This window comes from Arachis ipaensis, chromosome B6 (assembly GCF_059453495.1).
Source record: "Arachis ipaensis isolate K30076 ecotype BB chromosome B6, ASM5945349v1, whole genome shotgun sequence".
NCBI classification, from domain to species: Eukaryota; Viridiplantae; Streptophyta; class Magnoliopsida; order Fabales; family Fabaceae; genus Arachis; species Arachis ipaensis.
The window spans coordinates 148,989,884-149,060,470 of record NC_142441.1 but is presented as its reverse complement, the minus strand read 5'-3'; the positions used below and the strand labels follow the sequence as shown (position 1 = coordinate 149,060,470).

Genomic DNA, 70,587 nt, shown 5'->3' with positions numbered 1-70,587 from the left:
CGATGTCCTCTAGAATAACTCTACACTCACTCTATAGTATGCAAAATATGTGTGTTTCGAGACGCCATCTTTCGATAAGGACGCTTATCAATGGATTGTTATACTCAAAACGCTCTATTAACGAAGCATAATAGAATTTTGTTCGTCTTAGATAAGGTTCAAACCTTTGTCGTCTAATCTCCATGTTTGGATCCAACGGTTCTGATGTGAAAACATCAACAAGTATGCCATGCGAACTAAAAACACATATTGGCTGAAATAAAAAAAGATGAACAAAAATTTCAAAATAATCTAAGCAAGACTAAATAATAATAAAATTAGTTCTAACAACACTACTAATAACATAATTGACAAAAAATAATCACATAAACTAAAAAATTTATACATCTTTGCTCAATAACATCTTTTTCTAATGCATACAGAAACTAATCTTACGAAATAAATGTGAAAAAACATAAAATTCAACCTAACTGATTCAAATTATCTTCGACATTAATTCTCCTGGCTCATTTTAATAATTTTTTTTACCACACCACAATATTTATTCCACAACACAATTTCATTAACACTCTTTCTCTCCTACTGCATGCATCTACGTATTGTCCCCTCCCCTTCTCCTCTTTTATATTCAAGCAAACCCATAAACTTCTAATCCTTGACTGCTGCATCCATTTCGTGGGTGCCAGAACCGAAGTACTCCAATTCGTTTCCGCCGCTGCTGTATTGGCCCAATTTGTTTCTGCCGCAGTGAAGTGGTCCAATTCGCAGGCGTCGAACATGAAGTGGCCATTTTGCGCTCGCCCTCCCTGGGTTGGAAAGTCAAGCTTCGTTTTCCATACGTCGCCTACTCTTCTGCCATATCAGCCTCTATTTCGCAGACGTCATCCCTGAGGTAATGGGTAAATTCAATTCGCATGCGGTGCAGGTGGCGATGCGCATTTTCATCTTCGTTTCATTCCCTGCCTTGGGAATTAATAATTTTCGTTTATTTATTTAAATAAATAAGCCCAGAACAGAGAAAGGCCAAATATAGGCCCCAAGTCACAATGTATTCAACATGGAATTTCACAATGGCTTCTGAATTTTCCCGTGAAGGCAACCATCTAGCTCACCACATAGTTGCCTGCCAATGTATGTTGCTATGCCCGTGCCAGATTCAGAATAAGGCTATTAATGTGGATAGGACATAGAATATAGACAGGAATTTATATTTAAAAAGTGTTTGGATAAAGAGATATAAATAATAAATACAGTATCTCTTAAGATATTTTTTTTTTTAATTTTTGTATCGATTTTTAAACAAAAATAATGATAGACATAAGATTTAGGAAAGTGGATACGAATTTTTAATAATTTTTTTTTTTATCTATAAATAATTATCTATTTTTTTAAAAATCTTAATCGTTGGTCTTAGAGAGGTTTTTAGAAGAGGTATTCAGAGAGTATAGAAATTTATTCTTTTTTATCTGTTCTTTCTTTATTTTTGTGTTATTTTTTTTTATTGTGTTCTTCTTTTCATCATAGTAAAAAGATTAAATTCATTATCTATTAAGTTTTTCAATTTATATAATAAAAAATTAAAAACAAAAAATAAAAAATTTAAAAAGATATGAAAATGAATTATATTAAAAAAGATTTGAATATTAAGTTGAATAAAAAAGATTGAATTGGCAAAAGTAAAGTTTAGTAGGTATCATTCCTTTACCGTCCTTCAACAACTGGAAAAGGATTAGACAGGGAGAAGAGGTGTATAAGAAATATGTCTATTTTAATTATTTTGTATAATATTTTAATCTTATTTATATACAACAACAACAAAGCCTTGTCTTACTAGATGGGGTGGGCTACACGAATCAAACGATGTCATTGTGTTCTATCATGTATCATGTCTGAAGAGAGACTGTTTACATGTAGTATCATTTGACCACCTCATGGATGGTCTTCTTAAGTCTTCCTCTGCATTTCGCTCTTTGTCCATCTTCCATCTCATCCACCCTCCTGACTGGATGTTCTATCGGTCTTCTTCTCACATGTCTACACCACCTGAGACGCGATTCAACCATCTTTTTCACAATGGGTGCTACTCCCACTCTCTCCCTTATATGTTCATTTCTTATTTTATCCAATCGCGCATGACCATTCATCCATCTCAACATCTTCATCTCTGCTACACTTAATTTATGTTCGTGCTCCCCTTTGGCCGCCCAACACTCCGTACCATAAAGCATAGCCGGTCTTATAGCGGTGCGATAGAATTTACCTTTTAAGTTTTAAAGACACTTTTTTGTCGTATATAAAATTAGATGCACTCCGCCATTTTAACCAACCTGCTTGGATCCTATGATTTACGTCCTGTTCAATCTCTCCATTATCCTGTATGATGCACCAAGATACTTAAAACTTTTAACCTTTCGTAGGATGTTTTCTCCAATTTTCACCTCTATATTAGGGTTTTCCCTTCTCAAACTGAACTTACATTCCATATATTCCGTCTTGCTACGGCTTATGTGTAGACCATACACTTCTAGAGCTTCTCTCCATAAGTCCAACTTCTTATTTAAGTCTTCCCTTGACTCTCCCATAAGAAAGATATCATAGGCAAAAAGCATGCACCATGGCGCAGGCTCTTGAATGTGCTTTATGAGTACTTCCAAGACTAATGTAAAAATGTATAGACTTAAGGATGATCCCTAGTGTAATCCTATACCAATAGAAAATTTCTCTGTCACACCACCTTGAGCCTTCACACTAGTTGTGACCCATCATACATGTCTTTAATTGCACAAATATATACGATCCTTACTCTCTTCTCTTCTAAAACCTTCCATAAGATCTCTCTTGGCATCTTATCATACGCTTTTTCCAAATCAATAAACATCATATGTAGATCCCTTTTATTACTACGATACCTCTCCATCATCCTTCTTAATAAGTATATCACTTCAGTAGTAGATCTGGCATAAATTCAAATTGGTTATCTGTTACTTGTGTCTCTTTTTTCAATCTCCGTTTTATCACCCTTTTCCATAACTTCATAGCATAATCTTATTTATATGTATCCAAATATAATAGTAGACCTTATATTAATGTCTTGTACATTATATTTAAATATAATACACAAAAATAATTTTTAATATTTTTGTTCTATTATTTTTATCTCCGTATCATGTACTGTTTTATTCATCAAAATAAACACAGCCTTAGAATAGAGAGAGAGTTGGGAGAGAGGGATATGTTTGAATTGGTGGGGTTTGGGTCTCCGGCCCTCCCTTGTTAAAAAAAATTAAATACACCTTCACAGCTAAAACAGCTACACCACTAAGATTGATCACAAAAATAAACGAAATTGGGAGCACCTCTATGGGTTGTATTCTTCTATAAATACCTATTTTAGGCAATGTTTCATTCTAAATTGATCACACTACTAAGATTCCTGCTGATTTTGGTACCAGAGTGCTTTCCAAATATTCCTACTGCCATCTCATGAGTATTTTCAAGAGTTTTAGACCAAGCTTTACAGATGTTCCAACTACCATCTCATGAGTATCTAACGAGTTTTAGACCACCCTATCATCAGCTCCAATCTTTTTCGGGAGTTTGAGTAAATACTAAGGGGAATTGATCCTTTCCATTTTTTTTAACAATTGAGGGAGTAAAATGTAATCTCTCACCATTAATTTTATAAGTGGGATTAAGAATAAATATGAAAGAGAACAATGAAAGGTTAGAGATCACACTTTATATTGTCAATTTTTTTTAATAATTGAGAGGATTCATTCCCAATACTAAGAATCTATTTGAATAGGTTCATAAGTAACTTTTTTTAAATTTTTAATTTATGAAAAGACGTAGTGTTAATATCTGATACAATTTTTAAAATTAAATTGTAGTTTTTTAAAAAATTATTTAAGTGCTTATGAAAAATTAAAAAAAAAGACTTTTTTCATAATAAAATTTTTTTAATCACATTTTTTTAAAATAAGTATTTTTAAAACTAAAAAACCAAATATAAAATCACTTATTTATAAACTACTTTTAATATAAACATTTATTGTTTAAACTATTTTTTTAAAAAGAGTTTAATTAAACTATTTACCCAAACTGAACTTAAATATCCTGAAATAATAACTATTCACGTTCTTTGCTTATTAAGTTCAATTTTTTTAATAAACAATTTTATGCTATGAAGCACGCCAGCACGGACACCGTGTCTGCGTGTCGGACACATTTCGGACACGACACTTACCGATACTCGTCCGACACGTGTGTCTGCTGTGTCCAAACCGTGTCTCAATAAAAAATAAAATTTTTTTCTCCAGACACACTTGGACACATCTAAATACCATCACGTGTCAGCGTGTCCGGTCTTATTCTTAATATATATTCTTAAAATAAATTTAGATATAGTATATATTATTATTTATTAAAATAAAAAATATTTTAAATACTTGATATAATTAAAATAAGACATTAAAAATAATTTAAAAAATTAATTTATATTTTAATATCAATCAAATATTAAAATATCATTCGGTTTATCTAAAAAATACTTTATATTTTATATATATGCGTGTTCCCGTGTCGTGTCGTGTCCCGTGTCCGTGCATCATAGATTTTATGATATGTTATTCAATTTTTTTATTTAAAAATCAATAGTTCAATATATTGAAAAAAAAAAAAAACTTAACAAGTGATTTGATGAGATTTTTTATCTGGCAAAATACAAGATAATAAAACATGTAACATACGGCCATAACTCCATTAATAATATGTAATTCAAATTTATAACTTCACTCGTGGGACTTGAGACTTTGTTATAAGCAAATATTTGACATATTTTCATCATTGTTAGGACTTAATTTTTTCTATGTGATTTTTATATTTACGTTTACTATAATGTAAAATAGTTTATTATCAATATAGAAAATCTTTTCTTTTGTTTTTCCTTCTAATCTTACTAATCCTTCTTGTCAAAAATATATATTACAATGCAATTCACCTTGTATGAAAAATTTGAATAAATAATGAGAACAATATAGAGGTTATTACATGTGAGGACATCTATAATAACAGCTTGACAAAGGATGAAAAGAAATAAGAACAAGAACTAGGTGCCCAATGTGAAAAACAGAGGTAACAATGCAATCTTCTCTAAAATGGAATATACTTGATGGTTCTACCCTGCATAAATAGCAGGTTTCTTAAAATCATTAAATTACACCCGTGTTTCTAGAATTGTTGAAGAACCTATGAGAACTAATATGCACAAAAATCACATTCAATGTGATGGCCCATCCATCGTCACACAAATTCACCCAACATTGACAACTATCTACAAACTCAATGCTGGACATGACTACAAAGAATCATATTTTGATTCAGACATGATTTTCTTTTTTACATAAGGTTTATTCCTACATGGCTACCAGAAAACCGATTCCAGCACCCATTGATCCAATACTACCATAACTCTTTCTGAGTAATTGCAGTATCAGGTATAAATACACTAGTGTAAACATCCAAATGGAAAAGAAGCAGCCCGCAGATTCCAGTTTCCTTTGCCATCTGGAGCCAACTTATACACAACCTGGTGAGCATGACTATATATGACCTGCACATCATAAAACACATTGGTTTCAATGCCAAACAATTTCACTTTCAAACTAACAAATTAAATGGTAAATTCACACATCATCCAGCAAAACATAAAAGCTATACTTGACCCAAAAAATAGACAATCATGCCATGCATTGTGAGAACAGTGAAAGGGGAAAAATAGTTGTCGATCATGAGCTGTTCATATGGGAATCAACCCATTTCAACCTCAATCTAGAAGCAAAGCAAAGCAAAAGTACCTCTAGAATGCAAAATAATAACTTGCAAGGCTAGATTGGAAGTCCGCCACTCAAGTAGCAGTTCCACTGCTCTAGTCCTGCTGCACACTAATGGTACCTGCAACATAGTACTTTCAAAGCATAATTCATGCTGGACATAACATAGAGATATACAGTACCAGTAGAAATACAAGTGAAGGGCCCACCTTATTTGCCCCCTCACCCAGCGGTTTGGTCAGGACCACTGCCTTGCATAAACTGTGGAGAAGGAGCAGGAACAATAAATTGTGGTTGGCCTGGAACTGGTGCAGCGATTCCTGAAATGGTCAACACAATTGCAAAATCAGTAATCACATACATCAACAGTGAACTTCAAGAAGATTTTATCAGTAGTGATAGTGAAATGCAGCATGACTACATGCACATCTGACAGCATCATTCTACATTGGATACAGTAATAAAAAACTTGCCTATACTAAGTGCTGATCAAATACAAATTTAATACTCGGTATCCATCTAAACTTCAATCTAGCTCTATATTATCAATTATCTCCACATTCTATCAAATGTTAATTAGTAACTAAAATGCTTACATAGGCAATATTTTCATTTCGTTAATTAACCGCTTTGCAGAAAGATATACTAGCAACTGGGAAGTCTATGCATTTCTGGAATATCACTGCTTATTATAGGTTTTACTGTGAATATTAGTTCCTATGTATATCAGCTTTCATGTCTCAAAAAAGCCTACAAAACAACCTCCAAATCAACTATGTTGCAGAACTCTTACAATCACAAGTGAAAAGTACAAGAGTGTTTACAAGTCAATAAAAAAAAAGCAGTGTGTACCACTAGGATATGGTGTTTGAATGGCAGGCATAGGTGAAGTTGACATCGCATTAACATTAGATCCACCATATGGCACGATCTGATGGCCTTGTATTGTATAGCCTTGCATTGCTGTATACCCATGTCCACTAGGCATAGCCTGACCCACTTGTCCATAGGAGGGATAAATGGTTGTGTTTACTGCACCAGGCACTCCATATATCTGAAGGTACTGCTGACCCATATATGGATTGTACATACTCTATTAAACAAGATGACAGAGGTAGAAATAGTCAGCAGAAGATCAATAAAACTAAATTCTTCCTAAGCCAAATTGAAAAAATAAAAATAAAAATCAATATGACCTGTGGGTAGACGTATTCAGGTCCATACGTTGTATACCTGCAAGGATAAAAAAACAACCACATATAATGGAAAAGATCACCTCTATAGCATGATTCTGGTGTAATACATCCTGATGCACAATGCAAATGTAGTTAGGAACACCTCACATACTTAAAGATAAATGTAGCAAATGATTAGTTTTTATTACGTTCCGTTGACATAAGTTTTCCACTAAACAATAAACAACTAATGCCTTATTCTATACGATTCTCCTATCCTAATTAATCCCTACTACGAGGATGCCACATGTTGTAATTGTATATAAAGATCGCCATATGAAAAAATGCCTTAACCAGGTTGAGTTTTGGGTTTTAACATTCAATAGCAATATCACTTGACAACAAATAGTAATAATATTGGAGATATATCCATAGATGTGACAAGTATATAGAAGAAGCTAAAGTAGTAGTAACTATTGACAACAAAGACACAAACAAATCTTTAAATCAAATTATCTCAATGGGGCATAACATCCAACTCACCCATAAGGTGGATAAACCAACCCCTGTTGATAGCCGTATGAAACTGGTTGCTGGTAGCCGAAACTTCCCAAAAAGGCTCCTCTCGCTGGTTGCAAACCTCCAACATATGGGGAGGCTGGTCTTATCCGTCCTATAAACGACAAAGGAATCAAGCACCAAATAAAAGTAACCCATGTGGAAAGAAGTAGACTATGTTTATGCTACAACAGTACTCATAACAATGAAATATTGCTTGGGCACAAGTCAACAAAATTGTTTAAGGAAAGTAGACTGAATTGGTAAATGGGCCAATCAGAGAGATCAAACTAATTTTAAATTGACCATACATTGACATGCATGAGCACTTAGCAGAAATAAGAAATTGTGGACCAAAAGAAAAGTTGAGACAATCACAGTAAATCAGATAAACGCTCACCTTGCATATTTAGGATGAAGTACGTGTTCTTTAGATAACAGTACATGTTCTAAAAAAAATAAAAGATAAAAACCCAAACTCCACAGAAAATACAAGCAATCAAGCACTTTAAATCACCGCCCACAAATTTATCTTGATAACATGGGCATGTAAATGTGGGTTTCCAACCATCTCCAAAATAATATATATATTTTAAATGTAGTAAAAACGACAAGACCAATGATGATAGAAGCAACGATGAAACATCAGTCAATGTACTCAAATTTTAGTATGCGCAATTGGAGCGTAGCATAAACATCAGTCAAGGTACTCAGTAAATGTAGTCAATTAATTGAGGCAGTGGAAGAATGAATTTAGTAATAGAATACCATAAGGCAGCGGAGGGCGTGGTCGACCGAGTGAAGCCAAGTTACAATTAGCTCTTCTACCATCAATGATTGGAGTTGGATCAGCACACGCTCTCCTAGCAGCCTCGGGATCCCGGAAAGTCACCTATACCCTCCAATTCCATGCAGAAACCAAGTCATTCTAATAGTATAAACTTGCAAAACCAACAATTTTTTTTTGAAGTAGTAGCTAGCAATTACAGTGGAATAAAGAGATACTCACAAAACCATATCCTTTGGATCTCCCGGTGTTCTTGTCAGTGATGACTACCGCCTCAAGAATTTCACCAAATTGCTCGAAGTGGCGGCGCATGGTTTCACTTTGAGTCTCCCATGCCAGCCCTCCGACGAAAACCTTGGTGTATGTGGTGTCACCGAAAGGAGAGTTCAATAACTGAAACCCCGAACTTGAACTCGATCCCGAGCTTGGGCCCTGAATCGCTTGGTATGCCATTAACAATCAAGATGGTGACGATTCTCCTCCACAGGCACCCACAAGGACAAAATGAGAACACTGAAAACGAAAACAACATAAGAGGAATGAAAATCACTGAGAAGAATATACAAAATGATACTGAATTCAGATTGGGAAGGGATAGGGGGAAACTCAGGCATCCACGTGATCAAGGAAAGAGAAGGAAAAAACAAAGAAAGGTGCGCAGTAGGAAGAAGAAGTAGATTACAAAGGAATATACTGAGAACCAGAGGAAGAAGAGTTTCGAAGAACGGCGAATATAAGTTTTTTTTTTGGGGGGAGGGGGAGGGGAGAGGGGGGAGGGAGGAGAGAAGAACAGTGATGAGTGGGGATAACCTAATGATATGGTCTTACAAAAAATAAAAAAGACTAACCCATTCGTGTATTTTTGGTCCATATATAAGATAGACATTAACCACAAAATTTAAAGCTACTTTATACCTAGGACAAGAAATTAGTTATCTAACTAAAGTGTATTATAACGTACTACTGCAATTAAAAGTACTAATAAAATGTCTATTAATATTTTTTATAAATTAAATATATATGATAATAATAAATGAGGTTAGTCAACATGACAAGTATTTTATATTATAATTAATAAATTTTTTGTTCAAATTTTAGAAATAACAAAGTAAAAAACTAGCATTTCTGCTTTAAAAACTAGCATTCATCAGCAACAATGTTAACTCTAGCAGGTTTCAAAGTGATATATATATAAATGTAACGTATTTAGAGGTGGCCAGCCTAATTATTGATGAAATTAGCATTCATCAACAACAATGTTAACTCTAGCAGGTTTCAAAGTGATATATATATATATATATATATATATATATATATATATATATATATAATGTATTTAAAGGTGGCTAGCCTAAGTATTGATGAAAATTAAAGCGACCCAATACAAAGACTAATGCCAAAAACATGGAATTTTGATGCCATCAGTTATTTCTAACAATTACACGAATGAAGAGTTCATAGTTTGGGCAAATAATTTTGCCTTGTGCAGTCCACATCACTCTAGTCCGAAATTTATAATAACTAAACTTCCAAGAATCTCTGTGACTCCACCCTAAAGAAAGCTAAACTAAACCCTAAAGAAATCTTCTCTTTTGTAAAACTATAAGCCTATAAGAAGCCACTATAACTTTGGTTCATTTGATTGGAAAATTGGACTAATGCAAGAGCTATGCAATCTACCTACACAAGAGAGTTACTTGCTGTCCCATGTTCCCTTAATCCACGAAAATCCCTTAACAGAAAACCCCCAAGTAACTGCACAAATTCAAAACCTAAAGAATGATACTATGAAAAGCAAACAGAACAAGCATCAATTACATATAGATCTGATCCAAAAACTATTTGTTTCTCCATCTTCAGTGACTCAAACCCTAGAATTCAGGCATCAATTACAAATTAAAGTTAAATCAGACCAACAAATGAACTCAGTTATAGGTGGTTTCAACCGCACAAGGTAGCACGCTTCAACTCTAACAACACAGAACCATATGATTCGATGCAGAGGGAAGCAGAGGTAAAGAGGAAAGGAAAACCAAACCTTATTCGACGCCGCAAGACTAATGAAACTGTGAAATCATGCGTTGCAAATTAGCCTCCTTGGCTCTTTCCCTGTACCCTAATCCTTAATGTGCAATTAACGTAGCACTCTTAATGGTTCATGAGACAGATTCAGTTTATGCTTTCCTCCGATTGCCGGAGATTCATACGGAGAAGGAGGTGCTGCGGCGTGTTTTCGATTTGAAACAGCGGAGAAACTGAGAGGTGAGGTTTCAGGAAGTTTCTAGAAAAGAGAATAGCTTAGACGGGTGCCCGTGGTGGTGCTGAACTGAATGAAGTGAAGTTGTGGAGTGGTTGTTTCCGCCAAGTACGGTATTGCGGCAGTTGCGGCAAGGCCTGCGTTAGGGTCTTGTGTTTTTCTCTTTCCCCTTCTTCTTTCTCTGTACACCAAAAACCCAAAAAAATAAAAATAAAAAAGTAGCACTCCCAATTAGTTAGTTTGATTTACATTTGCCAGAAGGGCTTCTTTTTAATATTCAATAATTACAATATGACCCACATATTTTCTCCTAATTTTATATTAATCTATAGATCTCCAAGCACCACACCAAAGAAAAAACGGCTAATTTTTTAAGAAATGAAAAAAAAAATAATGTGTAATTCAGTATTATGGTGTATTGGTATGTTTTTTATATGGATTTAACATTTTTTATTTTAATTTAAATAACAAATCGGATGTCACATTTGACAAATTGAAGAATTATATTTCTATAATACATTTTCAATTTGTGGTAAGATAAATTTTTTTTCGCTTTTAAACAAATTGAAGAGTTCGATTTTTAAGTTTAACAATACTAACATGCAAATCTGACTCTCAAATTTGTATTTTTTTAAAAAATTAAAAATCACAAATCTAACTCTTAGATTTGTGACATAAAAAAAATTTAAAATCTACAAATTTAATCCTCAAATTTTGACTATTCACACAAAAAAAACACACTAACTCTCCACATTATTTAAAAATACCATAAAAATCTCAATAATAAAAATAAAAAGTGAGAAAAAACCTATTTGAGATCCTTCTCAGTTCTCACAGAGATTAAAAGGACAGGTCTCATCTTATTTTAACATTTCCTTTTAGTAAATTCAATAAAAGTTTTATCTGCACCATAAAATCTCCTATTTTTAGAATAATGATCCAAATTAATTTTTGAGATTTGTAAAATTAGATATTTTAGTCTCTAAATTTTAAAATATATAAAACAATCTTCAATGTTTATTTTTATTAAATAATATAATATTTTTTTAATTTAATTTAAAAAGTAAAATATAAATTAGTCTTTAAAAAATTTAAAATATCAAAATAGATTAAAATTTTAAAAATTTTAAAACAGTCATTTTGATTAATAGATTAAATGAAAAGGGATTGTATTATCTAACCAAATAAATATTAAGAACTGTTTTGTATATTTTTTTTTTTTGAAGAAAAGAGGCTCAACACAGTAAAGTGGAGCAGAGGAGCTAAGATGACCAAAAATAAAAACAGACATAACTAAAAAGCTGGTATCCGTTGTCATCTCCGGCATTGCCATCAACAACCAAACGGATCAACTCCACACCAATCTTTGTAACTCAAGAAGGACATGATCTTAACTCCTTCAACACTTGTCTCTATCTGCTAGAAGACTCTGCTATTCCGCTCCAACCAGATGTTCCAAACAACCGCACAGAATCCTATCATCCATTTTCTTTGCTCTGACTTCCCACCTGTTGCTTCAATCCAGCTCTCATAGAACTCTTTAGTAGTTCCCGGGATGGCCCAAGCTCTATCAGAAAATGTCAGCCATGCACACCATACCTGCCACGTGAACTCACATGCAAAAAATAAATGATGTACAAATTCTATGTTCTTTTTACACAAAACACAAATGTTGTCATGATGATTAATAATGCCAAGCCTGCTCAGCCTCTCCTTTGTATTTACCCTTCCTACTAGCACAAACCAAGCAAAAAGTTCAACTCTTGGTATAACCAAGCCTCTCCATATGGAACTTGTGAAGTTGTAACTTGTGATGTCTGCTGGGAGCGTCTCATTATGTAGCACCTGCACAAAAGAATTAGTAGAAAACACTCCATTTTTATCAAATTTCCAACTCACTGAATCCTCTCTATCAAGCGATAACCTCACGACCCTCAACCGGACATGTAATTGATTTAGCAACTCTAACTCCCATTGGAAGAGTTCCCTCCTCCATTGGAAGTCCCATACCCACTCTAGCCCATCCCAGAACCCACAGTCCCCTATTACGGATCCTTGTTGATTTGAAACCGAGAAGAGTCTTGGAAAACATTCTTTCAAGGAGCCATCTTGTAACCACGCATCCTCCCAAAAGCGAATGTTTCTGCCATTTCCCACCTCCATCGACAGACCCCTGATCATCATATCTCTTGCCTGTTGGTCCTTAATATTGAGCTGGCAAATATCTTTCCACGGCCCCCCTCTTGATCTCACAGGTTGGTTTGATAACATTACAGTTGGGTCCAACTGATTACAAGAGCAAACAATCTTCTTCCAAAGTGGGCAGTCCTCCTTTGAAAAACGCCACCACCATTTGAACAGTAGTGCCGCATTCCTAATTAGAGCATCCCCCACCCCCAAACCTCCTAGTTTTTTCGGAGCCTGAACTACCTCCCATTTCACCATTGGAATCCCATTATTCCCATCTTCTTTACTCCACAGGAACCTTCTTTGGAGCCCAATAATCCTTTCTGCAACCCCCTTTGGCATCTTATACAAGCTTAAGTAGTAAACCGGCAGGCTATTGAGAACAGATTTTATAAGGACCAACTTACCCGCTTTGTTGAGCGACTTAGCTTTCCATAAACTCATCTTGTCTTCAACCTTGTCAATGATCGGTTTCCAGGTCTTCACCAATCGAGGATTAGCACCAAGAGAAATCCCTAAGTACCTGACAGGTAAAACTGCTTCTCCACAACCCAACAGACCGCACATATTCGTCACCCATTCCTTCTCACAGTTAACTGAAATTAGGCTCGATTTTTCAAAGTTGATACTCAGGCCAGACATTAACTCAAAACAACGCAGAAACCTCTTGTAATTCACTAGCGTCCCCGTTTCCTGAGGACAAAATAAAATGGTGTCGTCTGCAAATTGGAGATGCGACAATTCTACATTATTCATTCCCACCAGTAGTGGAGATATTCTGCTATTTCTAACCGCCTCCCCCACCATCCTGTGGAGAACGTCAACAACGAGAACAAACAGGAAGGGGGAGAGAGGATCGCCTTGTCTGAGGCCCCTCTCCATCTTGAACGGCTTGGTTGGTGACCCATTGATCAAAATAGACATAGATGCTGTAGTCACACACTCCTTCACCCAGGTCCTCCATCTACTACCAAAACACATCTTCTGTAGCACTATATCCACAAAGCTCCATCTCACTCTGTCATAGGCTTTCTGGAAGTCCAATTTAACAATTGCCGCTTGCTTTTTCCTCAGCTTAAGCCAGTGAACTGTCTCACAAGCAATGAGGGCACCATCATGTATTTTGCGACCCTTTACAAATGCAGATTGAGTCTCTCCCACTAGATGCGGCATCACTGATCGCATTCTTCTTACCAGCACTTTTGATATCACCTTATAGACACAACCCACCATACTAATCGGTCTTAAGTCTTTGATTTCTTTGGCTCCCACAAATTTTGGTGCTAACGCCACCCAAGTAACATTAGCATCTGCTGGTAACTTTGCATTCTGAAAAAAGTTCAACACAGCTGCAGTAAACTCCTGACCAAGCTCATCCCAGCATTTCTTAATGAAGTTCATATTGTAGCTATCACTACCTGGAGCTTTACTGGACTCACAATCCCAAACCGCCTCTCGTACTTCATCTGTCGATGGCATCGCCTCTAACATTGCTGCCTCTTCGTCAGTAATCTGCTCGACCAGCCCATCACGGATCCCAATCAAAGGGGCATGCTCCTGCCTATACAGTTCTTTATAAAAACCCACAATCTCAGACTTTATTCTATCCTGACTCCGTACCAGCCTCCCATTAATCAGTAAAGAATCTATTCTGTTGTTCCTCCTTCTTGCTGAAGCTAAGTTATGGAAGTATCTAGTGTTCCTGTCCATATCTCTAGCATGCTTGGATATGGACATCTGCTTCCAATGCAGCTCTTTTCTGACATACCACTTCGCACAACAAGTCACCAGCGCCTTACGTCTAGCCTCCATTGTTCCATCATAACTACCAGCACTGACCTTGTCATCAATCTTCTTAATCTCCTCCTCAAACTTCTTTATCCTGTTATCCATATCACCAAAATTATCCATATGCCACCTCCTGAGCGGTACTGTCAACGCCTTCAGCTTGTTTGTAAACATGTCTTCTCACAGTTTCCTCCACTCATCCTTTACCAGCTTCAGAAATCCCTCATGTGTAAACCAGGAATCCAAACTGCGAAAAGGTCTTGGGCCCGCACCGATTCTAGAGTCTTCTAATATCAATGGACAATGGTCTGATAGGCCTCGTGGTCCTCCTTTCAGACGAGTGTCTGGAAACTCCTCAAGCCACTCCAAACTGACCAGGATCCTGTCAATGCGGCTACACGATTGACCTCGAAACCATGTGAACTTCCGGTCAGTTAAAGGTAAATCAACTAACTGCAAATCTTGTACCCAGTCCTTGAAATCCTCCACAGATGCCGGTAGACTAGTAGCACCTTTCCTTTCTTCCAACTGTAGTATTTCATTGAAGTCTCCCATGAAGCAAAACGGAACCTGACAAAGACCCACCATGTAGCTTAACTCCTCCCACATTACCAGTTTTTCACTCCTAACATGTGCACCATATACCAAGCAGAAAACACATTTGAAATTGTTTTTTGTCAGAATACCCTCCACGCTTAGCCAACCGTCCCCTTTATAGCAATTTAGTCTTGTAAATAGAAAATTATCCCACATTAACAGCAAACCACCCGACGCACCAACAGACTCCACACACTCCCAGTCCACCGTATCACAACCCCACAGACGTGCTACATCAAACCTAGACACAGACTCCTTCTTGGTTTCAATCAAGCCTAGCATATTCAATCTATATTTTTTCTTCAATTCTTTCACCATGCACCATTTTCCATACCCTCCTAGTCCTCTAACATTCCAGCAACTATAAATCATTTAAAATAGTTTTTACACACCTTGTTATGTTGTTTGGGCCTGCTTCTTCTAGCTTTCTCCCTCTGTTTTGCCATTTTTCTTTTTGCTGCAATTACTTCATTCTGACTTTGTAGAATCGCCATAAGATCTTCCTCATCGTCATAGAAAACTGCACCTGACTCCACTGCTAGCTTCAACGTTTCCTTATTTTCTACTAACTGTTTTGCCTGTGTATCCCTCTGCTCATCATCTGGTGGTGCGTGTTCAAGTTCTGTCTCGGAACCCGCATCCTCATTATTACAGTCCTTCACATTCCCTTGACCCACACCTTCATCTTCCCTTTCTTCCAATTCACACACCTTTATCTGACATAGTAAAAGTTGGTATCCTTGTTCAGACCGGCTGGTTCCTTCCTTAGTGAGACTGTCCTCTTCCGGTTCGGCATCAACAGCAACCGGCCTTCTTCGGACCACCCTTCCTTCGGACCCTTCATCGGCGCACAGAGCCTCCACACGGCCTCGTTCCTCTGTTCTCTCGCCAGTCCAGTCGTCAGTGATGCCCGGCCGTTCAGACGCCTCCCTCATCGATGCACAGGCAGGGAAGACACCCCGGTTATCCACCTCATCTCCCCGGGGAAGAGTCGTGCAGCCAGTTTCATGAACTGCGTCTCCGACATGGATAGCTTCAACGTTCCTCGACCCGGCAGCGCAGGGAACCGACAGACCTGGATCAGAATCGCGTTGATACTGTTGGTTCTCTCTACCCGGCTCCTTCGACCCAGATCCACGAGGAAGTGCCTGGCCCAGCCCATCTTTATTTCCAGTTTCTGATTCCTTCCTTACCCCGTTATGCTTTCCAGGCCCAGTTTCAACAGGAGGCTCATTACCCAGCCTTTCCTCACGTCCGGCCCTTTTTTGGAGAGATGCTCCATTCAACTTTCCTTGGAGACCGCATATTTGGAGTTGTTGGATTCCACACAGCAACCCTTCACTCCAATAAACTTCTTGAGGCCCAGTTGTTGAATGGCCCAATAGATGCCCAGCATTTTGAATAGCCTTGTGGGCCTCTCTCCTTTGTAAGCACCCATTAATCTCAACCTCTCCGTGCATTCTTTTCTCATCCTGTTTGGTCCCACTTCTTTTTTCAATGCAAATCTGAGTGACCGTTCTCTCCGATCCACACTCATCAAATCCTCCAAGATCAGCATCGTTATTAATCCCCTTTAATTCGTATTGATTCGACATCCGTTGCCTCTTCAAAACAATTAAATTGTCTTTATTGCAATCATTCAAAAAAATGTCTGCTGTGACCAAAGTACCCTTATTTTCACCACCGTCGTTAGCACCTGTTCCGATTAGGTCAGCTGCCGGATCCCACATTGCCGCCATCAACAACTTTTCTCCGGTTTGTGAACTTACGTTTTCACATATTGACTTCACGCCTGTGGTTCCCAGAAAGCAATCATCTCCGTATATTTCGCGTCCTATTTCCTTCACAAAAACATCAAATCCACTAGTCCCAACCGTAATATGAATCCTTTCCTTTATTTCGTCAAAAACACAGGTATCAATTAACACTCTCCCAACACTGAAGGATGAAGCAGACTTTGTCACGTCGTCACACTTGACTACTTCTCCCCAAAGGCCGCCTATTGTATTGAAAGTCTTTTCTGACCAAACATGTAGAGGGACTCCATGACATTCTAGCCACACTCTTCTGGTCTCACTACGTTCTGTCTCCTCCCATCTCCATACCCTGTAAAAGAATTGTAATAGTCTGTTCATGTTAAATGTAAACGCTGCCTCCGCATTCTTCACAGAATCAAACACTAGAAGTGCTTTGTAAGCTCCAAGCTCCCTGACTTCAACAATCTGTGGGAAGTTGTGATCAATGGCTCTTCGTAAAGCTTTAAAGTCCATGGCTCTTGTGGTACCGCCTACCAAACTTCTCAACAGCCAATCGAAATTCTCTTTCGCTACTGGCACTTCAATCTTTTTCATCCAACCATTTCCTTGGTTGTTCTCGACTGGAGCTATTTTTTTAGTTTCTGCCACTCTCGTAGAGCTTTCACCCTTCTCAAGTTGTCTGACCTCTGCCGCAGATCTTACGGAGTCCCCCTCGCATGCCCCATTGTTCTCCCCTTTCATAGCCCTTCTGTATTTGGCTTCACCTACATAGATTACCTTTCCCCTTATTCTTGTATGATGCATCTCGGCTATGGCCTTCATCGCTCCCCCTCTTGTTGTGTATCGTATAAACGCAAACATATACACAATTCCATTCTTCAGCTTCCGAGCCAGATAGATGTCGTTGATTCGTCCTGTCCAATGGAACAAGTGAAATAGTTCCTTCTTCGAAATATCAATCGGCAGATTGTTTTAAAACATAAAAAACTAAAGTGTTATTGGACATTAAAAATTTTTGGAACTAAATTATTTAATTACTCCCATTTTTATTTCGGGTTTAGAACTGGCTATGGTTGAAGCCGAAGAGGATCTTGGTCATGGTAGATGTTTCAAATAATATGTTACTCTCCCAATGTTCAAGGGGTTCCATTTTCTTGTTGCATTAATATCCTTTAGAATTTTCCATATACTTTGAGAATATTGTATAACTTTTATGGGAAAAAAGAATACTGTATAACAGCTGGAAATATTTTAGGTGGCATTCCTAAATTATATATTGAGCCAAGTGCCGTTGATTATTGAAATTTAAGCACACTAATTATTACTTTACCTTCTATATGATTGACATAACTTTTAAAGAGAGAAATTTTCTACCCACTCAAATAAAAACATGTTCTCTCCATATGAAAAAGTTAAATTATTTTATAGTGTTTTTAATTTTACTAAATTTATAATTAAATTTTGATGAATTTTACTAAATTCTCTCCATTTTAAAAGATAAGTTACCTCTTATTATATGTTATAATATTATTGATTGAAATAAATTAGTTTATCATGATTAAATTTAATTTTTATTTAATAATATATTTTATAAAATAAACTTCCTTAATTTTATCCAATTGAATTTGAATTTTAAATTAAGGGTAGATTGTATAGTTCTTTTTTTCCTTTTTCATTTTTTCTTTTGGTATCAACAACTCTGACTTTAACCTTTTTTTTTTAATTGTCTTTGTAAGAAAAATGAAAATATTTTTGAAAATACGAAGGAAGTAAGATAGAATTATTAAGCGATAGTGTTATGAAAATTTTTTATGTCTTTTGAATTTGTTTATTTATTTATTTTAGTTTTTGAGATTTTTTGGTTGAAAATAATTAATAAATATGTAATTTAAAAAATTTACAAAATAAAACTTCTTTAATATTTTTTATAAATTGTTAAAAAATTATATTATAGTTCATTAGTTAAGTTATTATGAATAATGAATAAATTTAACCATGATAAATAAATTTATTTCAACTAATAATACTGTGACATATAACAAACTAACAAAGGGTAGTTTTTTTTTCCCAAGTTAAAAGTGAGACTCAAACCCGAGAATGTAACTTAGGTCTGGATGAGAAAATTATGTCATTTGAATTATAACTTGACTATAACAAAGGATAATTTACTCTTTAAAATTGAGAATGTTTGATAGAATTCACCTTAAATTTTTATATTTTAAAAACTTTTAATTTAATCTCTACATCAATTTTAAATTTGTAATCACATTTTTATTATTCAAAAAATATTTAACTATATGCCAAGACATATTCGCTATTAATGTAAGATGGATAAAAACATTTTTGTAATATTTACTGTTAAAAAGGATTTAATAACAAATTTAATAACAAATTTAAAACTAATCTAAGAATCAATTGAAAGTTTTAAAGATACAAGGAGCTAATTACAAATTTAGAAAAACAATTTAACTATACGAAAACAAAGGAACATTGAAAGCCATTTTCATTCAATTTCCACAAAATGACACTTATTTCTTGTTCTGAAACTTATCATTTGGTGAATATGGAACAAAAATAAAGACCATCCTTCAATTCAAGGGTGTGCATCATCTAACGCTCTAAAAGGTTTCTAAACAAGTAAGTTCCCATTAAATACCACCCAATTAAGAGTAATGAAAATGATGATAGGCCAATTAAGAAGGGCCATCCAACCATCAAAACACCAATGCAAACAACCACAACAAAAGGCAAGAAAGCCCTTAAAATTGACATGAAATCAACCCAATGACCCTTGAATAGTATCAAGGCTCCAACATTTATCATGTTCCAGCTCATTGATCCACCGTAACATAGCCGGTTAAGACAGTTGGCGACGAACAAATGGCAGTTGCATGTGAAGAGGTTGTAAGTTTTGTTCTCGAAATAGCGCATGCTCGAATGCAAGGCATCGTCCCATGTGATTGCTGTCCCATACTCGGAGTGCAGGTAGCCATGCTTGCATGAATGCGCAGATATGTTTTGAGGGAAGCAACACTGTTAACATGTCATTACCAGATTCCACAGAATGTCAAATTGGAGTTAACACTTTCAAACTGTTAAAACTAAATTGAACCCAAAAGGTTTATAGGCAAAGGGAAGGGGAGAACTTTGAAAATGAATTGCTTTCCAAAAAGCATAGGGGAATGCATTAAAAAAATATAAAAATAAAAGTAAAATTATGAATTTGTTAATCTTTATTCAAATTTAGCTAATCTTCTACATCATTATGTAGCTGGAATAAAACACCAAAATTATAAGCATTATAAAAGCTTTACAAAAGCACCCATAACCTAATTCTTATGTACTGGACTACTCGTGTATGTGTAGTTGTGTATGTAAACCAATTTCAAACTTGTTATGCTGGTTTGGACTAGCATCTTTTGATACCTATCTACCTATTTAGAAATAGTAATTTCAAAATGTGTGTCTTTGCATGTGCACGCGTGCAAGCACGCATGCTGCCGGGGTGAAATTAAAAGGTGTTCTAATTTATAATGCAAATGAATCTTAATAAATCAAAGAGGAAAATTTAGGCCAAATTTATTTTGAGCATCTGGATCAATATGCAACCTATTTTCAGCAAAGACATAATTATGATGTCACCAGCCATATCATGTTGGTGTTTTCCTAATTCATATATGTTTAGCCTCAATAGTACCATAAATAAAAATTGGCAGTAAAATTTCTATGCCTTCAAGTAAACAATCTGAGAGACAGATGACAACAACAAACAGAGATAGCAAAGTTGATATACAGTACCTGTCTTCGATCAAGTTGCAAGTATCTAGCGACTCCACCAAAAGCGAAATTATCAACATTCACAAAATTGGATCCAAAAAAATCTAAAACAACTCCATCCTCCCTGCAAATGCCAACATGACCAATGAAGGGCGCCAACCATGAGACAACTGGGAGGGGATTCCAAACTAAACAACACGGAAATTTCGCCTTCTTTGGATCAATTGGATCTAAAGGCCACATGTCATGCTCTAAGCTTCCCGAGGAGCGAGAATGCTCAATGTCATAACTTGCATTTAACTCCATGTGAAAAGTCTACAGCATTGCATATAGCTTTGCACAAATTTCTGAGTAGATGCATCACTGTTTCAAAACAACTAACCGAGACATCCCAACTCAACTCGCAACTCAGCACAAATATCCAGCGAAAAATGTATGCTGCATAGATAAGACGACATATGATACCAGATAAGCTCAAGAGCACAAACACTAATCAAAACTTCCTTATACATTATAAATGTTGAGGCATCAAACTTCATAGTAGGAAATACTTAAATTTCTAAGTATGGAAGTATCTCTGTCAAAATGCCAAAATTAAATACCAATGCATAATGTAATTACCATATTTGTTTGTACTCAAATCTAGAAGGGGGAAGTAAAAACAGCTGAATATGGTTGAGTGAGTGCAATAAAAGAGGAAAGAGAGGAAGTGTCAAGTCAAAGAGTGATCCAGCTGGCCCAAGAAAGGAAATGAGCTCAGATTCAATGTAAGGTCCATGCCGAAGCACGTGTGGATAAAGATCGCACGATGCAAAACCTGCACAGCAGTTATATTGGCCGGCTAGCCAAGATTCGCGGAATGGAGCTTGGCTGACGACATAGGATCCAAGGACTAGTTAGTTAGTTAGTATAAATAGGACTCGGTCTCCTCCCACATTCTCGGATTTATGTTTTTCTTTCTAGCCTTCTTTTGTTTTTCATTTCAATCTACATATTTAGTATGCTTTTTTTTTTTTTATATAAAAAGAATGGTTTAACAAGATTACGATTTTCTTCTAAGGATTTATGTTGATCATTGCCAAGTTGCCGAGTACCCCTCTTGGCATTAATCATATAGTAAAGGTAATCATGAAAAGTGAGTTTCGGATAGTTTCTTGTTTTGAAATTTAATCAATTCAATTTTAACCAAACAATAGTTATGCACATATATCATCAACCAACCCCAGCAAAAAGCAGAATAAAATTGCCACCCTATTCCCACAAAAGTGTAACATACTGTGGTTTCATCCGTGGATTAATAACTTTTTCAAAATAGTAAACACCAACACCAATTTCATTCCATTGATGTAGAAAACCTTTACCTCATTAGCCAACAATGTTCCTTCAAGTTATAGTTTAGCAAATTTCCCTCCAATTGTTAATAATAAGCTATGGGTTTGAAAAAAGCTGAAATGTATGAACAGACCAGCATTTCAAGAATCATTAGAGCTAACTCAACTCAGTGGTGGAAATTAATTAGCCACTTACAACATTCTTGCATTGTGCTCCACATGAGGTTTATATTGAACTATCACAACAAAGTTCATGTCATAACAATTTTTTCAAACCTAGCACAAACCCTCATGCCAATAACTCACAGAACAAACAGAGTTCAGCAAAAAAATAAATAAATAACAAATAAAAAAAAATCAAACACAAACAATTTTAAACCACAGGTTCTAGCAGAAAGCCAATTACAGCACTAACCGTTTAAAAGAAAAAAAAAAAGTATCAAAGAGAAACATTTAATCAAGTACAAAAACTTTCAAAACAAAAAGTGTTTCAATATTACACACATAACACATTAAATCATTCACCTATTCAAGAAATCAACTTCAGTCTCAGAAAAGAATTACCATAAGAATCAGCAACTGAGGCGAAAATTGTAGTTTTAGTCAAAAGGGGTATAAGTAACTATAATGTCCCCATTTTTATAGATGAATACCTAGATTTCTACAATGGAGATGTCAAACAATCAGATTTCTACAACTGAAGTATCCTTAACCCAATTCATACCTGAAGAAGAAGATCTTGTGCTTGAAAAAGATGAAGAAGGTTGCAGAAGACAAATTAAACTCTCTTTGGGGTTATTGCTGAGAAGCACCTGAGATAATATTTATTCTGACGAGGACACCATAAAACTAGCAAGGAATCAGAAATTTCCTTAGCAAAGTCCCCAATCTCTTTGTATCACTTCTGTAGGAAATAGGAATTGTTATTATCCAGCCAAAAATCGGCCAAATGTTTTTGGATGAATCCAAAATTTTTATGATGGTATTTATGTTAGGGATAATATTTCTTTTAATAAGTATCAGAATAAATTTTTTTATATACTAAGAATTGGAATTGTTGAAAGTTCTATGATACTGCTTTATTTTTTTAATATATTATTCAGAATTTTAATTTGAAGTGAGAATCAATTAATATCGAATATTATAAATTAAAAATAAATAAAATTAATTAAATATAATTATAAATTAGTTAATTTATTTATTTATTGGCTGATCACCTCTTAGTTTCATATACTTTTTTATATTATTTATTTGTTATACTATGTTTTGTATTAATTATTAATTTAAAAAAAATTCAAATGTTTTAATAAATTTTAATCGTTAATTTTAATTATATATATTATATATTTTTTATAATTAAAATCAATAATTAACCATTACTGAAACATCAGAAAATTTTTCATTAATTTATTACATTTATTTTATTGTTGTTTTGAAATGGAAGCAATGAATGGAAAATGGGAAAGGTGCATGAACCTTTTGCTGATTTTTTCAATTTCCTTTATCCATGGTGGGCCCTACCATGTTTAAATTCATTTGGGTAAGGTAAACCACTACAACGTATTCATTTTTAAATACACCAACAAAAATACTCCTCGAATTTGATAACAATAAAAATATATTTAAAATATTATAAAATATGATAAAAATAATTAAAAATATTATTTTTATAAATAATATACAATTTGTATATTTAATAAATTATTTATATATTTATTTTAAAATTTTATAAAAAAAATTTAAATAATTATTTAAAATACAAAAAAAATAAAAATTCAATTTTTTTTAAATTTTTCATTAATTTTTTCTTGGTCATTAGTAAAAATAAATTCAAAAAATCTATTTAGCATAAAATAATTAAACTTTAAAATAAAAATATCTATTTTTTAATTATGATTGCAAAAAATTATCAAAATTTATTTTTTAAAATATTTTTAAAAAATATATATCCAATATTAGTATTTTATCGTATTTTAAAATATTTTAATAATATTTTTGTCATTAATAAAAATAAAAATATTTTTGCCCGTGTGTTATAAAATTAAGAACAATTTTAATAGTTTATCCAATTCAATATGTTATATGTATATTAAAAATTAGGGGTAAAATATCAAAATTATATCTAATATTTTGACTCTGATAAAAATAACCCTCACTTTTAATAATACTAAAAATGTATTCAAAATATTATAAAACACTTGCCAAAATAATAAAAGATATATTTTTTTATAAGTAACAAGTGAATTTTATGTTTAGCAAACCGTTTATGTTTTTTATCCAAAATTTTGTAAGAATATTTAGATAATTATTAAAAAGGTACATATAAAAAACTAGGCAAAGATTCGATTTTTATAATTTTTTATTTTTTAAAAGTATTTTTGGTCATTAATAAAAGAATCACAAAAAAATTATTAGGCATAAAATTACCAATTTTTTAGCATAAAATTACCAATTTTTTAGTATAAAATTATTTCATTTTTATAATCATACTTAAAAAGAATTGTATCAAAATCTAATTTCTGAAATATTTTTTAAAATATAATTTAATATTAAATATTTTTGTCATATTTTATAATATTTTAAAAATATTTTATCATTTTTAAAAGTGATATTTTTTTTGTTAGAAATTTAAAATTATATATTATTTTGATACTTTATCCAAAAATGAGTTATATGTCACATTAAAAATATATAAGATAATATATATAAATATCTAATAGATAATTTAATTTGATTTTATGTATATAGGATTTTTGTAAATTCATAATTGTTTTCTGATACTATTTGTAGACACTTATTTTATAGCTTTTGGTTCTTGAGATGGTTATATTTTGAAGTAATTTAACTATTATATTTTTTATTATTATATTAAGATATTTATGACTGTTTTAATTTTGAATAAACAAATAACACTACTTTTTATTATCTTTTTATCTATAAGTTACTATTTTTATTCAAAATCTTGTGCAATACTATAAGTAGTTTGATTTATTTAAAAATATTTTATGTTAGTTTATTTATATTCATATCTGCTAATTATACAGTTAATATATACACTAAAATAGGGTGAAAGATTTCAAAGTTACATTAATATTAACATTTTAAATCTCTTTTTCCTCTCCCTTCTACCTTTTGTTTATTAACTCATAAGACATAAGCAAGATGCAAAAATGCAAATAAAATAATGAGCGGTGATAAACTCGTTAAAAGGAATTTGAATCTTTTAAATTTTAAATTTGTATTTTAAAGGGTAAAATGTAATCTTCTACTTTTGAATGATTTCTCTTTTATATTTATTTTTGGTCTCACCTATAAAATAAATGGTGAGAGATCACACTTTATTCTCTAAAGTAAAATTTAAACTTTAAAAAATTTAAATTCTTAGTAAAAATTTAACTTTAGAGAATAAAAAATGATCTATTATTATTTTTTTTATAGATAAGACTAAAAAAATACATAAAAAAAATATTCAAAAAAAAAATTTTTACTTTATTCTCTAAAATAAAAATTTAAAAGTTAGAGGATGTAAATTCTATTTTAGTTTTGTGGATTCGGCTTTTGGGCAAACATAATAACATAATTTATGTTGTTGTGTCGAGAGCATGACAGCTTTCACAATGCTCACGTTTGCCCATCTCTTTGCCATACGTCTGTTGCCGCCATGCATCCCACCCCAAGTTCTCAAAGTCCAACTACCTATTATCACATAAAAAATATATCAAGTGTATATCAAAATTAATTATTAAAAATAAATTATTATTTATTTTTATATAAATATTATATTATTTAACTTATTTATATATATATATATATATATATATATATATATATTTTGTATTAATCAAGTTAGGTTAGTTTAGTAATTATTATACTATTTTGTTTAATTAAGTGTCGATTATTCAAATTTTACTTTTGTGTATGCAGCAACTTATTGGTTTGCGACAAATTCTTAAATAGAATTCAGATTCATAACAAACTAGGCAAAAACAAATTAGTCCTTGACTAGTCGGACTTAGAATCATTCACGTCAAAATATGTATTTATATATAAAAAAATTGAAAAATATTAAATAATATAATATATTTGACTAAATATATGTTAAAATTTTAATTATTATATTAAATAAAATATTTTTATGTGATTAATCATTTTAAGATCATGTGTAAAAATTTCTATAATACTTTTTTTTTTATTGAAACAAACTAGTCTTTGACTAAAAAAATTATTAAATTAAGGATTAATCTTTACATACAAGTGATTTTGCTATACAAGTCTTACAAATTCTCTAATTGATATTATGTTTAAACGCACTTGTTATGCACATATGTTTCACGCGCCTCTAACAGATTTTTAATTTTTGAAAGGATTCCGTTTCTTTTTTTTTGAATTTTTTGCCTTCTCTTTCTCCTTCTTCATTTACGTGCTTTTCTCTCTTTGTTCTCTTTCTTCGTTATTCTTGATTTCCATTGTTTTTTGACATCACGCTTTGAAATCGTTTTTGAAAATAATGGATAATTCAACTTTAGATTATCAGATGAACTAGTGCGTGAACCTTGCCTGTGAAATTTACTGTTAATTCTTCATTGTTTGAATTGAATCTAATGTACTAGTTCTGTTTAGAATTAATATAATCTTGTCCATTTTATATCAGACATTCGGGTATAGATCAGGAATATTTGGGTATATTTTTATAAAAGTTTAGGTGTATTTACAGTTTATGACTTTTTATCTGACGGAGGGTGAATTATCTTATTCTTTTAGTTGAATTGTTTTAGTTTCTGTTTAGTTATGATTCATGAATCTGGTTTTTATTATTTTTTATGATGGTTTTATAGTTGTATTTGCATTCTATAGTTTATGCTTGTTTTAATATGGTGTATTTTAGGTGTATTTTGCCGCCCTTGCTGACTTTGGTGGATACACGTATCATTTCTGTATCTGCAACAAATTTGGGTGTAAAAACGAAGATACTTGGGTGTATTTTTTATTCTGATGAGTTCTGTATAATTCAGAACTCTTCCTCTTCCTCCTCATCTTCTGCTGCTTCTTCTTCTTCATCTTCTTATTTTATATTCTCATAATTCTTTTTGGGGGGCAAAAATTATTTGCATTTTATAGTTTATGCTTGTTTTAATATGGTGTATTTTGGGTGTATTTTGCAGTCCTTGCTGACTTTGGTGACTGATTTTAGTATACACGTAACATAACTCATTTATGTATCTGCAGCAAATTTGGGTGTAAAAGTGAAGATATTTGGATGTAATATGAAGATATTTGGGTGTAAAACGAAGATACTTAAATGTATTTTTTATTCTGATGAGTTCTGCATAATTCAGAACTCTTCATCTTCCTCCTCCTCATCTTCTGCTGCCTCTTCTTCTTCATCTTCTTATTTCATATTCTCATAATTCTTTTTGGGAGGAAAAAATCAAACAAAGAAGAAAAAAATATATAATATTGCAAAATCAAAAGAAGAAGGAGGAGAAACACGACGATGAAGATGAAACACGCGAAGAAAAAAGAAGAGAAACACAAAGAAGGAGAAGAAGAAGGAAGAAGAGGAGAATGAGGAGAAACGCGAAAAAAAATGACAATTGTGATTTTCATCGAGGAAGAAGAAGAAGAGTCATTCATAATGGTGAGTAGCACGCTTTGAAAACAGGAAGTGGTTGAGTAACGTGCGTGTATTTACTCTTGAATGTGGGAGTGTAATGCACGTGTGTTTTGTTGGGCTTGTGCCAACTTGTAAGACTTGTAAGCAAAAAAAACTTGTATGTGTAGCATACCTGTTAAATTAATTCTCAATCTTTTAAAATATCAAACAAGTTAACAAATATATGGACAAAGCAGATGTTATGTAATGTATCCTTGTATCATTTCATCATCAACATCATCATTATTATTATTTAATCTTCTATTAGATTCAAGTAGTCCCAATATCCAAATACAAAAGATTTTTCGCCCATAACGAAAATATATTCATTTTATGGCCGTGTTCTCTTTGTTGTTAAACAATTAAGTCTGACGCCTTCTGTAAAAAAGGTTACAAATCCTTGTAACAAGTTACAAACTATTACTACTTGCATGATTAAAAATATCATTACCATTCATATTATTTTCAACTTTACAGTGATTTCAATGCTACTACATATACTGTTTCTACATGAGAATAAAAGTTATGTACAGAATTATAGAACTTACTATTGAGTATATTGTTCACTCCTTCCCTCCAAATGAATGCAAGGAAGGTCCATGATTCATAATTCTTCAATCTTCATTAATAAGCTCTCATGTATTATTGTTGAAGATCAGGTTCGCCGCAAAAGGCGTCCGGTTCAAATGATTTTGCAGATTCATCACTGTAAACTCCAGGTATGACCCGATCTCTGATTTCTTTTGATGATTGATAACTTTGGTCCCCATTGATGTTGAAGAGAATAAGAGCAAATACAAGTAATGATGTTCCCAAACTGACTAGAGTGATTTTCAATCTGTTGAGGACAGGCTTGACCTTAAACATAACAAAAGATTCTTAGTGAGTTAATTGTTATTCAACAAAACATTATCCACTTCTTGTTTTTGGAACTCATTATGAACTGTTGATGAGATAAATGGAAACCATTGCTTGTGAAATAGAACCATATATGCAAAGCAAATAACAATTTCCACATACACAAGTAGAAGATGACTAGCATAACTGAAGTTTCAACTTGATAAGGCAATTGCCATGTGACATGTCTTTTTCAGTCACAACTCACAATAATGATTCTAGCTGCTCTACAAACATAATCTCAAGAATTATCTGTTCCCAAAGAAAGCAAGAATATATAAAAGTAACGAATTGGTGTATAGAAGTAGCAATAGTTTAATAGAATGCTTACAGAAAATGATCCTAAGAGTCTGTCCCGAGCCAAAATTTCAGCAGTTTTCACCCATATCTGTTCAGAAACAACAATCAATTCGGATAAATGACTTCTTCAAAATGCCTCAAACATTCCAATAGTAATGTAAATTTGTTTTGTAGATGCCACTCAAAGTTAAACAAAGAGGCATTAGAACCTAACCCACATATAGAAGAGAGAAAATAAAGGGAGAGAGAGAGAAGAGAAGAGAAGAGAACATACCTGGCCATCATACCACCCTGTCTCCTCATCTGAAATATCAAGAGGTTGATTATCAGAAAGTATATTCCCAAATTTCTTCACAAGATTGAATAATCTTCACGGTAATTATCAGAAAACAAACAATTATCAACTAGGAAGACAACCTAGAAATTTTGTCCTACTCACATTGGTCATGTCTCTTGAATTTATTTGAGAACAAAATATTGGTAGTTTTGAAGAAATCACAAGGTTTTTTGTTCATGCTAACTCAATTGAACCACTTAGCAAAGTATTACTATTATACTCTACATAGAAAATAAAGAAATTATATGTTCTTCCCATAAGGATGACTTAGTAATTTTAAGCAGCATCCTCGTCCTACTAAACCAAGATTGCTTATTACCTTAGTCCAACATTTGCAAGATAAAAAAAATAAACAATTTGTGCATAGAAACAAAGAAAAGTTCTCTAAGTAGACAAAAAGGTGCTCTACACATCCCAGCTTATGAGTGGTTAATAATTCTGATAGAAAAACTTTCAAGTGTACCAGTATACTAGTGTTTCAGTAATTTTTAACCGTTATCTTAATTATAAAAAATATATATAATATATATAATTAAGATCAGTGGTTAAAATTCACTGAAATACCGGTGTACCAATATAAGTCAAAACTTTCCATTCTGGTAAATAACTTTTGACAAATATATGAAAAAATATACTCTATTAGGACGGAAAAATGATGGTCACAATGATATATATCTTTCGGAGACTAAACTAGTGTAAAAAAATTTCCACAAAACAAACTGATATTACATACATCTTTAGGGAACTAAATCACTAATTTATTCCCAAACATATTTTGAAGGGGAGCTTGAAGTTAAGGTTGAGTTGTTTGACATGAAGGTCATAAATGCAAGTCATAGAATCTGCCACTTACGTAATTATCATATTAGGCTGTCTAAATTACACGCAAAATAATCCCACATTACATTCTTTGGGTGCGTCCCTCTCCCAGACCCTGCGTTAACAAGAGATGCTTGTGCACCGAACTGCCTTTATTCCCAATATATTCTAGATTCCAAGACCATCTTAAGTTACTTTTCATTCAAGACTTTTGCAAGAAGTTATTTTTTTACTAAATTTCTCATAATGCCTTAGTTAAGCAATAAACAAACAAATTAACAAAATGGGAAAGCAGTGAAAATGATTAGAGATAGAAAAGGAGTGGCAAATTGAGAATTACACCAAGCAAGAAGCAAGTTGCATATTTGAAACTAAGAGAAGAGAAGAAAAGAGTAGTGAGTAATTACATTCAACAGTGGCACTGAGCAGTCGGTTGCCAACATAAGCCCAACCGAGATACATCCTCATGACGGCAAGCGTCACAACCAAGATACCGCTGGAGGCGCCGCACAGCACCCTCTCCAGCGGCTCCGATTCCGCTCCCACCGTGCCGAACCACGCCACAGGGAGGCCCACAAGCACCGTAAACGACGCACCGAGAGCGAAGAGGCGGGACGCGTACTCGACGGGGTCGCCGGCGGCCCAGGAGAAGGGGAAGGAGGTGGAGAGAGAGTTGTACTCGTTGATTGGCTGCTGGCCACGAGGGACGGGGCACTGTGTTTCGGGAGCGGGCGCTGGCGGGTTGTTGCTGCTGCTGCTTCTTCTGAAGAAGGAGGAGACAGGCAATTGGTGGTGGCCGGAGAATGGTGAGAGGAACCGTGGTGTGGTGGCGAAGGGAATCGATTTTGTTTGTTGAGGTGCTGCTATTGTGATGGTGATGGTGCTGAGGAGTGGTGTGGTGGACATTCTTGTTGGAGCAACCAACACCAACAGTATGCCTTTTCCGGTGTTCGTAGTTTAGTTATATGCAATTAATAGATATTAATAATTTTAGGTTTATATCCAATAAAAGATGGGATAAATCCTAAACTTCCACTCCACCCACTGGTATACCTCAAAATATGATCGCTTAATTTTACATTCTTTGGTGATAAAAAACATATCATGACTATTTCGAAATAAAACATGAAACCACACTAATATGTCTTCTCATGAGAGAGATGAGAATTTGGGAATTGCCACTCCTGATAACCATTAAATTAGAGCAACATGTATACACTTGCCCAGCCAAGAAAATCTAAAGCTGAGTTAAGATAGAAAGTAACTAAATGCTTTTTCCCTCGTCATTTTCCTGTTGTTTCTTTTTTCTTCTTTTCTTTTTTTTTTTTTATACATTTTCCACAATAACCTGAAGAGATCAAATGTTTACAATTTCAAATTTACGACCTCTACGGACAAAGAATAATTTTGTACTCTTTTCTTTCTCTTTTGTTTACTTCTTTACTTCCCATTGGGGATTTCTTCAAATGTAACTACTGCAACTAAACCTCCACTGCACTTATGCAGTTTCACTTAGGAGGGTCTCTGCTCTTTTTTTCTGAAGGGGTTGTGCCCAGTTCCCACTTTTGAATGAACTGGCACTTTCCACTGTTCAGCAATCACTTAATATGCCAACAAGGGCCAAAAAAAAAAAAACGGCTGCTCCCCAGCTCTTCGAACCGAGGAACAACTTCGAGTATTATTACAAAAGGTGCTATGTTATGGACAACTTCATTTACTGTGGGGAGCTTGCTATTCCGGCAACCAGATGTTGAAGACGGGAGAGACGAGACATCAGCTGGGCAAATGATGGCCGCAAATGTGGCTCCCTGAATCAAATTCAACCCAAATTAATAACCAAAGGGATAGAGCAAACACCAGTATAGCAGATACATAAGTAAGGTTTAATCACTCTATATACTATGTTCTACTAAACTTTCAATTAAGTTCTTATAGTCTAAAGTTTGTCATCAAGTCTCTATATTGTACAAAAATTTATTCAATCAGGTCCTTATAATTTAAACTTTCAAACGGGTCTAAGAAAGTCTTGTATTTCAACTAGGTCTTAATTTAATTATGTATTCAATTCCTTACATTATAAAAAAATTCAAAAGAAAATCAGCAACTTATCACCCAATATAAGGGGCTTGAATTGATCATTAAATTTTCAAACTAGTGAAACCTAATTGAAAAAGGTTGTAGATTATAGGTACCTTTTTTGAAGTATTTAAACTATAAAGACCTAACAGAAAATTTTTATATAGTGTAAAGACTCCATTATTAATTTTTAAACCAGAATAACCTAATTGAAAATTGAGAGAAACTAGATGGAGCCCTGCAGTGATTTAACCTGTAATTGGAAATCTATGGTCTATTGAGAAACACACTAACATACCATTAAATTTAGAAAATAAATAAATAAATTTAAAGAACAAGAACATAACAAAACTTTGATAATTGTCAGTTTGGATTGGCTTTTGAAAAAAGTACTTATTTTTTACATCTTTTTAAAAAAGATCTTTTTTTAACAAACAAAAATTATTTCACATTTGGATAGGATTTTTAAAGAGTTTTTAAGTATTAAAAACGTCTTTTGCTTTTGCTTTTTTTAATAAAAGTACTTTTTTTAAAAGATGTATCCAAATAGGTTTTAAATTAAATAAAAATACTTTATTTTTTAAAAAAAGGTACTTTTTTTCACTAAAAAAGCCAATCCAAACTAGCACTTACACTAGAGGAAATCATCCCTCAAATTTTAGAACATCAATTTCTAATTATCATGAATCACCTGGGATACATTATACTGTCATGAAATTAACAGTGAAGATGGATACGATGTGTATTTCAAAAATTCCTACAAGAATAGATGCTAAAGTAGCATTCAGAAAGCATAATTGAAGAATAGGACTTACATTTGCCAGCAATCACGTATTATTTGTGCAACTGCAGGATTCACATTGTCTGGAATTTCAAGCCGTTTATTTTGAAACCCAACAGCTCCAACAACCTGCATTGGGTTCAAACCTTTCCACGGAATCATCATGGTAGCCAACTCCCACAAGATTACGCCAAAACTATACACATCGCACCTGTAAACAAAATTCAACCATTACATTATTGATTTTCATTTTATGCCCCTTCTCTAATGAAGCTGACTTAACTTACTTCTCATTGGCTGGTTCATTTCTCAAGACTTCTGGCGCCATCCACTCAGGCTGTAAGCAAAAAGATACATTAGAATATTCAATCATTATTTTTGTTAAGGTTTAACAACAGCAGTATAAGATCCTGTATCTGTGAAGCATTACCGTTCCTGCACAAGACTTTGATGACAAAAAGGTATGGTGCTTCATCCGTGACAGACCAAAATCACAAACCTGTAAAGAGAAAAAAACACGAACGAAAGGCAAAAAATAATAACTATCTTAATCTTAATATTATGCAAAGAGAGCAGAGGCATTTTAAGAACTTCTAAAATACTCAATACTAAAATGCGTGAAGATGCAAAGAGATAAGCATTAATTTTCCATCAACTCTTAATAGGGAAGAAAGCTAAAAATAATCAGTGTACAACAATTTTTCATCACTTGCATGTGTTTTATTTATTAATAATTCCACCTAGAATCCCACACACAACTTGAAATTCGTTTTGTTGCAATGTAGAGAAATATGAGGGCCTTGAAACATGCTAATGGTATCAAGTCAAATTTCAGGTATCAATATCAAAATGGCGAACTTTATTTAATGTGGAACACCAACGAATCCAATGGCACTCATTTGAAATTGTTTAGACACCTGTCAAGCTTATCTTCTAGGCAACTGTCCTGGGAATACTTCATTACATGTGGAAATGATTTAACAAATAATATAATTATTAATATTTCTTTAAGAAACAACTTTTATTCATAAGTTATCTGACTTTTCCTGCTACCGTTATTTATACTACATTATATATATAAGTTGTCATACAATGTAAATATAAAGAATTTTACCCTTTCATCCAATCATATGTTACTTTTTGAATGATTTCAAGTAACTACGGTGGTAGTTAAAAATCCTACAGTTGAGCCTAATTACAGAATGACCAACTTCTAAGTTCTAACAATCAAGCCTAGTTGCACAATTTCACTCTTCTAATTTTATTTCTCTCTTTGCCTCTCCTATAGTTTAAGCTGTCAAACAAACTCAAAATAAGGAATCAAGTATGAAACTATGAATACCTTAACAACCCAATGCTTGTCAACAAGAAGATTTGGAGACTTCAAATCTCGATGGACAATGGGAGGATTGCTTGTATGCAAGTAATTCATTCCTTTAGCCTGAAAAGTGCAACGTAAATTCACGTGAGAGAATTAAAACTGCAAATAAATTTTGGATGTTTGGTGAAGAATCGATTGACCTCTTAACCTTACAGCACTTTTTGATGGTTCATTATAAAGGGGTTTACAATAATAAAAAGGCTAATATGTTTTGGCAATGTGCTACTTTTATTGGTCGGAGTAAGAATGCTCAAATTAAAAGTTTCTATGTCCCTGAACATACTTCAGGGTAGGATTATACTTATGAACTTCTTTTGGTGTTTTCAGCTAATGACTATTTTGAGGGAGATGCTCACATTGGCATACAGGTATTGGACAACCTCGTATTTTTATGAAATCTGTTTTTAGCCTCTTCTTTATGATTAATTCCCTTCTCTGCCACATCTTAAGAAAAAAAGTAGGAAAAAAACCATTTTCAACTCATACCACATCAAGAGCCATACGCAACCGCCGCTTCTCATCAATTCGAACATTGGGCCGATGTAATAGCCTGTATAAGCTGCCTCTGTATGTAAACCAATAATTCTAAAATGAGCAAAACAATAACATGGCAAAATTAATTAAACAACTGATTGAGTTATATGTTGGTTGGATAATGACATCAATGAACAAAATGGGGTACAGAATCAATAAAACACTTCAAATAAAAACCAACAACGAGTCTGTCCAAGAAACCAGGAAAATAAAACTCTGTATTGTTATCATCCTTCATGCAGTCTCTCAATCATATGTATAACTTAAAACATCTAACTAAAAGTAAACTGACCTAGGAAGAAACTCTGTTAAGATTGAGAAATGTGGAGAGCGAGTAATTGCTCCCATGAAAAGCACGACATTAGGATGCCGCAGCCTTAACATGATCTCAACCTGCAGAAAAGAAAAGTTATGTGGGGTGGGCATATTAATGCATTACAGATAAGCATGTAAAGACAGTTGCTTACTTCAGATTTGAACTGAGCTAGCGCATCACCAGAGAAATCTTGGTCGAGAAACTTTTTCACTGCAACTTCCTGTCAGGCAAACACATTCATACAAAATTACGAAAATCAGACCAAAAAATATGACCAAGTATTTCCATAGGTAAAGCAGGTATTGATCTTCACATGGAAGCAAATTTAGTTCAGACAAAAAAAAAATTGTAAGATCATTTTTTTTTTGGGGGGGGGATCAGAATATAGATCAATAACAGAAGAGTTCATTCAACTTTATATAGTACTGTTGTATTTTCTTTACAACTTTTTATGCTCTTATTTTCCACAGAATGTGTACTTCAGTTATGTTCTGGATTTGTTTCTCAAAAGATACTCCGCCAAAAGACCAACTATGAGTGACCAAAAACAAAAAGGGCAGCCCGGTGCACAAGCCTCCCCGAATTAACGCAGGGTCCGGGGAAGGGCCGCACCTAAAGGATGTAATGTATACAGTCTAACCTAATAATTACATCAGTGACTATTTCCACAGCTTGAACCCGTGACCTTGAGGTCACACGGAGACAACTCAACCGTTGTTCCAAGGCTCCCATTCTATGAGTAACCAGAAACAATGCTAATTAAAATAGTGACTAATAATATTATATGACAATGAAAGCATATATATGACATTAATAAAGTACTCCGGAAAATGACTAATATTTTATCTACAAATACTATCAAAGCTTAAAAAAAATCTTACAAAAATATATCCACCTAGTAGTTATCTGAAAAACCTTGACATGTATAATTCCAATAATTTTCTTTAAGAGTGTAAAAGCAAAACATAAGAAATCCTTGACGTAACTTAAGACAAAACTTCAAGCAAGTATAAGAGCACTTACAGTTCCATTACAATCGGCACGGTAAACTTCACCATAAGAACCTGCAAGAAGTTTGTATGAGATAGATTAGCAAGATAGCATCATAAGCACAGGGAGAATATTTTCAACCTTTTTATACCAGATCTCCTTTAGTGAAATCCATTCATTCAAATAGCAATGTACAATTTTGAATTCTATTTAACAAAATATACAAGTAAACCCTCACATTTAAGCAGGGGAATTCACTTACCAATACCAATGCGCTCACCAACAGAGAGATCTTCCCATTGAATTTCCCATTCTGTTCCTTCACCAAGTACTGGATTAACTTCCTTGCTTTTACCATCATGTCGTATACCACCTCCATTGACCATCTCATTTATTTGAGTGGATGAATCTGTCCCCCTTCCAGTGTTGCTACAAGTTGCTTCAACCTTATTTGGAAAACTATTTTCTTCATCGTCACCAAAGAAGTCAAACCCATTAACAGCTGCTTTGGGCTCAGAAGATTCGATGACAGCAAGTGAATCAATTAATGAATTAGATAGCTCTAAACCATTAATCCTGTCAGAAGCAGCTACAAGCCCCTTCCTTGTATTATCACCCTGTAAAGAGTTACAAAATCTAATGGCATCTATATGCAATTCTTTTTTCTGTCCAGCTAACCAGTCAGCTGATTTACATAACCTAGTATTATTGGCACAGCCTAGCCCTTGAGAGGGTATGAGACAATTCTCATGGCTTAATAACAACCCATTTGGGTCTGCTTGAACAGCATCAGCATTTTTTACATTTACTTTATGCTCACCCATATCCTGAAGATTCATATCAGAAAAAAGATCAGAAGGGGGTAATGCACCACTCTCTAATAGAACAGTGTGCAGCTTTTGAGCAAATTCCGGGTTCTTTGCTGCACTGAGGACATACTTGGAGACATTATTTACACGGATCTTTTCTGCAGGTGATGGTTCTGTAGGTGAAGAGCATTTGTATGCTTCTGTGTCATTTTCTTCAACATGATGTATTTTATCTGGTTTTGTTTGACTGCCCATATTTAATAGTAGTTCTTCTGGCTGGACCCTCAGGGTTGAGATTTTGCCAAGATCAGATGGGGTTCCCAGCACTCCAGTTTCATCAGCAAGCAGCGGATGTGTTGTGTTAGGTAACCCTACAATTTCTGCACAACCCCTGACAGCAAAGCTGTAGTTTTGGAGCTGATTACTAGGTACCTCAGCTGGAATAAGAGCCCCAGGAGCACCCATCATATCAATAATGTATTCACTGCATCAGTTGAACAAATCAGTAACAGCAATTGAAATTGTTCCAACATTATGCAAGACCAGCACTATTAATTTTATTTAAAGGCCATGGGCCAAATGCTAGGTCATTAAGGTAAACTGTTTGTGGTCTAATATCTTCCAAATAAGTTCAAATTGAGCAACATGAAATTATTTGAGAATCCAAATAAGCATAAATTGCAATCAATGACTCGATGTAATCCAATAATCTATCCACCAGTGCAATAAATTGAACAGTTTTTCCCTGTGAAACTAAATTACCTACACCAGAAGATGCAATATGCTCAACTAACTCATACAGGTGGACTAGTTTCTCCATCTCAAAGGTGAGGCAGAGTTTTGCAAAGCATCGGGAATACAAAATGGAAAAATGTGAAATAAAATTGCTCTTGGGTGTGCTCTGCCTCTGGATGAACATGAAAATGAAATATCTAATAAAGCTTCTAACCCAATAGAACACATTCCATGTGGAACCAAACACATCAGAGGCTGATTTGAAATGTTTAGGGAATTAAATTTTCTTAGAAGCAATAATAAAAATGTAAAATAACTCATTAATCTGGGTAATAGCAATATTAAGATAAATACCTTCCATCATCTGCTTTAATTAAATTCACTGCTCCATCATCTGTTCCTGTGTAATAGCTCCCTTTGACAAGCATACAGGGAATATTAATCCTATCAGCTAGTACCTAGGCACCAGAATAATTAAGAATAGCATTAGCTGAAATCAAAGACCTTGCATGAGTGTGACCAACTTTGAAGTCATGGTGACATAACATTTACTTAAAAATGATTCTTTCTTTTTTGTATTTTTGGTTAAAGAGAGGCAAAGGAAGTTCAATTTTATTGTTCTACATATGCCAGGTTAATAAAGATTCAAAAGTAAGAATTCTGCCCACCTGGAGGCCTTATGCTTTGTTATCAGGTCATCGCAATGATACAATCAAAACATATGTGTGATCCATTTTAATGACAATATGTCAAATAGACACAGGTAAAATGGGACCACAAAATTCCACAATCAAAAAATTGTTTTCCGCATATAAGTTTGAAGATGATTAAAAAAATTGACCGCAATAAGTTGTCTAAAGTGTTTCAAGTTTTATATGCAAATCACGTTGCATAATAAATTGAGAGAATCTTACCTTGAAAAGTAGGGCTCGGTGACGTGAAAGTCCAACATCAAGACTGCCAAGGGGAAGAACAATAGATCTTAAGGAATCTCGAAGTTCACGACTCCTCACAGCCCAGCTTTTTGTGATTTTATCAGCACTACCAACAGGTCCACCCATTTTACTGACAACAATATCAGCAAGTTTCTGAAGTAAGCCGCTCAAGATTAGTCCTAGTTCAGAAACACCACACTCGTTAAGTAAAGCATAGGCTTTTTCTTCAAGCTGCTTCAGCTGAGTATCAACTGTGCGATTCACCACAATCACTTCACAATCAATATTTCTTGAGACTGGTGTAGTTTGCAGATCCACCAACAACGGCATCTTTCCCCGCTCAGTCAAATTTGATGTGATGCCATAAACATCATAAAATCCATCCATCACTTTCTCCTCATAACCAATGATATTATAGTTCTGCCAGAGATAAGACACAAACAGCATGGTTACAGCTTATGAACCTTACTATGAGAAAAGTTTCTTTCACCTAAAACAAATCATCGTCATTAACAACAAATCTCCACAAATAGTAAGATGCCAAAGCTAATGGAACATTGAAAATAGATAATAATTAAAAGATATATATTTAAATATCACTTTGCTCGTTTTGGACATTCATCTTATTTCATCTAATTGTCCTGACATTCAGTTATCCCTAAGTATAATTTGTTAATTCCAACATTAAATTAAATTGCATCATCATAAATACAACCCAAGTTGAATTCATTAACTCTAATATTAAGTTGTGTTCTGCAAAGCAAATTAGCATTTTCAGCAGACTCCAGAACCACAACTACACCGACACAGCAGCCAAAAATTTCCCCATAACGACCACGAAAGTATAAAACCATGAATGGAAATGCCCAACACTAATGGCAATAAACTTCACTCCAAATAAGAAACATCCATATAACAACAGATAAGTACAATCCATAACATTATCCCTCATTGATTGAGTATAGTAACTATAAGAATAACAATCATATCAACCAAGAAAAAAAGAGAACCATTTACCCACATTAATCCTAACCAAGACAATCAATAGTCATATTAATCCTTTCTAGCTATTGATGTATCGGTAATTAGGGACTACTAATGTATCTGCTACTCTGTGTGTGTGTGTGTGTGTGTGTGTGTGTGTGTGTGTGTGTGTGTGTGTGAGAGAGAGAGAGAGAGAGAGTACCCAGTAACGAAGGGACTGAAACTGAACGAGTCCTTGAGTATCAGAAAGAGAAGCTTCATATCCGAGGCTGATCTGTTTAGCGGCATCGATCTGCGCAGATTCAGGGTCCTTATGGACATCGGGATCGGAGGCGCTGATCGCGAGAGCCAATTGCATCTGAAACTCCTCTTCCTCCAACAAACCGAAATCACTAACGACGCCGTTTTCGCTGTTGCTGATGCTGGTGGTGGTGGTGCTGCTAGGGTTTGGAATTGGATCCACGACGATTGGAGTGGGAGAGGGGAGAGCGGAAGAGGAAGCGGAAGAAGTAGAGGGAGCGATAATCGGCGGCGGCGGCGGCACGTGGTGGATGGCGGTGGTGGGAGTGGCGGTGGTGGCGCCACCGATGTGAAGCTTTCGAAGGAGGTGCTTCATTTTGGGCATGGGTGTGGATCGGGATCAGGATGAGGATCATGAACCACGCAGGTGCGGAGTACGGTACACAATTAATTTAATTAGGTTGGTTGGTTTGGGTTTGTGTACAAGTTTTCAAGTTTGAGGAAGAAGAACAGAAATCACCACCACTTAAATTAACCGCTCACAGTTTCTCTCTCACACACACAAACCCCATTTATTCATTCATTCATTCATTCCCTCCAATGCCTACTCTTCTTCTCGTGTACTAGTTTCTTTCTTTCTAACCATTTCTATTTTCTTTTTTACTTAAATCATTTTTTATTATAAAATTCAATAATCTTTAGTTTTAATTCTTAATAGTTTATTCGGTCAAGTGTTTACGTGACAGATTAAATAAGATGTGACTCGTCTTCTCACATCCGTATTTAAGTTTCTTATCTCATCATTTAAACCATCACATTAATATTTAATGAAGTAAAATAACATCAAAAAGCTGAAACTAAAACTAAGAGAAAAAATTCACCAAAATTTATAGGGACGAAATCCAAACATATAGATATTTTATATAAATTAAAAATTTATTTAAGCCCCTTTTTATTTCGGTGTAAACCAATTTGAATTTAATTTTATACAAACATTTATTTATATATTATTGAATTAAGAAGAATAATTACTTTGTATACTAAAGTATGAATATTGAATAATCATCAGAAAAAGAGTTAAGCACGATTTTGATATCTAAAGTATAGGCCAAAATTTTTTTTATATAAAATTGTCTATAAGGTTTAACTTGATTTTAAAATCCTTCTTACTTTAAAGACCAAAATTATACGGAAGTGACAGCGGAAGCAGAGATTGAGGTGGATCATGGACAGCTTCTTCTTCTTCCCTTCTCCCTTCTTCTTCTTCCCTCTCCTTTGAAAGAGCAAAAACATTCTCTTTCTCTTATTTTTTTATTTTATAATTTTTTTGTTATAGTTAATTTGGTTCAAAATTTTAATATTTAAATAAACATTACGATTTTAAAACTTGTAAACTTTAAGGATGATTTTGTATATAAAAAAAGGTTAGAGACAAAAAAAAAATTTTACCTGTATCTTACGTAACGTTTGTTTTGAGGTATTGAGACAGAAATTGAGAGACTGAGACTCAGTATCATGTTTGTTGTTCAAAGACTGATACTAAAATTTCTGTCTCTATCTCCAAAATTTCAGTATTTCAGTACCTCCAAAAAGTAGGGACACATGAGACTAAAATTTTTAGAGATGGAGACTGAAACTTTAATAACATTTTATACCTAAAATACCCTCATTTCAATTAATTAATTCAATTTTACCCTTTGTGCAAATTAAATTATAGTTCATTCTAATTTCAATTTATATCTCCCATTTTGCACCAAATAAAATACTGAAATTTATTTCAATTTCTGTCTCTCAGTCTCAATCTTTCCGTCTCTGTCTCTCCACCAAACGCTACCTTAGATACTACAATCGTACTTAATGCTTAGAAAAATTATACATGATTAAATAATGAATATAAAATATTTTATGAAATTAGTACTTTTGATTTATTAATTTGGGATAATTTAAGAATTTAATTTTAATGCATTGTTAATATAAAGTAGTTTTATATGTGGATTCAATTATATAATAACATTATATTAATAAAAATAACTACTTTTTATGTTAATCACGTCCATCAAAATTAAACTCATAACTTTTTTTCCTATTTGTTTTAATTTTATATTAAAACTAAAAGATTATGAGTTCAGGTCTTTGAATTAATAAGTATTTTTTTATAAACTATATATAATAAAAATATTTTTTTTAAATTATATATAATTCTATTTCATATTATATATATTCTAGTATGATTATGTTAAAGTGACTATAATAGTTATATAAATCTTGTTAAAATTAAAATTATACTTTTTATATTTTGATAATATTTTTTATTTTTTTAAATAAAAAATATTGTTAAATAATAAAAAAATATTACTTTAAAAGTGTCTAATTAATTTTCATTAAAAGTGTGTGCTTAATTGTTATAAATCTAATTATTTTAAGTTTAAATTGCTATTGTTTATTCTTAAAACTTAATTTGTACAAAAGATTAGTCCAAAAGAAATAGTTCTGACTGTATACAATATATTTAATTGGTTTAAGTAATGTACTAATGTAAATATAAATTTTCAGATTTGAATCTTATAAAAAAAAATTAATAATGATAATGAGTTAGTTTTGTTCTTCACTTTTTATTTTTAATATGGAGAAAGGTGTGGGTGTAACATCATTATGAAGAATAGGGGTGCTTTTTTTTGCATGTAGTGTCAGGAGGCTGAAATCGGACCGAGGAATTTGGAGCAAGAAATTCGGACGGTCCGATTAGAGGAGATCTACAAAAAAATATTTTTTTAATAAAACTCGGACGGTCCGTTTTGATTTTTGAACAAAAAAAAAAAAGAAAAAACTAAAAATGGAGGGTCCATTTTCTTTTAAAGGAAAAATAAAAAAAAAAAACAAAAATTGTTAAGGGAGGGTCCGTTTTCAATTTAAAAAAAAAACAAAAAAAAAAACAAAAAGTATAAACGGAGAGTCCGATTTCATTTTAAATAAATAAAAAAAAACTAATCAAACGGTCCGATTTGTGATCAACGAATTTTTTAACAAAGAACTCGGATGATCCGATTTCTTCCTGTCCCACACCTGTGTCTAACACCTGTATACACCATAACCAAACACAACTCACACACTCCTCCAATATAAAAAAAATTAGCCTTTGTTCTTATACTATCTCTTTCTTAAAATAATATAAATTTAATAAAATTGGTATATCTCAAAATTGTTTAATTTAAATACATTGAATATGCATGCAATGGGTTGAAGATATACTATTTTAAAAAAAATAATAGTTATTTGTTACCACAAGTATTATTGGATAATTGTAGTTTAGTTTATTCTAGTTCAACTAAAAAGTTACAATATTCTGAAAAAAAAAAAAAAAGAAACATGTGTCAATAAAAATATTTCTACAATTTTTAAAGTATATATGCCAGGTTTTTTACTGTTATTTTTAAATTAAATAGATTTTAGCAATAAAAATATTAAAAATTGTGAATAAACAATAATAAAATGATACAAATAATAAATATCCAATTATTTAAAACAATATGTTTCAATGCCTTATATTAAAAATAATTCCTAAGAAGTAATAGGAACAGTTGAGGCCTGTACCTGTTGAATGCATTTTATGAGCAAATACGCGTTAAAGATAAATGGGGCTGATTCAATCTTCGCCATTGGATTCATTGACCAACAGCTTTCTCATCTGATGGCTGTTAGAGATGCCAAAGTCAAAGCTTGTATATCACACTTACACCCTAAAAAATCCACAACCACAAATGAGTATTTGGATTTGAGAAATGTTCACAAACACAAATTTTAATTTAACAGAGACTGAGAAATTGATTCTAGTTCCCCATCCCATTTAACAATGAATCACGAAATGTCATGGTTCTTAAATGTTTTTTTAATTTATTAAAATTAGAATTTTGTTTAGAAGTAATTCGTAGGATTATATATTTTTTATTTATATATATAAAGAAAAAATGTAATTGGTTCAATTCAATCTATTCTTAAAATAAATAATTCGCACATACTATTTTTCTTAAAAAAACCAATACACCAAGCACTATACTTAAATTTATTGCTAGTTATTTTTTATATGATAGATAAAGTTGTGTAATTCGTTGATATGAGTTGAAAATTTGAAATAGATGTATTTTATAAGTGTGATGTATAACATAAATTAGTACTCACGATTTGCATAACGAAAAAAATTGTTAATTTTATAAATCATAATTTTTTTAAATTAAAAAAATTAAATCGTAACTCACAGTTTTTTATATTTGTTTGTCGTATCTGAAATCATGATTCATAATTTCTGTTTATTTTTTTAATTTTTGTCTTATTTAAAATTATTATTCACAATTTTTTTATCTCATATCATTGTATTATACTAAAATATCATAATATTAACAAAAAATATCAATAACAATCCAATATAAAAAAAATTAGCCCATCAATATTTTTTTAATAAAAAATTATTGTTTATTGAAGTGTGAGTTTAAATTGGTTTTCAAAAGGTAAAGAAAGAAGGTTTAAACCTGAAATTCCTCTTTCGATCTTTTACTATTTTTATAAAAATATAGTAGCTATTTTTACTTTTATAATATTTAATTTTATAAATCATACAAGAATTTTATAGAATTAAATTAAACAATACTTAAAGCGCCTTTTTTTATTCACCATAAAAATTTAAATTAATAAGCAAATCTCAAATGATATTGATTTTCCAAAAATGTTTTGTACATATAAAAAGTTCAATCATCATATATTTATATATATTATATGTATTATTTTACATATTTTTAATATATATTATTTTAATTATCTTATATACAGATAACTAATTAGTAACTAATTTTTTTATACCCGTATTATAATTGACCTACCAATATCATCAACCCTTATTCATTTAGCTACTTTTAAAATTTCATCCAACCTTGTTTCTAAATTCTAAGATGGATCCATGAATCAAGCAAAAAACTTCAATGTCAACGATATTTAATATTCTTTTGCCTTTAAGGTAGAGAAGTAATATTTACTCTTCAATATAAAAGTATATATCTCGTAATTATTTTTTAATAAAGATGTTTCATTATTATAATACTGTTTCAAACATAAATATAAGTATATAATTTTCGTTAACAATTCCAAAAATAAATTGGCCAGAAAAAATTATTTAGGGAAGCATTTTCCCTTTTTTCTTAGCTTATACGTTCAACGAATATTTCAATTAACAAAAAAGGTGTTACTGATGCTTTTTGTTCCTCTTCCTAAACATAGACTCAAGATTTTTGGGTCTGTAAATACCTCTTCACTTGTTAATTACTTAATTTTGTTACTTGATTAGAGAGAATCAGTGGCATAAGCTTTTCAATTTGATTAGAATGAATTTATTCTACTAAGGTTGCGTTTGTTTACAGAGACAGGACATTGAGACAGAGAGACACATAGACACAAAATTGTGTTTGAAAAAGGAGATATGAACAGAGACAATATGTCCACAGACACTGGATTAGTGTATTTTGTGTCTATCCTGAGAGAAAGGACACGGAGACACTAACAAGGGACACAACTTATTTTTCAGTTTTTCTTTTATTATTCTTGTTAATTTTTTATAATTATATTTTTCATCTCAAATTTTTTGAATGAAAAAAAATGATAATAAATTAGATTTTTATAATTTGTTCTAATTTATTACCAAACAAAATATAAAAACACAAAATTTTATGTTTCTGTTTATCAGTATCTTGTCCTGTCCTATTCTGTCTTGTTCAGAAACAAACGCAGCCTAAAAGAACAAAGAATGAATTTTGCTAGAAATGCTTTTCCGGTATCACATGATTTGGATGAACAAAAATGTTAATATTCAACTTTCTATGTTATATATATATATATGATCAAAGATATGCCTTTATGATGTAAAAATATTAATTTTAATTTTTCCTTATAATTTTAAATTTTTTTAATATTTTCATAACCCAAACACCCCTCCTCCTTCCCACCACTATTTAAATGATGATATTACAAATGGAAACCTTTATATTGAATAACATAAATTGGAATTAAACTTCTACACTTACATATTTGATAAAATTTACGATTTTATTGATAAAAAATATAATCTTTTGACAAAAATAATTTTTCTTTAACTAACAATTAGTCAACAAAGTAATGAATGAATAGAGGTTTAAAAAAGACCAAAAAAAAAAAGAGAAATATTACCTGATTATCAACTGAAAAAAAGGAGTTAATTTTCAATCTTTTATCTAAAAATTAATAGTGGGAAGTACACACAAAATGGTTCAAGTATTCAGTGTCACTTAATAATTTTTCAGTGGCTAGAGTTCGACATTTCAGCTCTTAGAAATAGCTTAAGAACTTATTTTGCCTCAGCTAATTTGGCATAGTTTGGTAGCTTTTACTTTGGAAAGGAACCTTCCATTTTGCCTAGTATGCCATATAGGTCCAGCAATGTACCATATCTATTTAAAAGAATTAAAGAGAAGAGTTAAAAAAAAAAAAAGAAGTGTATAGCAGTTAGGAAAACTGCAATAAAGTGCTATGAAAACCCTAAAATGCTACAAAAGGTTGCATTTATTAATTACCTATCCTTTTGGTGAGCTGTCTTGTTTCAAGATTTCTAATGAACTTAAATATAGAAAATCATCTACCATCACCCTTTCTATTTATTTATTTTTAATTTTAGGTAAAGGGTTAGTCTTTTGTAAGGAAATGATGATCAATTTAGTTTTTGAAGTTGAATAGAAATCACGTTTGATCCCTGAAAACTAATAAACCAATATTTGGTTCTTGATTCTAAATTTTTATAAAATTATAAATGATGTGAAACTTAACTAAAAAATAGTACGTGATTACTATTATTGAATAGGTTAGTATTTGTATAATTCTCCTATAGTGTATTCATTTCATTTGATACATTGAGTCAATACACACTATTCTATTATTGAATGGGGGTCTCAAAGAAATTATTGTAGCAATGACTCTAAAGAAACCTCAACTACACAATATAGATTAAAAACGAGAAAAAAATTCATCAAAATCAGAATACCCCTTCAGAATACCCCTTTAGTATTTTGCACTATAATGACATTTTAGAACTGTAATGACTACTATTCATACAAAGGGTACATCAAAGGAGCTCTCAAACAATTCATAGCACAAGCTCCAATCATTTTGGTAATAAACAATCTTTGAAGCCAAGTAGCCTGTTAGCATTCATCTTTGGGGTTGTGATCTAGAACAAAAGTATTTCTTGGTCAAAATTGCAGGGCTGTTTATATGAATCCATCAAATTCTAACAATGATCAAGGAGGATCACATAACTCAACCTCTGATCTCAAATTTTCTGCTTCTTGCTTTTATGCTTCTTATGCTTCTCAGTGCTGCCAGAATGTCGTGAATGTTCCCTTAAAGAACCATTAAGTTCTTGATCGAATTCAACAGCAGTTTGAGTCGATTTCTCATCATTCACATCATCGTTCTTTTCGAGACGCCTCTTGAACTTGCTCTTAGACACTGCACTCCCATCATGGGTCAGCTTGGCATTCCCGACAGAAATTTCAACCACTCTCCCATTGTCAACATTATCCTCTTCAGTTCCAGGTCTCCTGTGCTTCTTCTTATGTGAGTGGGAAGATTTAACCTCCTTGTGGAGCTGCTTCAGCTCACTGAAAGCAGCAGAGGCCCTGTGGAGATATGCATTGATGGCATGTGAGGCACCGTTCTCAGCAGAGACAAACTTCGATAGAATTTTTGCCGCTTTCGACAGTGATATATCCTTCGACGAAACACAATATCCAGAAATTGTCTTCATCTTCCTCCCCTTTAGCCTTCACACATATAGCTACACTCATGAAGCATCAAAAACAAGGTTAGCAGTGAGCATTTTCTGGTTCCTAATAAGAGAACATTGTTCAGTTTTTACAGTACCAATAATGATGATTCAAGTCCGCGAATTAAACAAGCTATACCCCGGCCCATATAAGGCTGGTTCATGGACCTAAATAGTTCACCGTTTTTTTTCTGAAGTAAAAAATAAAAAGGAAGAAAAGTGGAGAATGAATTAAGTGGAAATAGTTAGAACTATCCTTCTCATTGTGCTAAGAACTAAGCATATTAACTATTTAAGTTAAGCATTATGATTAGTAACCACAAAGTTCATATGAAAATTCAATGATTTATATAACAACAAAATTCAGAATTCTACAGTTACACGTAATTACTTGTCTATATTTCATAATTAAAAGTTCATATTCAAGTTCAAATATCAAAGTTTATAACCAAAGGAAATCAAAATGCACAAAAATGATAAATCATAGCATAAATGCCTAATCCACAATCAAATCCATAATGTTCCACCACAAAGTCAGATTATCAATTTTATTTAGCAACAGCTAAGTGACTAAAATGATAAAATCAGCAACAACTAAGTAAGAAGAAAGTCAGGAACACAGTATAACAATCAGCCATCAACAATTAACAACACAAAATCAGATTATCAACCATCAACAACAATCATAAACTATATTAATTTAAGTTTATTTTAACTGTTTTAATATAAAAAATAAATCATAAAAATTAACTCGAAAAGAAAAACTGAATAAGCACTGCCAGCAAGTAGTGAGCGAGGAATGCTTACCAGAGAGACGACGAGGGAGGAAGGTGAGGGACGGCGAGGTAAGCAGAGGCCGGAGACCGGAGAGGCGAGCCGGCGAGGAGAGAAGTGGGAGCGGTGAGCTCGGTGAGGGACAGTGGCGAGCGACGGCGGCTATGACGATGCCGGCCTGTTACAGCAACCTCTGGCCAATGGAGAGGAGGGGGATGAAGGTGGCTGCTAGGGCTTGAGAGGATGGGGGTAATGCTGCTATATCATCATGCATCAATGGATGAGTTTAGGGTTAGTTGAATTTCTTATTTGATTTTTTTGGGGAACCCTCTAAGGTAGACAAAACCGACCAAATAATGGACTTGTTCCAAAAAGATTTTTTTTTAATGATATTTTTTTTAAAAAAAAATTATAAAAATAAAAATAATTTTATGTTTAAATATTTTATATAAATTTTTTTATTTATCAATTATGTTCGAAAAAAATAAGATAAAATTATTTTTTTTATTTAATTATTATATAAATTTTTTTAAAAAAATATAAATTATAATTAAAAAAAATATTTTTTATTATTAAAAATTTACTAAAAATAAAAAAAATCTTTTTTTTACTCGCACAAACAAACACAAAATTTTTTTAAAGTTTTTTTTTAAATTGCATTTCAATTAAGTTCAAATATTCTATTAAGAGACATACCAAACTACCAAAGTAGCCAAAATTGAATAGGGTTCATTCATTTACATATTTATTTATTTTAAAAATAAATCAGTTTTTACGAAAATAATATTAGATTATTATTTGATTACCAGCTAAAAATAGCCGGAAGAAAATGTATTATGAGTTGGTAGCCCAACTTGGTCATACACTATTGAGTGTTTCATGTTTTGCTAGAATAGTTTTATATTTGAATTTGCCCAAAATAGTTTGTACTTAACAAGGTAAAAAGAGGCCTAGGATTTGACGTTTCTATAAAGTTTGGACTATTAAATAATTTATTAACAAAATATATGTTTTTAAATTTTTTAATAATTATTAAATAATTTTTATTTAATTTTAATTACAATTTAATTATTAAATTTACTTTTTATTTTATAAATTATTATTTTATTAATTATCTATCATGTTTATTAATCATTAGAAACAAAATAGGTAAGTCCAACGTTACGAGAACCGGATCGATTATTGAACCGGTCAAGTGACTGATTCAATGGTTTAATAATTTAACTGAGATTGAACCGTGATCGAACCGATTTAATTAAATATATAGTAAAATTATAAAAAAATTCAATATGTAATCAAAAATTGAATATATCATTCAAAAATTAAACAAATTTTTAACTAAATAAAGACACTACTCATTAGTAATCATAATCATCATTAAGTATTCCATTGTTCCCATCATAAAGATAATCCATATTACAAAATTGAATATAACATTCAAAAATCCAGAATTACAGAATCCAGAATCCAAAATATTCTATATAGCATTCAAAATAAAAAATAAAAACTGAAAATCAGATTTTGAGTGGACATCAAATTGCAAAAGAGCCTTTTGTACTTTCTGTAACAAACAAACCACACAAGCAATCAACATCCATTGAAAATAAGTTCATTTGTTCATAGCAAAGTTCTGTTATAGGGTTTGGAGCAACGATGGGTTTGAACAATTGAACACACACTTATCTTCAATTGAAAACAAGATCATCCATTAAAAACTCTTCTTCCAATATCAAATCAGAGATAAATCCAGTTGAAGAGCACAAATATCTCAATTGCATATTGACACATTCATTCCCAACAAAGTACTACCAACAACTCAGAATTAGAAGAATTAGAAAAAATCAGGAACCAACAACTCAAAAATCAGAATTAGTATAACAAAACAAAGCTCAGAAATCAGAATCAATATAACAAGCCAAGTTTTTTAAGGTGGCTGCAGCTCTGATAGGGTTTCCAGAATCCAAACCAATATATCAATTCATAGTTCATACAATTCATATGGCATTCAACAGAGCAGAATTGAAATTAACAAAAAATTGAATAGAGCATAATTGAAAAGATAAAAAAATTGAAGAACAGAGCAGGGCAGACTTCTCAAATTCAACATACGTCAAATTTATTCTCAAGTTCAACATACAACAAGTTTATTCAACATTTGATTAATCATATAAAAAACAAAATTAAAAAATTAAAAAACAGAAGAACAGAAGCCCAGAACAAAAAACGAAAACAACACGAACAGAAGCCAGAAATCCAGAACTTACCGCAAGAGAAGCAGAGAACTGAAGGCCAGAAGCTCGAGCCTCGAAGTAGAGAACAAAATGACCCGCGACAGTGAACTTGCTCCGGCGTCTGTTTCGATTCACGGCGTCGGTTGTCCGTCGTCTGCAGAAGCTCCAGCCTCGAACTTAGGGTTGGGAGTGGGAGACTGGGAGTGTTCTTCGAAGATTTTGGGGGTTTAGGGTAAACTGGTCACGCGTTGAACTTCTTCAGCCTTCTTTTTTTTTTAAAGCCAAACGACGCCGTTTCATAAGCTGGGGGGAAGAACCGGTACTTTCTAAAACCGGGCCGATTTGCCAGTTAACTACCGATTCGGCCGATTTTTCTGCCGGTTTTTTGCAGCGCAATTTTGTAGGTAGACCGGACTGGCTAGGTGACCGATTTTCGATTGACCCAATTGAACCGGCCGATCCGGTCCGATTTTCAAAACATTGAAATAGGTTGTTTAAGAAAATTAAAAAACGAAGCAAATTTATCAAATGTCATACAAAGTTTAGGATCACAAGAACAATATTCAAATCAACTATTTTTTCTTTTAATACAACTAGCGGCTCAAATGGCACCGTAGAACCTAGTGATGGCAATGGGTCCCATGAGGGCGGAGACATGCTCCGTCCCCGTCCCCATGGCTGTGTTTGTTTCTGAGAACAGAACAAGACAAGACATTGAGAACAGGACAGGACAAGACACTAATAATGGACAGAGACACAAAATTTTGTGTTCTTGTATTCTGTGTGGTGATAAACTAAAACAAATTATGAAAATTCAATTTATTCTCATTTTTTTTCATTCAAAAATTTTGAGATAAAAAATATAATAATAAAAAATATAATTATAAAAAATTAACAAGAATAATAAAAGAAAAATGAAAAATAAGTTGTGTCCCTTGTTAGTGTCTCTGGACACATTGTCTCTGTCCATGTCTCTTCTGTCAAACACGATTTTGTGTCTCAGTGTCTCTGTAAACAAACGCAGCCCATAGTCCGCCCCCCGCCCCTGTCTCGGACATCGGGCATCAAGCATCGGTATCCGTCGGGAATCGGGGTCTCCAGAGATATCCGCGTACTTTAAAAGCTAAAGAAAATCGAAAAAAAAAAAAACAGAAAAATTTGAAATAAAAAAATAATTCTCAATTGTCAGTATAAATCCACAATAACTTCAACCATTCAATTCCAATTTCCCTTCAGCCACTGTGCATGAATTAGTAATTAGTTGGATAACAGTGCAGAATTGATTTATTAAAGCAAATACTATAGCTTCAATTAAATCAGAGGCACATATATGAGGCATAATCACAAGCAAGAATTTTCATCATTAGGACATAGATAACAACTAATATAAAATCACATAAATCATGGAAAATCACAGAAATATAAAATCACAGATATCACAACAATGCTATAATAATTAATAAATACTTTAAGGTAAATAAAAATCAAAGAAATCACAGAGGCTGACTTACCGGAAAGAAGAGCGGCCAACAGAGAAGAGGCTGCCGACGGCGATAGAGAACGAACAAACACGATTCTAACTATGACGATCTTGCTGGACGACGATGAAGATGATTCTCCTCGGGCTGGGTGAGGCACGCGATGACGACGTTCTTCTCGGACAGGTTTCTCAGGTGCGCAACAACGGTGCTGCGGTGACTTTCAGAGTGAGAGGAGGAAGCACTGAGAAGGGAGAGCGCGGCGGTGAGGGAGGACGAGGGTGGCAGACGGTGATGATAGGAGAAGTGGAGAGAATCTGTGGAAGGGTTTAGGTTTTGCTGAATCTGAGAAGAGAGGAAGTAACGGCAGGTAGGGATTTAGGTTTCCTGTTAAACTAATGAGAAACTTTTGGGACACTAATTTTTAGTATTTTATCAGCAACAGGATGCAAATCAACAAAATTAAAGACCGAATGTATCTTGAAACTTTCTATAGCCAGTCAGTTCACTCCTCTATTCCAAAATGTTTTTACTTTCTTTAAAGATCCAAAAAGTGTTTTTGCAAACCCATCATCACAGTCCAACAAGATTTCAAAAGCCATTTACTACTTCATGTTCAATAAAATTACATAGTACCCCTTACAAATAATTCAAAATAAAAGCAAGAACCTTTTGTGCCATTGGTTTTTGGGTTAAAACGAATGGACAAGAGAAAGAAAACCTGGGATATTTTGAGAAGAAAGATGAATTGGGAAATAATAATAAAAGAGGGGAATTGTTCAAACACAATTTTATTATTCAAATGAGGTGGCTGTTCCATAAAAGCATTTTTGTGAAAATGATATTATGAACCGTTAAATAGTTCAATCAAATATATTCAATCAAATATATTAAACTATCTAACAGTTCATAATGTCTTCATTGGAGTAACCACCTTAGAATTAAGGGGTAGACAAATTTCTCCATACATATCCTAACATTTGGAGTTACTCTCGATGTGAAACTAGCCAGGATATTTCTCAACAACTATTTCTATCACATGAAGATGGATAACAAGAATATGCCACAACCATTAAACAACTATTTTGAAGCTCTGAAATATTTAAGAAGCTCATGCAGCAGTGGCACTCGAGTTTCGATCGCTAGATTTGTTTTTGCGGCCCCAAACAGGATTGGACACAATAAGCTGATGCGGCACAAGCCGTTTCTCACGCTTCGTGAGCTTGCGGAAATTGTGAACCTTCAACCTCGCAATCTTTGCCTCTTCTTCGGCGGTTATTTCTCTTACTACAACTGTTAGCCTGCATTCCGGTTTGACTTTGATGCCGGCTCTTCCTTTGGAATGGTAAGAAACTTTCTTCCGGAATAATCCTTTTCCAACAAACGCTTCGGCTGCAAGAAATATGAAACAGCATCAGCACGGATTTAAACAAAGTGGCTAAACAAATTAAGTTACACAATTGCAAAATTTGAAGCGTTACCAACAATGAGGCGCTCTGCATCCAATCCATGATTATTTACGGCATTTCCTTGGGCTTGAGTAATACCCTGCAGTGCTTATAACTTTAAAACATAAGTTTCAAATTCTGCATTTCCCAGCACAGATCATGGAAAAGGAGGAACAATCCCATAGAATTAGATAATGGTAATATTAAGGGGAAGAAGTGATGAAATTTTGGGAGCTGAAATATATGTAGGAAACAAACTACAAGTGCAGTGCGTAATAATAATAATAATAATAAAGGCAGCTCTATAGACAAGCACTAGAAAGGCCGCACCAAAAGGGCGTAATGTAGGCAGCCTAACATGATAATTACATAAGTAGCCAATTCCACGGCTTGAATGATGAATCCGTGACCTTGAGGCCACACGGAAACAACTCAACAACAACAACAATAAGGCCCTTGAAATTGTGGACCGAAGTGGAGGAGAAAAAATTGAACAATCCAGAAAGCCAAAAGAATGTAGAAAATGATAGAGGACATAAGGTAGCTAGAGAGAAAGCACAACAACATTGAAAGTATCTGAAGGTAAGAAAGAAGTTGATCTTTATGGTCTATTTTGTGAATGAATGAATCTGTGACTTTAGAGAGTTGCAGATATATTGCTAAGATACAAGGCTTAATGACCGACTACACCAACAGCTGAACTTGTTCTAAGGAAATACGAACTCTTGGTTAGAAACCAATGAGGACAGATAAATCAACAGCCTAGCCTTGATGCTGTATGGTGCTCTAGAAGAAGCAATTGAATACTCTTAGTTTTGTCTACACACAGAAATGAAAATACAGTGTAATACCACTTATTACCTGATATACAGTTCTTGAAGCTCGCTTTACTGTCACTTGCAATTGCAGCAATGCATCTTTAACCAGCATACCACGAACCAAAGCAGCAACCAAGTTGACCTTCTTAGGACTCTGAGAAAGCACGTTGAAAAATAAGGTAATCAGTCATATATGCTAACTGGACCACAGAAAAACAGAAAGAAATTATGATCATGTTTCCATAGCATTCAATCCAAGGGTGGCTTTTCATTGACCAGAAAATTATGCTGACTGAAGAAACACAGAAAGTTTCTCAAAAAGTAGGCAGAGGCACCATTTGACTTGGTGACCTAGTATTCTCTATGGGCACGTTCAGAGATGCTCAACCAATAGTCTCAGGATGAAACAGATCATGTTATACTTTTCAGTTTTCAAACTATTGCTATGCTGCAGTCTCAACTAGCTAACATTGTATTTTAAGCAGTTACTTCAGAATGACCCATATTAACAGGGGAAAAAAATGATATCCATAAGCAATTCACGATATATTGGCAATTTGGCATTGACAAAATCACTGCAGCACCAAATGTTATGCTGTTAAAACTGAATTATCCATAATAATATAACAATAATTGTGAATGGCATGAAAGGCATTTCATAGTTAGTGTAAGCATTTGAGTTGAGTTGAGTTGTGTATCATATCGTCAAGCATGAAGTGCCCAATGGTTATAAGGCATTTCAAAAGTTCAGGAGTCTTCGAAAATCTTACTTCAAGATAAGCACAATGGCAGTGACTGAACCTGTTAAGCAGGAACAATTTCCTTGTCTAAATCATAATAGTTTTATTAAAAGCACCTTTCAGGATGAAAGATTGATGTTTTAATAGGAGTTTCTCTCTCAGACGTTTTTAGACACTAGAAACCTGCGCTTCAATCATATTTATTGTTTTTTTTTTCTCTTGTAAGAAGCATCTCTCAGTCCTCTCATTTTCTGATAGACTACTTCATAATAGGGTTGTCTTAATAAAGGGGTTCGTTTGTTGTTGCTTTTGGAAGAAGTACCATTTTCAAAACAGAGTCAAAGGCAGAAGTAGATATCATAGACATGCTTTTTTATTAAAATGAAATGGAATTAAACTATTTGAATGATAAGTACTCTTTAGCATAAATTAAAGAAAACCAATGAAATCAAAAGATTTGTGTCATGTCCATAATGTAAATTGAGCAATTACTTAAGAAATACAAGATAACAGAATTACACAAGGGAAAAAAACAAACCTGCTTTATTTTTGACATTACTGCTTGAACTCTTTCTTTCTTAACAGGTGTCTGCTTCTGGTCTTGAGCTTCTTTGCTACCCAAAAAGGAAGTTAAGGCTAACGGGGAGGAAGTTGGTGTTTGTTCCAGATCTGATGACTTAGAAAGCAAACAGGTAGAACCCGAAATTCCCTAAAACAAAAGAACCGTGTAAACTCCAACTATCTGTCAATAGAGTTTAAGTAGAGAGCTTATAACGTGATATGATCAGTCACAATGTAAATCAAAACCTGGTATTGGAAAGAGTGATAAACAGGGCTACGACTTGAAATTGAGGGCAATAGTATTGTTCTTGCTGTCAACGTCGTCAGACCCTTACCTACAATGTACAGAAATAGGTTTTCTAAAGTATTTAATAAAACCTAAAAAAATAAGAGTAAAGCATGAGCAACTTCACATAGTTTGCAAGAAGGAAATAGTTAAAAACATAAATCACCAACCTTGGGGAGATGAGGTGGTAGCAGAGTGTGCAATTTGACGAAAAACTGGCAAGAAATGCCTTTGCCACTGGACCATGATTACAATGCACTCTTTCTGTAAAGTACAACCACAATATGAATAGGTTGTTTAAGGAAATTAAAAAACGAAGCAAATTTATCAAATGTCATACAAAGTTTAGGATCACAAGAACAATATTCAAATCAACTATTTTTTCTTTTAATACAACTAGCGGCTAAAATGGCACCGTAGAACCTAGTGATGGCAATGGGTCCCATGGGGGCGGGGACTTGCTCCGTCCCCGTCCCCGTCCCCGTCCCCATGGCTGTGTTTGTTTCTGAGAACGGGATAGGACAAGACATTGAAAACAGGACAAGACACTAATAGAGACACAAAATTTTGTGTTCTTGTATTCTGTTTGGTGATAAACTAAAACAAATTATGAAAATACAATTTATTCTCATTTTTTTTCATTCAAAAAATTTGAGATGAAAAATATAATAATAAAAAATATAATTATAAAAAATTAACAAGAATAATGAAAGAAAAAATAAAAAATAAGTTGTGTCCCTTGTTAGTGTCTCTGTGTACTTCCTATCAGGATGGACACAAAATACACTAATTCAGTGTCTCTGGACAAATTGTCTCTGTCCATGTCTCCTCTGTCAAACACGATTTTGTGTCTCAGTGTCTCACTGTAAACAAACGCAGCCCATAGTCCGCCCCCGCCCCATCCCCGCATCGGGCATCGGGGATCGGGGATCGGGGTCTCCAGAGATATCCGCCTATTTTAAAAGCTAAAGAAAAAAAAAAAAAAAAAACAGAAAAATTTGAAATAAAAAAATAATCCTCAATTGTCATTACAAATCCACAGTAACTTCAACCATTCAATTCCAATTTCCCTTCAGCCACTGTGCATGAATTAGTAATTAGTTGGATAACAGTGCAGAATTGATTGATTAAAGCAAATACTATAGCTTCAATTAAACCAGAGGCACATATATGAGGCATAATCACAAGCAAGAATTTTCATCATTAGGACATATACAACAACTAATATAAAATCACAGAAATCACGGAAAATCACAGAAATATAAAATCACAGATATCACAACAATGCTATAATAATTAATAAATACTTCAAGGTAAATGAAAATCACAGAAATCACAGCGGGAGAAATGCTTACCAGAGAGATGACGAGGGAGGAAGGTGAGGGACGGCGAGGTAAGCAGAGGCCGGAGAGGCGAGCCGGCGAGGTGAGCGACGGCGAAGAGAGAAGTGGAAGCGACGTGAGCTCGGTGAAAGACAGTGGCGAGGTGAGAGGTGAATGACGCGGGCTTGGTGAACGACGTCGGCTGTGACGATGCCGGCCGAACTTCTGGCCAACGGAGAGGAATGGGATGAAGGTGGCTGCTAGGGTTTGAGAGGATGGGGTAATGCTGCTGCATCATCACGTATCAGTTCAGTGATTTTAGTTCAGTGATTTTGGGTTAGTTGAATTTCTTATTTGATTTTTTATTTTTTTAGGTGAAAAAACTAAAACGCCATAGTTTAAGGGAGACAAAACTGATCAAATAATATTTTTCTAAAGTTTTTTTTTTTAAATTGCATTTCAATTAAGTCCAAATATTCTATTAACAGACATACCAAAGTAGCCAAAAATCCCAAAATTGAATAGGGTTCATTCATTTAGATGTTTATTTATTTTAAAAATAAATCAGTTTTTACAAAAATGATATTGGAATTATTGGTGAAAATTTGATTACCAGCGAAGAATAGCCTGAAGAAAATATATTATGAGCTGGTAACCCAACTTGGTCATACACTATTGCGTGTTTCATGTTTTACTAGAATGGTTTCATATTAGAATTTGCCTAACATGGTTTGTACTTAATATGGTAGAAAGATCTCTAAGTCTTTGAAAAGATTTTTGAAAAAAAAGTACTAAATCACTAAAATTTGTAATGCTGAACTTGTATGTTAATGAGATGAAAAAAGACAAAGTATATTTCTTGTCTTGAAATTTGATAAAAATTTTAAAAATATTGATAAATTTTATTTTGTTTTAATTTTTTTTAAAAAATTTTTATTTGTATCAAATATATTCCTGATGCTAATTTTTCAAAAAATTTAATACCAATTTAACAACAATTTCATAAGAATAATTTTTAACATAAACAAATCAAGTATAATTTTTATGCATTATTGTTAGATTGGTCTTAAATTTTTTGAAAAAATTTAGCCGTTGAGGATATATTTGATGCACATCGAAAATTTTTGAAACAAAGTTAAAACAAAATAAAACTTAGGGATATTTTTAAAATTTTTGTCAAATTTTAAAGATAAAAAATATACTTTACTCGATAAAAAATTAACAAAAGGATAAAGTGTTTAACATTCATATTTTTTCAAGAACCTGTAAATTTTATAATTCTTCAAGACAGACTTGATAATTTTTCCCTCCTCAAGAACTAATAAGTCTTCCATAAAATCTTTTCGAGAATTTATTTAGTATTTATTTTTAATCTAAAGACGTAGAAATTCATGGCAAAACACTTGGCAGATCTATTAGTTCTACCACTAAGGATTTGTAATCAACTTGAAACAGTAAAATTTAGGATTGTAATGTACAAATCAAATTACTAATTTGAACTTCAATTAGCATGCTTTTAAATTCCATTGTATTGTCTCAACTTTTTCTTTTCTTTTGATAAAATTACGTGTTTTGAATAGTTGCTGAAAGTATTTATGTTTTTGTAATATAAAACAAGTATTCATAGGTAAAATTTTAAGGCTTATTTATCCTTCCATCTAATAATGATTTTCACCTTACAGTTAAAATGGATTTCCATCTTGCTTCATGTAGGTATTCTACACTCTACAGTATATAACGAGAAATTGGAAGGGATTTGATAAATAGTTAAACTTAAAGCATAAAGTACTTGTAATCTTAACTAATCTCATATTTATTATTGTTATACATAGTTAATAAATAAAAAGCGGATTCATATGCACATTGATGCCTATGAATACACTAGCTGAGACTAACGAGTTTATTCAAACCTATGATTTACTGATTTTACATGCATACGAATATGTAACTTTAATAGCACTTAATTCTACTACCTGACCAATATTCTAAATTTTTTCCTTTTTTTTTTTTGGGTGAACTTTCCCTCTAGTTTATTAAGATGGAGAGGGGAAAGAGCAGATATGTGTTGTGGTTGTATGAAACTTAAGAGCATTGGATTATCATCATTATCATATTCAGAAGCAAAAGTCAGCAGCTGCAATGACTGTATAAATAGGAGGAGGAGTTTATGTACAACTAGAAATGATGAAAATGCTTGATGAAAGGAATGAGGGACTATGCGGTTGCAGCAGCTTGTTCTTCGGCGACCTGTGCTGCCGGCAGAAGGGTGCAGATGAGGTTGCGGTCGCCATACACATTATCAACACGCCCTGATAACAACCAACCATAGTTTTGAATTCATTAGTCTATATCTATTGGAGAGAGAGAAAATTATGGAAATTAAAATGACTGGTTATGGATATTTCTAGAGCATGCATTAAGGCTCCGTTTGGTTAATGTCCATGTCCATCAGAGACATGGACACGAGAGACATGGACACGGTGGTACGTGTACACCGTTTGTTTGCTGAGACATAAAATTTTAAAAGACACGGTTACACATAGATGCACATAAAAGACATGTATTTAGTGTATCTCTTTCAAGCCGTGACACTAAAACACAACCCATGAGACACAGATTTTTCCAATTCTATCCCTAATTATTTTTTAAAATTCCAACCATTGTCCTTTATCTTTAACACTTGAGTTGTTTTAGTTTGGGGATAAAATGGACTTTTGAATTAAATACATGTGTCTTGTGTATTATCACCAAACATGTTATAAAATTTGTGTATCTTTGTGTTCATGTGTATTTGTGTCTTTGTGTCTATGTCTCTATTTTTTTGAGACAACAACCAAACACTGCCTAAATGTTCTTAAGGAACACACAAGAGTTACCTGCAGTGAAGTTACAACTATAAATTATTGCAGGGTAACACTCATGTTTGTTGATCCTTAGAAAAGTAATAGAACTGTCCTACCTTTTTTTTTCATTATTCTGACCAATTCTTTGATGATGTAGCATTGATGCTTAGTATATCTTACAATAGAGACAAGTGAACAATCGTATAGTTACCTGTTGTAGGCCAGAACTTTGCGACGCGGAGCCAGGGAGCTGGGAAGGCTGCATATTCCCTGGAGTATGGTTTGGTCCATGCATCTCCCATGAGCAATGATGGTGGATGAGGAGCTCCCTGCAAAATATTTAAGATAATCACTCAAAAGTGCATGAATTAGGTTGAAATTGTAAACATAATATCTAGACAAGTATAAATAATCACTCTTCATGGGTTTGGGAAGGGTGAAAATTTTCAATGGAGGAGTTTGATGTGTTTCACTTGAAAGTTGAAACTCATCCGTGAAAATTTCCACCCATGTTGGGTTTGTTTGCTATGTTGGTAAAAAATGAGGGATTCATTTTCATGAATAGGCTCCGTATGTAAAATCAAACAGAGTTTATCAACGAAATTTTACCCCCATTTTTGCCAATATGAGATGCAATCTAAAGAAGTATTTTTCTTCTCATTAATATTATCAGAGTTGAGAGAACAAAAGGTTTTTTACCTTGAGCACATTGTTGTTAATGTCAGCTTTTCCTTTCTCTATCTCAGCAATTTCTTCTCTGATGGAAATAAGAGCATCACAGAACCTGTCTAACTCAGCCTGCAATGAAAATTAGTTGAATAAGAAAAAGACATCACAACAAAGAAACTTCAAGGAAAAGTGGACATAATTAAAAATAGAGGTTTTTTTCAGAAAGGTCTACCTTGCTTTCACTTTCAGTGGGTTCAATCATGAGTGTGCCAGGTACAGGCCATGACATTGTTGGTCCATGAAAGCCATAGTCCATGAGGCGCTTTGCAACGTCTTCAGGCTCTATTCCAGCAGTGTTCTAAAATTGAAATCGCATACAGAGAATCAGACATGAAGAGTTCTGGCTAATTGAGAAAAGCAACTTCAAGTTATCAAGTGATCCTACCTTAAAGCCTCTTAAGTCAATGATGAATTCATGAGCAACAGTTCCATTGACTCCACGGAAAAGAACAGGGTAATGATTCTGTGTACATCAAAGTATATGTGAAAACAAGTTTTAACAACTCATAAGAAGAATAAAAAGTCATAGGGAAAAGCAGCACAAATTATCTATAAGAAAGCACAAACCTCCAATCGTTTCGCCATGTAGTTCGCATTCAAAATGGCTATCTTTGATGCATCGGTGAGTCCTTTCGAACCCATCATGGCAATGTAAGTGTAGGAGATTGGCAATATGAGTGCTGAGCCCCAAGGTGCAGCAGAGATGGTACCAAGAGGTTGAGAGTTCTCTGGGGCGGGAATTCCACCAGTGGGTACCTTCATTATGATATCAGATAATTAAATACAAAGAAGACCAAAGATTTTATTAACATCAACTTAAAAAAATGGTTTATCCTAAAATAAAAAAAAAAAAAATAAAAGGATCTCAGTTCAATAATTCATAAAAACCATCTCTTCTAAAATCATGAGCTGTTAGGAAGAGGTACATAAATAGTTTTAAGTAGCTGCTTAGATGCATATAAAGGGTTTTATATCTATTAGATCATATACAAGGAGTAACAATGTCATCCAGTTTGGTGGAAGAAAAACTAAGGACTCTATTAAAAGTTAAAATCATGTGCTTTTAGTGAAATAACTAAAATCATGCATGTATATTACACAAAATTTCATCATAACCAAATAAAAAGGGCTTACCACAGGGTGTGAAGGTAAAAATGGTGCCAAGTGTTTCTTTACACCAATTGGACCCATACCAGGGCCACCTCCTCCATGAGGGATGCAAAATGTCTTATGGAGATTGAGATGGCAAACATCTGCTCCAATCCAACCAGGGCTTGTAAGACCCACCTGCAAATACAAACATTACAAACATCATTCAAAGTTAGGCACGACTGCGCAAATTGTTTCCTTTTCGATCAACATGATATGTAGACGAGCCTTGTTATTTGAACCCATTTTTCAGACACTAGACACCACACTCACAAAAGTCATGCAGGACCCATCATTACAAGATTATCTATCTTCTTACACAATACATTCTTTTTCCCACTTGGTATCTGGTGTCAACCAAGACTTGGCGTTCAAGAAACAATTTGTATTCAGAACGGGGCTACAATTACATAAGTTGTATACTGTCAAGTTTTAGAACACTATAGGGGTTAAGATTTTGAATTAACATAACTCACAATTTGGATAGACCAGAAAAAAAGGAGAGAAACTGGTTTCATGTTACACAAACGTACATGAAGGTAAAATATGCATATAAAAACAAACCTGTGCATTCATATTGGCACCATCCATGTATACTTGGCCTCCATTATCATGAATAATCTTGCAAATCTCATCTATACCCTCTTCATAAACACCATGGGTTGAGGGATATGTTACCTACAATCAAATCATAACCAAACTTAGTGTAAAAAAGGCTCAAAGTTTGACAATAATGTCAATTTGCCGATATAACTAGAATATACAAGTATCAATCTATAGGAAGCAAATTTTACCATAAGTGCTGATAAGTTGTCCTTGTGAGTTTCAGCGGCCTTCCTCAACTCTGCAATGTTAATATTACCCTTGGCATCGGTTCCCACAGAAACAATTTTCATGCCACACATGGCAGCACTGGCAGGATTTGTACCATGTGCCGAGACAGGTATAATGCAAACATTGCGGTGGTGGTCTCCTCTTGCCTGCAGTTTCCAATTTCCAAAATAATTAAGAACCATTGCAGGAATTTATTTAAGCAACATTAAAAAACAAAAAATTGATCTTTTATAAATATATAGCAAGAGACAATAGCACAACTGAAGGTTATCAATTATCGGATGAAATGAACAAGTACAATGTTAAATAAAAATGTCAAATACTGCTTTGGAATGTAAGTAAATCAGAAGAGTCATAAATTAACTCATAAATTGATAAAAAATCCTTTCCAATAGCAAATATTTTCCATAAAAGTTAAGCAGACATATTTAAAATGAGCCAAGTCATCATACCAAATGATATGCTCGAATAACCATCAGCCCAGCATACTCTCCTGCAGCTCCAGCATTTGGTTGCAAAGAGAAGGAGTCAAACCCGGTGATGGTACACAGCAAGTCACCCAAATTGTCGAACATTTCCTGACACCAAATTTTATTGTTTAGACACAGAAAATAAAATAAAAAAATCCCTTCTCTCCCATATTTTCAGGCCAAAGATCATTTATAAGAATCTAAAAAGAACCATTTGAACATCTAACTAGCTACCTGATAACCTTGAGCCTGTTCAGTTGGTGCAAAAGGGTGAATATCAGTGAAGCTGGGCCATGTTACTGGCATCATCTCAGTTGTTGCATTCAACTTCATAGTACAAGATCCAAGTGGAATCATGCTGTGGCATAATGAGAGATCCTTGGATTGTAACCTATGAATGTACCTGAGTAACTCATGCTCAGTGTGGTACCTATTAGAACAAAATAAAGTTGAGGTAAGTTTCTAAAAATGTAACCAGAGGAATTATATTCAAATTCCATATGAAGGGATTACGTGTTGAAGATAGGGTGCGTCAGATAAGGGCTCTCCCTAGTTAATCCAGAAGGAATCGCAGACTCGACTTCTGGCGCAAGAGAAGCAGCTGTGAAGGAAACCTGTGTATGAACAAACATTTTAGAGGGACTTACAATAATTCAAGATTAATGATACAATTGATAGTTATAAAAAGGATACATCATATTATATATTAATCATACTTACTGGCTTGCCACCAGCAAAGACTTTGAAAAGTGTATCAACATCCTCCAATGAGGTTGTTTCATCAAAAGCAACGGTTATCTGAAAGCAACCAAGCTCAATAATCCAAAGACAAACAAATGATATTAATTGATTTGAGTTGCAACAAAAATAAACACTTACAGTTTTTCCATCTACAACTCGCAAGTTTATTTCACTTTCCACAGCAGCATCAGCGATTGCGTGGGCATTGGGAACCTTAACCTTCACAGTGTCAAAGAAGGGAAGACCCTGAACTTCTACTCCAAGTTTCTTCAATCCCAGGGCAAATACACCAGCAAGACCATGAACACGTTGAGCAATGGTCTTAAGGCCTTCCGGTCCATGATATACAGCAAACATAGCAGCCATATTTGCAAGCAGCGCCTATGATAGTTATAAGAATCATTCATATGCCCTCATTAAAATAATTTAAGCATTTTGAAGAGATTGTATATGATATGATATCAAAGAATATATATAACTGAATAATATACAGGTTGAATGGTAAATAAGAGTACGTGCAATATCTGTGTGTCATGTTAGAAATATAATTAAATCATTTGTGTAACACTATGGTGGTGGTTCATTACACAGAACTTCCAAACCAAAATTGAACTGGAACAGAAATAGACACTTTAGAATTTACAAATTAAAACTTCTAAATAAGTTCTGAAGTCTTCACAGAGGACAACTATATAGCTAAAATTGGTTGAACCAAATCAGCAAAGTTACCTGAGCAGTGCAAATGTTGCTAGTAGCCTTGTCCCTCCGAATATGCTGTTCCCTTGTTTGCATCGCCATTCTCAAAGCCGACTTTCCAGAAGAATCAACACTGACACCAATAATCCTCCCAGGCATCATCCTCTTGTACTCTTGTGATGTTGCCAAGAAAGCGGCATGAGGCCCTCCATAGCCCATCGGAACACCAAACCTCTGAGCCGAGCCAACAACAATATCTGCCCCCAACTCACCAGGAGGCTTCAACACAGTCAGTGCCAAGAGATCACTGGCCATAACAACCTTAACCCCATGAGCATGTGCCTTCTTGATAAACTCCCCATAGTCCAGAATCTCACCCTCAGTCCCGGGGTACTGAACAAGCACACCACAAACATCACCTTTTGAGTAATCAATATCCTTAAGATCCACAGTGGCAACCTCAAGATCAAAACCAGCAGCCCTTGTTTTGCATATATCAATTGTTTGAGGATGACAGTTACTTGCAATAACAAAAGTCTTCTTCTTCCCTTTCTGGATGTTGTTACACATAGACATTGCTTCAGCAGCAGCAGTTCCTATTGAAAAATTAATTAATTAACAGAGAGTTATACATACATGATTACATGTTACATTCATAACCAACTAATAACACCCATCGATCGAGCATAGATATTCGCAGCCTTAGCTCAAAAGGCAAAGAGGCCGGAGAGGCTCTCACCCCTCACCTAATAAGTCTGCAAGATAAAGATGCCAGATTTGAATCTACCAATCAAATCCAAGACTCCCCTTCATAACTAACTACATAGCCTCACAAAGCAAGACTCACCCTTCATTTGTAAGTTGTAACTAGTATTTGCAGCCTTGAGTTGCAAGGCAAATAGGCAGGATTCAAATCCACCAACAGAATCTGTGGCCTCATATACAGTACCATCGTGCCAGGACTCAGAAGCAAAAACAAACAAAATTAATTAACTAACTAACTAACTCCCTCCTAACTGTCGGTAACAGATCTAACAAACTTTTAAAACAGTAAAATAACCGAATCGGCGGAGTTACCTTCATCAAGCAATGAAGCATTGGACATAGGCAAGCCAGTGAGATCAGTGATCATGGTCTGGAAATTAAGCAATGACTCGAGACGGCCCTGCGAAATCTCAGCCTGGTAAGGAGTGTACTGCGTGTACCAAGCAGGGTTCTCCATGATGTTCCTCAAGATGACAGGTGGCACATGAGTGTTGTAATATCCCATTCCAATAAAAGACTTGAAAACTTTGTTCTTCGACGCCAAATCCTTCATGTGCTCAATCATCTGGCCCTCCGTCAATCCTGCATCGAACTTAGAGAAGGCGAAGTCGTTGAGGCGAATGGATTTGGGAACGGTGGCGTCGATGAGGGAATCAAGAGAGTCGAAGCCGCAAGACTGAGACATCTTGCTCTGTTCTTCTTTGGTAGCGGAGTTGTGGCGGCGTGGGAAGGTGTCGCTGGGCTGGAGGGCAGTAACGGAAATTCGGCGAGTTTGTTGTTGAGAGAAATGATGGAATGATGCTCTGTTGCGGAGAACAGAGGGAGTTACGGTGGAGACGCATCTGGACGGAGAGTAGAGAACGGGGGAAGAAGAGGAAGAGTTGGAGAGAGGCTCGTGGTGACGGTGCTGTTTTGTTTGAGAGAGGAGGCGCTTCAGAATGGCGCGGTTTGCGAGCCTCCTTGCACGTTCCATCAATGAATGCAGAGATTCAATCGATACAATGAAAGAAATGAGATTTGTCTTGAGCTTCTTCTTCTTCTTCTTATTATTATTATGTTACGATTACGATTCCATTGGAGTGTGTGAAGTGAGTGGAGGATGGTGGATTGGACCTCCCGATAATATAGTGTGGTTCCTGGCTACAAATCTATCAATTTTTTTTTTAAATAAAATAAAACTTTTAGCTTTTATTTATTTTTGCATGAAAAGTGAAAACAGTCCGTATAAAAAAATAGTTGATAATAAATTAGATATTTATCATTTTTAATTTTTTTTTTGTTAAGGTGAAAATGTAATACAGTTATTTTTATGTGAAGTTATTAATTAAAGAGTAAAATATCGTTTTTATCCTCAACATTTGGGATAAGTCCTATTTGTGTCCCTAACATTTAAATTGCTATATTTGTATCCTTAACGTTTATAAAAGTGACTCAATGTTATTCTACTATCAATTATATTAACAAATCATATTATATTTTTCAATTATTCTCACTTGGATACATTCATTCTCAATTAAGTCTCACTTGGATGTGTTCGATTTTAATATTATACTCACTATTTGTGTTTAGATTCAATTATATCCTTATAAGAGTGAATTATGTAAATGTTGTAGGAATTAGTTTCAACATTTGATGAACTATTTTTCGGAGTAAATCATCGATTGTATCCCAGATATTTGTATTCTAACTTCAAGAAGAGATCTCATGATGTGTAATTGATGCCAGGATAACATTGAATCACTTTTACAAATGTTAGGGATACAAATAGGACGATTTAAACGTTAGAGACATAAATAGAATTTACCCCAAATGTTGGGGACAAAAACGATATTTTACTCTTAATTAAAAATTGTTAGATAATAATTTAATCAAATATATTAAATAATCTAATAATTATCAACTAACAACTTTACATCAAGAAAAATAAACTAACAATGCTATATGATCAATAAATATTATTATTTTTATCTAATAATAATTTGCACATATATTTATAAAAATTTTGTACACAAAAAATATATAATTTGTATTTATATTTATCAAAATTTTACATACATAAATTAATAAAATTTATTTATTAAAAATAATTTAATATTTATGTTCATCAAATAATAACTAAAACTACTGAAAATTACTAGTTTCGAAGAATTTCTCATATTTTACTTGTAACTAGTAAAGAGTTTGACATAAAGTAAGATGAAAGGATGGATTAATTAAGGAATTAAATTTAACGTAGAAAATTAAAAAAAAAGAAACATGAGACCCTGAATATTTTGTGAGGATGATAAAGTGTAGATTCAAGATCTGGTGGAGATGGTAGGTGGTTGGTGACTGTGCGCCCACCAATGAAGGAAAAGGACACATTCCAAAGTTATCACTGTCTCATGTATTTACAAAACACCACCACAAACCGTGGAACTCAAACAAAATGTATGGAAGGCATTCAATCTTTAAGGATTGAGTTTCAATGGAAGACATTAAAAGGGTGTTAGATTTTGGGGAATTAATAGAACTTCAATTCTCTTTTCCCTTTTTTCTTTCTCTATTTTATTTTGTATTTTTTAGTGAGTGAAGTTGCTGGCAGAATCTCTTTCACAATTGGCTTATCTTGAGTGTGTAATTTGGCAGAAAGAAACAAACGGGTACTTGGGGTTGGTGTTTTTAGGGCATGAAAAATAATGTGACTCACTTAGATCCAAGTGAATGGTGTATGTAATCACACGCTAGAAAGTAACCAAGTAACCGTCACAATCAAAAACAACGTGAGATTTTGATTAGAGTATACTTAGGCTATTCTACTAATTTTATTTTTTTTTTTAATTTTTGAGGTATTTGCGCAGCACACACTGGATTAGTAAATGAGATAATTGTGGTGGCTATTGTGTTTAATGCTGACTGACAAATGCAATCTAGATTCTGAAGTTGTACGAGTCAAAGATTTTTGTTCCCCCTGGCTTCCTCTACCTTTGAATCCACATTAATAGTATAAGAGGATTTTTTTTAGGGGAAAAAAAATCTGACTAAAAAAGATTTTTTTTTTATGAGCCAAATTTATATGTATCTTAAAAATATATGTTAAAATTTTGAATTTTTTTATTTTTATTTTATAACAAATATATCAACAAATTAAATTTTGTACATTTTTATAAAATAATTTTAATTAGTAATTTTAATATATGTTTTTATGGATATAGTTTATCATTTGGATCTTTTTATATGTATGATTATTTAAGTTGTTTATTATTTTTATTGTGCTCCATCTAAGTGTGTAAAAAGATGAGTCATGAAATGTGATTTTTATTGCTATGGCCTTTAGGAAATCTGAGACATCGATTTCTTTTTTCTTTGTATGGTGATGTCCATAAATCGTATTATTTGATTTACATTGTCTAATTTTTTAAAAAAATCACAAATCAGTTCAGTTTGCGTTTTTTGAAAATTAAAAAAATTATATTAAAATCAACTTAAAAATATAAATTAGACTCTCTAATTTAATTTATAGTTTATTTTCCCTCTTCAAACAAATCAGATCATCTGATTTGATTAATATCAATTAAAAAAATGATGTCATATAAAAAAATCCAAATTTTCAATAATAACATGTTATATATATTTAATTAATATAAAAAAATTAGTTTTTTTTTTTTTTACCAAATCGAAACTCTATTTAAGGATTTGCCTATTTAAGTAGCAATTAAAATGAGATAGAAATAAGTTTATTTTTTAATAATAATATGCAATTAAATAATAATATTACATTTTTTTTAGCCCTCTTAGATAATTTAATTTTAGTTTTTTACAGGATGTAAGTTTATTTTCTTTTAAGAAAGTACCTACCTCGTTATGAGATTCTCCTTATACCATTAATAAGGATTAAATGTTTAATGAATCTAATTAACTATCAACTAGGTTAAATCTTGGTCATTTATTTGTTTTGTACATGAATTCTCATTATATCAAAATGATTTTTACTCATAAACTTATTATTTGTAATAAATAAATAAAATATTTATGTGACCGTGAGGGCCTGAGAGGGTTCATGCGTCTAAAACAAAATGGAAATGGTAAGGTAGTAGGTGAACACTAGCAAAATAAATAAATAATATAATTAAAGAAATAAATAATTAAGTACAAAGAAAGAAAAATGGGAAAATGAGTTGGTGAAAAAGGACAGTATTTTAGGGCTAAAGAATCTCAATTGGTGTGGAAGAGAATAATATAAATTTCGCTTAAGGTGGTAGGTGAGGGAAAAGAGATGCACATTTAACACTATTCAAATTATTATGCTTAATAAAAGGAAAAATAATGGTAGGTATCTATGGTGATTGAATAACAAGGGGTTTGGTATGTACAGTAGTATCAGACTATCAGTATTTGCAATTCTATATTCAACCAAACCGATGACTAAGATCCAAAGATTAAGGAAATTTATTTGCATATTTATTGAGATTGCTTTTACTAATTCTAAAATGGATTAAAAGATTTTACTTTTTTTAGTATATACATTCAATACATTCATATTTTAATTTGACTTCTCATAAAAGTCTAAAACTTTTGAAAATTTACCCAGTCAGGTCGAAAATAGAATTATAAGACAAATACTCTCAAATACAAAGATAAAAATAAAAAAATAATTTGATTAGGAAAATCTATTTGAGATTTTTAGACTACATTTATTTTTTAGAATTGATACTGTGATTGCACTTATTATTTTTCATGTGTGAGAGAGAAGTATATAACAAAAAGTTGTGAGGAGATGTGTGTTTCACACTGATATGGGATATACAAATTGGAGGCACTGAATTGTTTGTATTATTTTTTTTAAACAAATAATCACAAATCGGACGGTTCGATTTGTGATTTCGAAAATAAAAAAATTTTTAATATTGAAATCGGACCGTCTGATTTTTATTTTAAAAAATAAAAAAATACAAAATACAAAATACAAATTGTACCCTCTAATTTGTAGTTTATTTTTTTTAAACAAATCGGACCCTCCGATTTATAGTTTATTTTTTTCATCAAACAAATCG

At 33.2% G+C, this 70,587-nt stretch overlaps 8 protein-coding genes across 14 annotated transcripts; all 8 read right to left on the bottom strand.

The window, feature by feature from the left end:
• Positions 1-5,000: 5,000 nt before the first annotated feature.
• LOC107605509 (RNA-binding (RRM/RBD/RNP motifs) family protein) lies at positions 5,001-10,850 on the bottom strand. The gene is made up of 9 exons (XM_088491623.1): positions 10,390-10,850; positions 8,574-8,864; positions 8,333-8,456; positions 7,550-7,679; positions 7,028-7,064; positions 6,684-6,924; positions 6,041-6,151; positions 5,856-5,952; positions 5,001-5,611 (listed from the first exon to the last, which is right to left on the bottom strand). The coding sequence occupies exons 2-7, from the start codon at positions 8,802-8,804 to the stop codon at positions 6,054-6,056; spliced, it is 861 nt and encodes a 286-aa protein (XP_088347749.1). The 5' UTR covers positions 8,805-8,864; positions 10,390-10,850; the 3' UTR covers positions 5,001-5,611; positions 5,856-5,952; positions 6,041-6,053.
• Positions 10,851-14,763: 3,913 nt separating this feature from the next.
• LOC107647708 (uncharacterized) lies at positions 14,764-15,552 on the bottom strand. Its single transcript, XM_016351762.1, has one exon. The coding sequence runs from the start codon at positions 15,550-15,552 to the stop codon at positions 14,764-14,766; it is 789 nt and encodes a 262-aa protein (XP_016207248.1).
• Positions 15,553-18,288: 2,736 nt separating this feature from the next.
• RTE1 (protein REVERSION-TO-ETHYLENE SENSITIVITY-like protein (DUF778)) lies at positions 18,289-23,006 on the bottom strand. Of its 3 annotated transcripts, XR_015886232.1 has the most exons (4): positions 22,770-23,006; positions 20,736-21,152; positions 19,436-19,970; positions 18,289-18,314 (listed from the first exon to the last, which is right to left on the bottom strand). XR_015886232.1 is itself a non-coding variant. In XM_016307403.3 (3 exons), exons 2-3 carry the CDS (start codon positions 21,018-21,020, stop codon positions 19,548-19,550), a joined length of 708 nt encoding a protein of 235 aa, XP_016162889.1. In that variant the 5' UTR covers positions 21,021-21,152; positions 22,770-23,006; the 3' UTR covers positions 19,423-19,547. The 3 variants fall into 3 exon arrangements, 2 of the variants coding, with proteins under 2 accessions (XP_016162889.1, XP_020960917.1); XM_016307403.3 differs by lacking the exon at positions 18,289-18,314 and having other exon boundaries at positions 19,423-19,970; XM_021105258.2 differs by lacking the exons at positions 18,289-18,314; positions 22,770-23,006 and adding an exon at positions 21,336-22,738 and having other exon boundaries at positions 19,423-19,970.
• Positions 23,007-28,125: 5,119 nt separating this feature from the next.
• Positions 28,126-31,290, bottom strand: LOC107605506 (YCF36, putative (DUF1230)). Its single transcript, XM_016307398.3, has 4 exons — positions 30,459-31,290; positions 29,170-29,198; positions 28,927-28,983; positions 28,126-28,556 (listed from the first exon to the last, which is right to left on the bottom strand). Exons 1-4 carry the CDS (start codon positions 30,955-30,957, stop codon positions 28,341-28,343), a joined length of 801 nt encoding a protein of 266 aa, XP_016162884.1. The 5' UTR covers positions 30,958-31,290; the 3' UTR covers positions 28,126-28,340.
• A 23-nt stretch (positions 31,291-31,313) lies between these two features.
• Positions 31,314-40,488, bottom strand: LOC107605504 (Protein kinase superfamily protein). The gene is made up of 13 exons (XM_088489819.1): positions 39,795-40,488; positions 38,588-39,028; positions 38,028-38,131; positions 36,392-37,422; positions 36,163-36,203; positions 35,291-35,359; positions 35,116-35,216; positions 34,776-34,854; positions 34,251-34,349; positions 33,339-33,407; positions 33,196-33,245; positions 32,943-33,119; positions 31,314-31,859 (listed from the first exon to the last, which is right to left on the bottom strand). Exons 1-13 carry the CDS (start codon positions 40,215-40,217, stop codon positions 31,766-31,768), a joined length of 2,778 nt encoding a protein of 925 aa, XP_088345945.1. The 5' UTR covers positions 40,218-40,488; the 3' UTR covers positions 31,314-31,765.
• A 6,379-nt stretch (positions 40,489-46,867) lies between these two features.
• LOC107605507 (uncharacterized) lies at positions 46,868-50,921 on the bottom strand. 4 transcript variants are annotated; one of them, XM_016307399.3, is made up of 4 exons: positions 50,708-50,865; positions 48,477-48,701; positions 47,768-47,860; positions 46,868-47,681 (listed from the first exon to the last, which is right to left on the bottom strand). In XM_016307399.3, exon 4 carries the CDS (start codon positions 47,649-47,651, stop codon positions 47,175-47,177), a length of 477 nt encoding a protein of 158 aa, XP_016162885.1. In that variant the 5' UTR covers positions 47,652-47,681; positions 47,768-47,860; positions 48,477-48,701; positions 50,708-50,865; the 3' UTR covers positions 46,868-47,174. The 4 variants fall into 4 exon arrangements, with proteins under 4 accessions (XP_016162885.1, XP_088345947.1, XP_088345948.1 ...); XM_088489821.1 differs by lacking the exon at positions 47,768-47,860 and having other exon boundaries at positions 50,708-50,921; XM_088489822.1 differs by lacking the exon at positions 47,768-47,860 and having other exon boundaries at positions 48,477-48,698; positions 50,708-50,894.
• A 2,006-nt stretch (positions 50,922-52,927) lies between these two features.
• On the bottom strand, positions 52,928-57,679 carry LOC107605505 (uncharacterized). 2 transcript variants are annotated; one of them, XM_016307397.3, is made up of 8 exons: positions 57,361-57,679; positions 56,870-56,970; positions 56,176-56,269; positions 55,966-56,054; positions 55,697-55,867; positions 54,462-54,572; positions 53,634-53,700; positions 52,928-53,544 (listed from the first exon to the last, which is right to left on the bottom strand). In XM_016307397.3, the coding sequence occupies exons 1-8, from the start codon at positions 57,623-57,625 to the stop codon at positions 53,264-53,266; spliced, it is 1,179 nt and encodes a 392-aa protein (XP_016162883.2). In that variant the 5' UTR covers positions 57,626-57,679; the 3' UTR covers positions 52,928-53,263. The 2 variants fall into 2 exon arrangements, with proteins under 2 accessions (XP_016162883.2, XP_088345946.1); XM_088489820.1 differs by lacking the exon at positions 56,870-56,970 and having other exon boundaries at positions 57,361-57,655.
• Positions 57,680-59,398: 1,719 nt separating this feature from the next.
• LOC107605503 (glycine dehydrogenase (decarboxylating), mitochondrial) lies at positions 59,399-66,780 on the bottom strand. Its single transcript, XM_016307395.3, has 16 exons — positions 65,867-66,780; positions 64,823-65,385; positions 64,232-64,474; positions 64,073-64,150; positions 63,866-63,966; positions 63,587-63,782; positions 63,335-63,460; positions 62,843-63,028; positions 62,613-62,726; positions 62,034-62,186; positions 61,467-61,655; positions 61,285-61,362; positions 61,072-61,197; positions 60,870-60,968; positions 60,382-60,499; positions 59,399-59,636 (listed from the first exon to the last, which is right to left on the bottom strand). The coding sequence occupies exons 1-16, from the start codon at positions 66,525-66,527 to the stop codon at positions 59,542-59,544; spliced, it is 3,126 nt and encodes a 1,041-aa protein (XP_016162881.1). The 5' UTR covers positions 66,528-66,780; the 3' UTR covers positions 59,399-59,541.
• Between the last annotated feature and the right edge of the window lie 3,807 nt (positions 66,781-70,587).

Bases quoted from the DNA above. Each gene is read 5' to 3' on its own strand.
- LOC107605509 (XM_088491623.1), bottom strand. From the start codon at position 8,804: ATGGCATACCAAGCGATTCAGGGCCCAAGCTCGGGATCGAGTTCAAGT. The intron at 8,457-8,573 runs GTGAGTATCTCT...TGGAGGGTATAG, and splicing joins GATCCAAAGGATATGGTTTT to GTGACTTTCCGGGATCCCGA. The intron at 7,680-8,332 runs GTATTCTATTAC...TGTCGTTTATAG, and splicing joins ACGCCCTCCGCTGCCTTATG to GACGGATAAGACCAGCCTCC.
- LOC107647708 (XM_016351762.1), bottom strand. From the start codon at position 15,552: ATGATTTATAGTTGCTGGAATGTTAGAGGACTAGGAGGGTATGGAAAA.
- RTE1 (XM_016307403.3), bottom strand. From the start codon at position 21,020: ATGGAGTTAAATGCAAGTTATGACATTGAGCATTCTCGCTCCTCGGGA. The intron at 19,971-20,735 runs GTACTGTATATC...ACATGTTAACAG, and splicing joins TGCAACTTGATCGAAGACAG to TGTTGCTTCCCTCAAAACAT.
- LOC107605506 (XM_016307398.3), bottom strand. From the start codon at position 30,957: ATGTCCACCACACCACTCCTCAGCACCATCACCATCACAATAGCAGCA. The intron at 29,199-30,458 runs GTAATTACTCAC...TTGATATTTCAG, and splicing joins GCTCAGTGCCACTGTTGAAT to ATGAGGAGACAGGGTGGTAT. The intron at 28,557-28,926 runs GTAAGCATTCTA...GTTATGTTTAAG, and splicing joins GACTCTTAGGATCATTTTCT to GTCAAGCCTGTCCTCAACAG.
- LOC107605504 (XM_088489819.1), bottom strand. From the start codon at position 40,217: ATGCCCAAAATGAAGCACCTCCTTCGAAAGCTTCACATCGGTGGCGCC. The intron at 36,204-36,391 runs GTAAGTGAATTC...AACTTCTTGCAG, and splicing joins TGGTGAGCGCATTGGTATTG to GTTCTTATGGTGAAGTTTAC. The intron at 35,217-35,290 runs GTAAGCAACTGT...TCTTTTCTGCAG, and splicing joins TAGCTCAGTTCAAATCTGAA to GTTGAGATCATGTTAAGGCT.
- LOC107605507 (XM_088489821.1), bottom strand. From the start codon at position 47,651: ATGAAGACAATTTCTGGATATTGTGTTTCGTCGAAGGATATATCACTG.
- LOC107605505 (XM_016307397.3), bottom strand. From the start codon at position 57,625: ATGATGCAGCAGCATTACCCCATCCTCTCAAACCCTAGCAGCCACCTT. The intron at 56,055-56,175 runs GTTGGTGATTTA...TGTACATTGTAG, and splicing joins TACCACCTCATCTCCCCAAG to GTAAGGGTCTGACGACGTTG. The intron at 55,868-55,965 runs GTTTTGATTTAC...CTTTTGTTTTAG, and splicing joins ATCACTCTTTCCAATACCAG to GGAATTTCGGGTTCTACCTG.
- LOC107605503 (XM_016307395.3), bottom strand. From the start codon at position 66,527: ATGGAACGTGCAAGGAGGCTCGCAAACCGCGCCATTCTGAAGCGCCTC. The intron at 61,198-61,284 runs GTAGGATCACTT...TTTCAATTTTAG, and splicing joins TTGACTTAAGAGGCTTTAAG to AACACTGCTGGAATAGAGCC. The intron at 59,637-60,381 runs GTAACTATACGA...GGTTGTTATCAG, and splicing joins AAAGTTCTGGCCTACAACAG to GGCGTGTTGATAATGTGTAT.